General features: G+C 57.1%; 2 protein-coding genes across 5 annotated transcripts; one reads left to right on the top strand and one right to left on the bottom strand.

The window, feature by feature from the left end:
* Positions 1-11,247: 11,247 nt before the first annotated feature.
* Positions 11,248-45,856, top strand: KIFC3 (kinesin family member C3). 4 transcript variants are annotated; one of them, XM_081274189.1, is made up of 22 exons: positions 11,248-11,376; positions 15,307-15,511; positions 18,121-18,263; positions 22,029-22,167; positions 24,637-24,818; positions 34,634-34,699; positions 35,145-35,288; positions 35,363-35,602; positions 36,093-36,266; positions 36,692-36,839; positions 36,919-37,049; positions 38,260-38,371; positions 39,407-39,588; positions 40,362-40,466; positions 42,265-42,395; positions 42,768-42,891; positions 43,143-43,272; positions 43,377-43,606; positions 43,804-43,938; positions 44,326-44,434; positions 44,908-44,934; positions 45,158-45,855. In XM_081274189.1, exons 2-21 carry the CDS (start codon positions 15,346-15,348, stop codon positions 44,910-44,912), a joined length of 2,796 nt encoding a protein of 931 aa, XP_081130315.1. In that variant the 5' UTR covers positions 11,248-11,376; positions 15,307-15,345; the 3' UTR covers positions 44,913-44,934; positions 45,158-45,855. The 4 variants fall into 4 exon arrangements, with proteins under 4 accessions (XP_081130315.1, XP_081130317.1, XP_081130316.1 ...); XM_081274191.1 differs by lacking the exons at positions 22,029-22,167; positions 24,637-24,818; XM_081274190.1 differs by lacking the exons at positions 11,248-11,376; positions 22,029-22,167 and having other exon boundaries at positions 15,336-15,511; positions 45,158-45,856.
* Positions 45,857-46,822: 966 nt separating this feature from the next.
* Positions 46,823-66,271, bottom strand: KATNB1 (katanin regulatory subunit B1). Its single transcript, XM_081275496.1, has 20 exons — positions 66,114-66,271; positions 64,758-65,060; positions 60,438-60,568; positions 57,398-57,515; positions 52,587-52,687; positions 52,226-52,267; positions 51,642-51,725; positions 51,338-51,453; positions 50,886-50,957; positions 50,577-50,727; positions 50,296-50,486; positions 50,067-50,197; positions 49,614-49,664; positions 48,837-48,904; positions 48,584-48,703; positions 48,334-48,483; positions 47,990-48,066; positions 47,844-47,918; positions 47,539-47,655; positions 46,823-47,237 (listed from the first exon to the last, which is right to left on the bottom strand). Exons 2-20 carry the CDS (start codon positions 64,795-64,797, stop codon positions 47,105-47,107), a joined length of 1,968 nt encoding a protein of 655 aa, XP_081131622.1. The 5' UTR covers positions 64,798-65,060; positions 66,114-66,271; the 3' UTR covers positions 46,823-47,104.
* Between the last annotated feature and the right edge of the window lie 1,872 nt (positions 66,272-68,143).

Genomic DNA, 68,143 nt, shown 5'->3' with positions numbered 1-68,143 from the left:
GCGCTGGTACCTGGTGAGGTCAACTGAGCCGCAGCTTTACGTACCTTTTATGAGCTTGGCAGGCGAAGCCGAGCTGGGTGTTATCAGGAAACACAACAGTGCCGTAGATCACACCAGGCAGATAGCCTCTGCCAGCTCAGAAGGCCTCGAGGTGTTTCCGTTAGATCCCCTTGTGGAGTGTGCTGGACCTGTGGGGGACAAGGCCTGTTAATCAGATGGGTGCCATGCTGCCATCTGTAATTCCAGCGTCTCAGGAGGCTGAGGCAAGAGGATCACAAGTTCAAGGTCAACCTTGGCAACTTAGCAAGACCCTGTCTCAAAATAAAATTGAAAAGTGTTGGTGGGAGGGTGAGGATTGGAGATGTAGTTCAGCGGTAGAGTGCCACCGAGTTAAAAACAGAAATAAAAACCAACACAAATATATCCTGGAGCTACACAATCTTCCTGCCTCAGCCTCCTGAGTAGCTGGGATTGCAGGCATGCACCACAGCACCCGGTGACATTTCTGTTGTTTTAAGCCATCCAATTTGTGGTCATTTTGTTACAGCAGCCACAGTGAAACTAATACCCAAACAGCAAAAGTGCTCAGTGCTGCAATTCCGGGCATGGCCACAGTGAGCGCTGTGTAAGGGCTTGTCAGTGTCACCGCTGTTATCATTCTTAGTAGGAACTTATTTATGGTGCAGGGAGGTCTGTGGTGATGGCCCACTTGTCAGGAGTGGGGAGCCCTTCAACCTTCCTGGCCCCTGCTCTTGCTTGGGGAGGTGGCTGCCCCAAGTCACAGTCTTCACTTAGTGCTGGCTTGGAAGAGGTGGCTGCCCTAGGAGTGGTGGCTGGCTTCAGGGACTCCTGGCAGGGGGCTATGTTGAGGTTGAGGGGTCCTTGTGGTGAGGAGGGGCGGGTTGGCCCGTGCCTGCCGCCTGCGTGGCAGCAGCCAGGCCTGCTTTCTGGAGCACGCTTGCAGGGGCCTCGGAAACCTGTCTGGCAACAGCATTCCTCGACACTCGGGCAGCCGGCTGTCACTCCACTGGCAGCCTGTTGTGGTTTTGTAAGGCACAGACGGAGCGTCAGCTGCTCCCTGGCGAGGCATGACTCACACGGCAGTTCTGAGCCCAGGTTTCCCCTGTGGAGGCCCAAACCCTCATTTCTCTGCCCAGCTCCTGCTCAGAGACCCAAAGCGGGTCTCCCGGGGCCTCAAGAGGGAGGGAGGGAGGCCTGGGCCCCTGGCGGCCCAAGACCTGAGAGGGCCAAAGACCTGGCTCCATTTCCCGACCTCCTCTGGGCTGGTCACCCCTTCTGGGCTAGGCCGAGGGGTGTCATGGTGGGTCCTTCCACGCTCCTCGGCTCGCAGTACCTGGTTTTGGCACTTTCTTTGGAATGATCTTTTAGGGCTCCATTTTCCCACCTATGAAGGGAGGCGTTTTAAGGATTCATGAAGAACGGGGGCTCCCTCTCCTCCCTTCTCCCCAACATCTGAGACGCATTCCTCCAATATCTACAAGTATCCGATCCAATGGCTCAGATCCGCGGGGAGGAGGGCTTGGCGCCCCCTTTCCTGTGGGTGCCTGGTCACAGCCTCCGGTTTACATCAGGATGGAGAGACCTCGGGGGAGAAAAGGGTCAGGGCTCCGAACACTTCACCCAGCTGAGGTGCAGGGGTGTCGTCGTCCATTTGCAGCAGGGGTAGCCTGGCGAGTCCATGCACAGTTGGTCACCGTGGCCCACGAGGGGGCACAGGTTCGCTCCAGGTGCCTGGCACTGAATGTGTGCCTGCGGTAGGGGAAGTGTAAGGAGACGCATCCCCGGTGGTTGGGGTTTGTGATGAGAAAGAAGAACTCGGAGATGCCACAAACCCAGGCAGCTCTGCTGTGGATGAGCCATGGCGGGGCAGGATGAAGGGAGGGGACCTGACTCCCCTCTTCTGCCCCACCCGAGTGCAGTGCAGTGCAGGACGCTCAGCGGGGCTCAGGCTGGTCTTGGCATCCCGGAGGGCATCCTGGTAGAGGGGGCGGGCGAGGTGGGATGTGGATCCTGCTCAGCTAGGTTGGAGGTGATGGCAGAGAACCTTGAAAACAGCCCCTGGGGCTTCTGGGAGATGTCTGGAGGGGCCAGGTATTCTCGAAAATACTGGGGCGGGCTGGCACACAGGGAGGCAGGGCATCTGTTCCTGTGGCCTTGAGCTGGCAAAAACAACCCAGCATCCACGCTGGTCACCAACTGCACAAATGCTGCTTCCAGTCTGCCTCCCAGGGCCATGGAACTTGGTTTCGGGGTCAGCCTGTCTGCTGCGGGGCTCTGCCCACTGCAGGCCTGGCTGGGGCAGTCTGTTTTCTATGGGTGACGAAAGGGCCGATGGGAGAAGTGACAGCAGGTCACCTCCAGGTCCCCTGCCACCACTGTCTGTCAGCAGTAGGCTCCAAAGACGGTACTGCCCCAGCCAGGACAGGGCTGCCCCCGAGCATTCTGGGGCATGTGCAGGGCGGTGACTCTGGAACTCCTTCCTGTCCCAGTCCCTCCCACTCACGTCCATACCTACCTGTCATGGAGTTTCAGTGTCTGCTCCTCGCTAGGCTGGGTGGGAGACAGAAATAAGAGCAAAATGACCATAATGGTGGCAGCTGTTTTTTTCTTTTTTCTCTCCTGGTACTGGGGACTGAACTCAAGGGTGCTGTGCCATCCTCAGCCCTTTTTATTTTTTATTTTGAGATGGGATCTAACTAAATTGCTCTGGCTGACCTCAAAGGTGTGATCCACCTGTCTCGGTCCCCCAAGTAGCTGGGAGACAGGTAATTGCTGTGCCTGGGTAAATATGATCATGCACATAAAGTACTAGGTACCTTGTCATTGGCACATAGTAAGTGCTCAATAAATAGTACCTATGTGGACAATGTAGTACAGCGACGTTAAATGCCTTACCCAATGTCACACAGCATGGGAGTCTGAATCGAGAAGACTAACATGTTCTCAACATTCACCCTTCAAGTGCTAGTGAGCTACGGGGAGGGTAAGTGATCCTGAGGACTTCTGACGGGGCAGTGTCAGGAAGGCCCCACAGAGGTGGTGGGTCTCAAGGTGCCCAGGCTGTCGTCATGAAGGTAACCACGGGCACAAGGACAGCAGGTGGGAACGTGGTGAATTCAAGGCTCTGCGAGAGGGTGTCCTGAGGAGGGCGAATGTTAGGAAGGCCATGCAAGGTGGCTGCAGGCAGGTGGTGACAAGCCTTGGACACATGCTCAGGAGTGACCTGTGGGACACAGACCCCTGACTACCCTGAGAGGCAGTGTGGTGCAGGGGTAAGAACTGGACTGGGGCCAGCCTGTCTTACAGCTGGGGGCTGAGGCAGCCCAAACCCCCACCCAACCTGGGGTGTCCACTGCCTCTGCTGGGCACCCTGTGGCTGCCACCCTGGGAGCATCCAGTCCAGTCTCGGACTGTGGGGCTGCAGCCATCCTGAGCTCCATGGTCCCTGTGTCTCTTCGTGAGGAGGGAGAACCCACCCGGTGGGCAGTGCTGCTGCTGGAGGGTCCTGGGCATGGACGGGCCCAGGCTGCAGGCTCACTTGGGCGCAGAGTGGAACCTGAATGACTGCTTGTGGCACTTGGTCTCCAGGAGGTGGGTGGGGTGAACACCCTGGGTTCACCTAGGATGGGGCCATCTGGTGTCCCCTGCCCAGGAGGCGGGATGGGGTGGACACCCCTGGGTGGAGGAGAGGCCTGGTGGCAGGGTGTCCTGGGCGCCTGCTGGGGAGAAATTTGCAGGAAGCCAGGACCCCCCTTTCTCAGCCCAAGTGGCCCTAGCAGCAGGAGTGGAATGAGTCCTGCCTCTTATTGGTCGATTCTGCCCTCATTGTGGATGTCCCGCACTTACTTGTGCCTCTGGCTCAGGGTAAAGGGCAACAGTTCAGGGCGGCAACTGGGCAGGCCCTGGCCAGCCCCGGGGTCCCAGGCCCTCGGTTGAGCAGCACCTGGCCCTGATTCGCAGGGTCTCACCTGCTCTGGCTCTGCCCATTTTCCCACACCTTCCGGCCACTCTTCCAGCCCCACATGCACCTGCCCTTCAGTTCTGAGGAGGCCAGGGGCCACCGACCCCAGGACCTGTTACTTGGGTGGCCTCACACAAACACCTCTCTGCGGTTCTGGAGTGCGGGTGCTACGGGGGATGACTGGGGACAGGCCCTACTCCCAAGGTGGCTGTGGCCAGCCTCTGCAGGTCTCCTCTCTTGTGGCCTCCTTCCTCCCCAGAGCTAGATGTCCCTTCCAAGTGGCCTGCTCACTTCCTCCAGGCTGAAGTGCTGCAAATAGCCCACCCTGCTCAATTACCCAGGGAAGGGCTCCAGGGGACAGAGAAGAACTCTGTCCCTGGACACAGCGGCCCTGCCACATCCAGCACTCCTGGCTGCCCTCCAGAGTGGCTCCCTACTTAGTCCTGCGCCTCCCTGGCCCTGCTCGTAATGCAGAACCTCAGTTTCTCCACCTTTAAAACAGGAACAATGCCAGCCACATGTGCTGTGGCCACGAATCGAGATCTGAGGAGGAAATGCCGGTAAAGAGTCCGCCCCGTGTTCGACACACAAGAGGCCTCCCCACCCTGGCGTTCGAGGCCCTGCACATTCTGGTTGTTTGGGTGGCTGGAAGTTCATCCCTCCCTTACCCTCCCCTCTCTGGGAAGCCACTGAAGCCACAGCGATCCTTCTCCCTTCTTCCCTTCTTACCTGGATGCTGTGACGTCCGTGGGGTGGCCAGGAGGTTGAGCCTTGTGAGAATGACTAAGAACCAGGAGAGGGAGAGCCGTGGGTGGCTGGTGGATCATCAGCGTCAAAACTTCTGTTGCCATCTGCAAACACGGGCCACTCCCAGAGCAGGAGGCCAGGAGGCCGGCCCAGCCTGGCTACCATGGTGCTGGCCAGGGCCACGCGACAGTGGAAGGGCAGGGACAGTGCTGAGAGGCGAGGGGGTGGTGGGGGCTGGGCTGTGGTTTTCTAAGAGCCCTGGGCTTCCCTGGCCTGGTGACTCCCCTGACCCCACTCCTAGGGATTTTCTTTCCAGCAGTGACTGATTCACTTATTGCCAGACGCCAGCATCCAGGGTCTGGACGGGGGAGAGCAGAAATGATGTCGGAGCACAGTGGACGATCCTCTCGGGGGTTGACAGCAGGGTGGGGGGACCCACCTGGGAAGTAGCTGGGGGCTTAAGAGCAGGCAGGACCCCACCCGGCTCCACCCAGCTGACAAAGGCTCCCAGGCAGAGCATCCAGCCACTCCCCTCTCTTGACAGCCGTCATTCAGTCATTCAGGCATCTCTGTATGTGCCTCGCAGGAGAGCCAGCCAGGGCACGGATTCCAGATCCCAGAGAAAAGCTGTAACTCAGCATGGAAAGTCGTTCTCATCCAAACATGCGGCCAAGGATGGTGTAAATTGGGTACAGCCCTTCCCAGGGCAATCTGGCAACAGAGAAAATGAAAACAAAAACGCTCCGACTCTGTTCAGAAAGATTTTGTGAAATTGACAGCCCTTTGGCTCCCTCCCCTCCCCCTAGGGAGTGCATGGAGTTGTGCAGTGTGTGTTTTGTGGGGGAGGGGGTGGCGAGAGCAATGCTGTTTACAAAGTGCAAAAGTGGAAGCTGTTCAACTCTAAGCCTGTGGCAGGGTCAGCTCAGTCAGGAAGAGCCACTCAGTGGAATATTATGCGGCCATGTAAAACAGGGACTGTTCAATAGGACCCCAGTGCTGCATGGGGTCCCAGCCTCAGCCTGGAGTCTGCAGAAAAGAGCAGGCCTAAGGAGGAAAAAGCAATGCAGACAGTACTTATTATGGGATATAAAGTGAGAATAGGCACAGTAGAAAATTCTTTTCTTTTTTTTTTTTTTTTTTTTGTACTGGGGATTGAACCAGGGTGCTTTACCACTGAGCCACAACCTCAACTTTTATTTATTTTTTTAAATTTTGAAACAGGGTCACTCTAAGTTGCTTAGGGCCTCACTAAGTCGCTAAGAGTCTGGCTTTGGACTTTGAATTCTCCTGCCTCAGCTTCCCAAGGTGCTGGGTGACAGGCATGTGCCACCAGGCCTGGCCAGAGTAGAAAACTCTGTCTAATCTGCTTTTCACCAACTGCAGCTTGTGTTCTTGAAAAAGTCATCGAATGCCAGATGATAAGAGTGTTTCATGTTACTCTAAATTATGTCACGGCAACCCAGTGGATTAGGCACTCCTGGTAGCCCCAAGTTCATGGGAGGAAACCAGGCACTGAGGAAGCAGCTGAACCAGGTTCAAGCCCACAACCTGACCCCAAGCCCAGTAATAACCATTGTTTTCTCACCCGCCCTTTTTGGGGTGAATGTGGAAATTGAAATTGAACCATGGAGGCACTCTACCACTAAACTGCATCCCCAGCCCTTTTTATTTTTTATAGAGACAGGGTCTCGATAAATTCCTTATGGTCACTGAGACTGCCCTTGAACTTTCGATCCCCCTGACTCAGCCTTAGCCTCCTGAGCTGAGGAATACAGGTATGTGCCCCCACACCTGGCAACTGATGCTTCCTACCACCTCTTTTAACTGTAGAAGCATGTCTGCCCAAGATCAGTTACCTGAAAGAAAATCTGGTCCAATGCCTTTAAGTTAAGGTAGTGAGATCTGGGTTTTTTTTCTTTTGTTGGTTTCTAATTCACTGGTGCAGAAAAACCCACTTTGGTCTTTTGTGGACGTGATGGCACATGCCTGGACTCCCAGCTACTCGGAAAGGTGACGTAGGAGGATCCCTTGAGCCCGGGAGTTTGCGATCACAGTGCGCAATGTAGTTAGTTCCTCTCTAAAACCAAACCAAAACGAAACAGAACAACAACAACAACAAAAACCAAAACAAAAAACCAAAAACCAACTTTCCTAGCATGGGGTGGAGGTGGGGGAGGGCTAGATCCCATCCCCAGCACAGCAAAACACAGAAAACCCAGATAGGGAGAAAAGAACGAGAAAACGGGGACCGTGGAAAAGGGACATCGGCTTAGACGAGGGGTAGGACAGAGTTAGGGACAGGAAGCGAAGCCCTGCAGATCCAGCGTGAAGCCCTATAGCTTTGGCCGGTCGGCAAGACTGAGTCGGCGCGGGGGCGGGGCAGGGGCGGGGCAGGGACAGGGGGCGGGGCTTATCTGGCTGCGCGGCTCCCCTGGCCATTCTTGCTAAATCTTTTTATTACCTGGAGCTTAACTACATTATTTATCTCCTGCATGTTTGCATTCCTCTCGTGTTTTTTTTTTTAAACTACAGGAAATGATGAAGGAAAATTTAAAAAAAGCTTCTGTTTGCTTTCCCCCTCGGGGTGCCCAGGGAAAAAATCTGCCAAATTCCTCCTCCCAGTGTAAATAGGTTTTGGGTTCCCCTCCTCTGAGAGTAGGGGCAGCTCTGTTAAGTCCAGCTCCTGGGGAAATGCAGAAAGGCAGCCACTGTCTGGGGCAAGGTGGTTTGATTGGGGGAGGATTGCTTTGGCTTCCTGCAGGGACTTCTGAAAATGGAAGAATTGTTTCCAGTTAATATACCTTTTAGAAAGGAGGGAGCTCAGAGCAGGAAGGGGACGGGGAGAGAAAGGTGCAAGGTGTAATTTGTCCAAATATCCACCGAGTCCCTAGTGCCTGCAAGAGAAGTCTGCAGCAGACAAGGACTAGAGGAATTTGTGTTCTTCTAAAGACCCTTGCCCCTTCACATCCTGAGCTAGCAGATGAGAGGTTAGGGCCTGTTCTCCAAATAGGCTCAGAGCCCTGGAGCTGGGGAGGGCAAAGCTGGCAATCAAACTTAGTGCTTGTGAAGCTGAGTACAAATGGCTCTGACCTCCATGGTGTCTTCTCCAGCTGTTTCTTGGGTGTTCTTGATGGACAGTTCAGGGCTATTGGAAGACACAGGTTCTAACTAGCAGTTGATGGAGTCAGGATTACTTGATATGGACTTTTTTCTTTTTTGTACTGGGGATTGAACCTAGGGGCACTTTATCACTGAGCTACATTTCCAGTCCATTTATTTATTTATTTATTTTTATTTTGAGACAAGGATCATGCTAAGTTGCTGAGGCTCGCCTTGAACTTGTGATCCTCCTGCCTCAGCCTCCCAAGTTGCAGGAATTACTGGCTGCGCCACTGCCATCTGGCCCTTAATATGGGACTCTTAACGACAGAATGTTCTCTCGGGTTAAGAAACTATTAGCTGAATACAGTGGCATGAGGCTGCGGTCCAAGTTAATTGAGAGGCTGAAACAGGAGGATTGCTTGAACTCAGGAGTTAGAGGCCAAATTGGACAACATAGGGAGTCCCATCTCCAAGAAAAAAAAAATTCTCACTCAGGATCACTAAAGGATAAGCACCTTTTGTAGCCATAGGGTGTTCCTAACTGGCCACCTGAAATAATTGCCTAAGGACCCTTCCCTCCCTTCCTTTTGGTAGGAAGTGTCATTAGTTCACGTGGGAATGGTCTGTTCAGATCCATTTCGGGCATCCTGTTTGCCTCTGAACTCTTAAGTGACCAGAGTTTCTTTGGTGGCATGCATGTGACACTGTGCCCCGTGCTCCGGTTTTCCCTGTCCATGTCAGGAAAGGGCCCAGCTGAGGGAGGGGGTGGCTTGGGTAGGAAAAGGCCAATGCACTGCTGGGTGGGGAGGCTGTCTTGGGTGCCTGGGAGGGTCAAGGATGCTGGCTGGTCTCTAAGCTTTCAGAAACTTGAAAGACAGGCTGGAATTGGTCAGATAAAGGTGAGTGGAGGCAGGTGCAAGCAGGTGAAGGTGAGAGACCTTCTGGGCAGGGAGGAAGGCACTTGCCAAAGCCTGGGGGTGATTGGATCTTAAGTGAAATTGTTAAAACTGGAAAGTCATGTTCATCTTATCTGTGCCAGACTCCGGTTTGCCATGAGGGGCAGATCAAACACAGTCTGGTTTTTCATTCCTTTTCTTGCTTCCCTCTGGGGAAAAGAACTCTGGCCCTTGGCTGCTTCTCTGATGGAGATGTGAGATGTGGAGGGTTTCAGGCCCTTTGAGCATAAAGATGGCGCTGCTGACTGGAGAACAGGGTAGACCAGGGTATGCAGTGTTCTGGTCTCTGCAATTTGTCTGCCCCTCCCTGAGACAGCAATGCCTCTAACAGAAGGTGGACAGGAAGGGTCAAGGCCAAAGCCACTGAGCTCCAGCCTGTCCAAGTTTGGTGCATTCTTTAATTCTAGCAATCATTGGATAATTAGTTTTTACATTTTAAGCCAGAGTTTTGCTAAAATTTCAGAAATGCCTCCTCATAATGGCTCCATTTTCTTTTTTTCCTTCTGGTGCTTTTATGGACACAATACCTTTTTATTTACTTATTTTTTTGTGGTGCTGAGGATGGAACCCACTCAGTGCCTCACACATGGCAGGTAAGCACTCCACCCCTGAGCTATAGCCCCAGCCCTGGTTCTTTGATCTTAATAAGCTCCTCCTTATGTCCACGAGGGCTCTTGGGCTCATCACTCAGCTCTGACACACACTGTGAATGAACTTTCTCAGGCTCAGTTTCCTCTCTTGAAAAAATGGGGATATGATGGTCTCCACCTCATAGGGTGATCAGGGTTGAATAGGATCTTGTTTATAAAGAGCTCAGCGCCAGGCACGGTGTTTGGCTTTGAATAAATGGTATCTATTATGTGCACAGGAAAAAAAAATGTCTGTAGTGAAGTGCTGGCAGCATTTAAGTCCAACGGGTGGGATTACGGTCTCAATGAATATCTATTTTGTAACCAGAGAAAAAAAGAACAATAAATGTTATTAATGTAAAATCTTTTTTTGTTGTTGTTGTTAATATCAGTGTACTGACCCTCAAGTAAGACCAGACCTCTGGTTTTATTCTGAAATTTTAAAGACAGACGTCCCCCCCAACACCCCAACCAACTAAAGGGAGATAGTTGGTCAGAAAGCTCCAGAAGTTTCTCCTGCACCCAACCTTGCAGTCCCGCTGCTGTCTGGAGGGCGGGCAGGGAATCCAGAGAGCGCAACTGTGAAAACAAAGCCCTTCCTCCCACCAGGAAGGCGCTCCCAGTTCTCAGCGGGAAATCTAACTCTCCAAGGAACCATTCCAGGAGCGTGACATTTGCCCTCTATCAGGACTTCTCTCCAGAATCTTGGAAAAGAAAGCATGCACTAGCCCAGTTCCAGCTGGAGAACTGCAACTGTCCTGGCCTGGCCTCCAGGACGCCCTGAGGCCCAGGCTCTTGGCTCTGTCTCCAGTCCAGATTCTTGACTGCCAGCCCAGTGCCTGGGCAGCAGCAGGAGGCAGACCTGACAGAGCTACAGGGCCACCTCCAGCCTGGGCCTGCCCCTCCTGGGCCATCCCCCTACCCATCCTCTCTGGTTATCTGCGGTAGCATCGGCCTGCACTGGGCTGGCTTCTGAGCGCCTTCTTTCTCCTCCTTCCGCACCCTGGAGGGGCATACTGCTGCTGACGCTGGAATAAAATGCAGCCTCTGTTTCGGAGACAAAGAACAGAGAGGCTCCTCCTGTCAGCTGTCCCTCTTGGCTGGCAGGCTCCCTGCTCTCCCCTAGGCCTCTCCCGAGGCTCCCAGGTGTTTTCTCTGGATCTTAAAGGCATGTTTGACCAGGACAAACCCCAGCAGTTTCCCTGTTCCTGGATGATGTTCCTTTGCTGGGATGGGGCAAGGAAGCACCCACCGGGGCTGGGAAGGAAGCTTGTCTAAGCTGGGCGCTGGAGCTGGTGAGAGCTTGTATTTGCACAGCAGTGTGAGTGCATGTGTACGTGTGCAGTTTCCTGAGCAAGTGCATATGTGTGTGTGCTAGGATGGGAAGAAACTAGAGTGAGTACATGAGAAACAAAGTGTGTGCATGTACCAGCTGCAGTGGGACAAAGTTTTGTACTCTTGATTTTGGAGCTGTGTGTACTAGTGTGAGGGTATCATTGTTACAAATGTACCGCCTGGGGTGGGCGTGCACGAGGAAGCCCAAGTGTTCCCGTGCACTGAGTGTGAGGGCACGTGGACAGACATGTGTTGGTAGTCGCGGGCACGGGCGTGTTCAGGAACGCACCAGCACACGTGCCGGTATGTATGCACCAGACGGTGAGTGCACACGCGTGCACCAGCGCGTGCGGGTGTGCGGGTGTGCGTGTGAGCACCAGCCTTCAAGTGAGTGCGCGCGCACCACCGGCACCCCCCACACACACCAGTCAGAGCAGGTTGCCATGGGAACGCGCCGCTGCTCGAGTTAATCATTTCCTGTGGAAAGTGTGCGGGAGGGGCGGGCACGGGGCGGGCCGAGCCGAGGAGGCGGTGGCGTGGAGCTGCCTCCAGCCGGCTGGCCGTGCCGGGCCGGGCCGAGCCCCGGGCGCTGCGGCGACACCGGGATCCTGCCTCCGCCAGGCGGGTGAGTCGGGGCTTCTGCGGCTGGGCAGTCGGGCCCCACCCAGCCCCGACCCGGGCGTAGCAGCCGGCTGATTCTGCCCGCGGGACCCCTCCGCCGGGACCTGGTGGGGCGCTGAGAGGGCCGGCCCCGGGACCTGGCTGTCCATGGGGTTCCCAGGTTTCTCCGGGGGAGTGGGGGCGGTCTGTCCCCTGGGATCGGAGCAGCCTGGGGACCCTGTTCAGATTGTAACTGCGAGAAAGAGCGCATACCTACCTGAGAGCCGCTGGTCAATTAGCACCGCCCCCTCCCCTGCAGGGGTCCCCCGCACCCCCAGGACACCCTGGAAAGCTGTCCTTGAGGTCCCTCCCACCATGTCCTCTGGGCAGTTGGCTTTCCCCCTGTCAGGCGGAGGGTGGGGTGCGCCAGCCCTAAGGTGGGGAAGCAGGGCCTGGGCAGTGTCCTTCCAACAGTAGGAATCAGCCGTTGACAGCTGCAGCCCCGGAATCCCGGCAGGGAGGGGGGTCCAGAAGCTGCCCCCTGCAGCCCCCATGCCCGGTTAGAGCCACAGCTCGGAACTGGGCTGGCTGGCGCAGGGAAGGGGCCTGGTCCCGTCCCGGGAGATTTTTAAAACGGAAGCTGTATGTAAATTCTCAAGTACCATTTGTCACCCTGACCCCACAAGACATCTGTCTCAAGGTTGGGGTTGTGACCACCCCCTGCCTTTCGGTTCCCTGGCTTTTTCTCAGTCCTAGGCTAGGTGAGTACCAGGCGATTCCCTCTGCCCTTGACAAAGTAGCCATCTCCTTGGCCAGGCAGAGTCATTTGCTAGGAATGCAGCCTCAGAATGGGGCTCTGGATTCGCAGTGATTGGACTTAAGGGACATGAGGTGGTGAGTTCTGCTGCCGGTTATGGCACCAGGGAGCAGAGGCTTTGAAATCTGGATTGCCCTGGAAAACCCAGGATGTTTGATGTTGAGCAGGGGAAGTCCCAGCTCCTGTACAGCCCTCCTGCCCCACACTCTCCCAGAGGAACAAGCCCTTCCCAGCAGCAGTCTGAGGGTGGGGTGCTGTGAAGTCTTTCCCTCCAACTTTGTCCCTGGTCCAGAACAGTGGGGAGGGCTGCAGCTCTGTGTCCTGGCCCAAACTGAGGGGCAGATGCCCTCTCTCCCAACCAGGCCCTCTACATTCACCCAACACTGGGAGCAAAGTCACTGAATAACAAAAATTTGGATCTCTGAGTGTATGCCAACATTGTTCTGAATACTACATATGCATTGTCTAATCTTTAGACCAGCCTTCTAAGGTGGAGCTGTTCCCGTTTTATGGATGGTGATAATAAGGCACAGAGGCAAAGTTCCCAAGGTCACATGTCTACAAAGTGGCAAAGCCAGGTTCTGAACCAGTCTACCTCCCTACCCCATGACTCCTAGGTCCACAGAGGTCCCAGGACTCAGGTTGGGTATCAGAGGCCCATGCAACGAGGAGAGACAGACAGTGCAGAACCTCTTTCTTGGCCTGGAACCTGAGCTTGCTTGGGATTCCTTGAAACTTTTGACCTTCACATCCCTCCAGCTGCTAAATTCAGCTGCTTTTTCCTTTTGGGGATCAGCACACACCCTTCCTCTTTCTTCCTGACATCTTCCTGGCAGCCGCTCCAACTTCCCTTCCTGATAGCATAGAAAACGGTCTCCCCCACCCCTGCTGATCTTCCTCTCTTAACTGTGGAGTCAGCCCTCAGTGCCTGGCACCAGCTCACCTTGGCACACAGGTGCACCTGCCTCTCCTTCCTTGCCCCTTGTGGTGGGGCTGGGTTTTGCCCAGCTCTGCCTCACACAGCCCAGAGAAGGGCCGAGAGTCTGCACCTTTGGCTCTCCCCTCCACGCTGCCACTTCAGTTCCTCAGTGGTGCTGGGCCACAATTTGGATCAGGCACTGCCCTGTCCTTCAACCACATTCCTGTCCCCTTCCAGTGAGAAGCACCCAGGAACAGCCTACTTCAAGCTGCTTCCTCCATGAAGGAAAGAGGAGACCATGATTGCTGTTCTTCCAGGTTTTAGCTCCAAAACATCAGAGATCAAAACTTCGGGCCTCCCAGCCCTGGACTCCCCCGCACCCCGCCACTTCTTTCCTGCACCTCTATCTACCCAACAGGCCAACTCCCCTGTTCTAAATTCCACAGCCTCTCAGTTCATCCTCTCCCTCCCAAACTTCCCCAAGGAGAAGGAAGTAGCTGCTTCCTCTGGCCCCCACCCCACTTCCTGAGTCTTCCTCTGCCCTCCTCTGTGTGATTCTCTAAAAGGACCCCCGGGGCTTTCTGCCCATCTTTCTTCCACATTGACATGGCCACCTGACTGTCCTTTCCTTCTCACTCACTCCCTAGTCCCTTATAAGGACTGTGGAGTGCCCCATGCTCCTGGCACTCTGATTTTCCTTCACCAGCTTCCCTTCCCACCCCTGGACGGAGCCCTGGCCTCGCCTAGTAACCTCATCTCTTACTCAACCTTGGGGTTGTACCCTTACCTTTGGCAGCGATGGCCTTTTGCTCTGGGTCTTGGTGTCCTGACCTGACCTCTCTTCCAAGCTTCAGTGGGAGTGTTTGTGGGTGTTTGTTTCAGGATGTTCATCCAGGGAGCCATGGCGAGCTCAGGCCATGTGCTGTGGGCCACAAAGGTGGATGTACCCTGAGCCCTGCAAAGGATGGGGAAAGTGGCCCACAGCACAGGTAGCTCCATGGGAAGTCCCTTGGGTGTCCCTAACTCAGTATTAAAACCATAACCAGTAAGTGGCTTCACTGAATCTAGAACTGTAGCTCAGTCATCTTAAATGTCCTCAAGGCTGCTCTGCACACAGTAGGTGCTCAATAAAGCAGTGAATGCACTGGATGTGGTGGCCCACACCTGTAATCCCAGGGACTTGGGAGGTTGAGGCAGGATGATTGTAAGTTCAAGGCCAGCCTCTGTTATGTATTGAGACCTTGTCTCAAGAAAATCAAAAGGGCTGGGGATATAGCTCAGTGGTGGAGTGCCCCTGGCTTCACTCCCTAGTTCTGGGGGATGGGGGAAAGTGAATGTTTGCCGTCTGTTCTGTTTGTTTGTTCAGTTCACAAGGGACCTGCAGGGCTTTCTCTGTTGGCCGGAGCTCCCCACCCCACCTCTGTTCCCCACTACCTTTGGCCTCCATGTATCCTTTCACACCGTGAGGGTTTATTGAAGTGTTTATCTCCCTTCTGCCTGAAAGCTTTGAGGTCATATCTCCCCGAATCAACTAGAAGTTCCCCTAATCAACCAGAACTTCTAGGAGGAAGTCCATGGGAAGCTGCCCATGACCCTTCACACATTCAATAAATAACTATTAAATGGAGAATGAGTGAATCTTGGTGTCTCAACACCTGGCAGGGTTCTGCCATGCCCTTGGCTCAGAGGAAGGGTGCTGGGGTGCAGGACTGACTGAATTGTAAGAGAACTGCTGTATGTAAACCTGGCTGGCCACAGTCTGGGTTCTTCTGAGCCCCTCCTTAGTGAAATGCTGATGTTCGGAGCATTAGTTGAGGCAGAGGAGCCCGAAGGCTCAGGCCATGGCTGATGATGATTAGAAAACGAGAGGTCTCCCAGAAACAGGGCAAGACTTACCAGGATGTTGCCAGCTCCCAGTGCTTCTTCCATGTGGGGCTCTGGCCCGCCATACCTTCCTGCTGCCAGGCTCGGGAGGAGGGGCTCAGACATGAGGTCTCTTCAGAGTGCCCCAGACACATCTGAGCACTCCATATTCAGGAACAAGCACCCCCCGAAATGGAGACAGAACCCGTTTCGTCCTGCCAGCCCAGGGTCCTTGGGAGATGTTGCAACTGAGGCTGCAGGGCTGGGTAACAGGTGACCCATCCTTCACAGACCCTCCAGACTTTCCAGGGCGCCCCCAGCCCTCTTCAAGCTCTCCTCCCGTGTTCTCTCCGCAGGCTGCCCGGCACCCAGAGGAGGCTGCTGAGCCCCGGGCCATGGTCCCCTCTCGCAGGACGTGGAACCTGGGAGCCACGCCCTCACTGCGGGGCCTGTGGAGAGTGGGCCGGGCCCGGGAGCCCGAGCCGGGGATGGCTCGCCCCGCCCCAGCCAGCCCCGCCGCCCGCCCTTTCCCACACACCGGCCCGGGGAGGTTGAGAACTGGTGAGTCCGCATTTTTAAAATGCCTCTTTATTTCCCTTCCTTCCTCCAGATACCAGAGATGAGACTGAGGTTCTCGCCGGCTCCTAACCTCAGTCGGAGCTGTCAGGTAATTACAGGGTAACCGGCCCGGCCGGGCGTGGAGCGCGCTCCGGCTCCTTCCTGCGCCCCTGCCTGGAAGGAGGCGGCTGGAGCGAGCGGGCTGCCTCGACCGTCCTAGGGCAGGGCTCAGCCCGTTCTCGCTCGCCCGCCAGGTCGGGGCCCTGTGATCTGCTGGTGGCCTGCCGGTGGGCGCGCAGTCTCTGCCAGAGGCTGGTAAACAAGGTAGGTGAAGCGACTGCTCGGCCGGGCGCGGACACTTGATCCCGCCCGGGCTCGCCCCGGACGGACGGCGCGAGGACTCAGCCCCGGCGCCCCGGAGCGCGGCTGGCGGGGTTTGGGTGCTGTGCGCTCAACTTAAGGTCCACTTTGGCTTCTGTGGGGACCCTGACAGCAGGTGCACGGTGAAGGGGTTCAGGGCTCTGGGTCCCTCCGGGCCCCCTGGGGAGCTGTCAGAGCCAGCTTGTCTTTTCTGGGTCATGTCCCCTGGTGCAGGAACATCAGGAGTGAGTAGCTACTCTGATTCCAGGTGGGGCTGGATTGTCAGGGCTGGGGAGCTGCTCATGACCCTTCTCCGAGCTAATGTGTGGGCAGATCACCCAGAGAGTGCGGGAGATGGGGCTCTACAGGTGAGGTGCCTTCAGGGAGGGATTTGCCGTCTATCACTCCTGATTGACAGGGACAGGGGCTTAGTTTGCCAGTTTTGACCCTCTAAGCCATTAGGTCCAAATTTCTCAGTGTACAGAAAGGGAAACTGAGGACCAGAGAGGACACACTCCTGCCCACTTCCCCCCACTCACACTCAGACCACATTTTTAACATATTTATTTATTTTTATATGGTGCTGAGGATTGAACTCAGTGCCTCACATGTGCTAGGCAAGTGCTCTACCACTGAGCTACCACCTCAGCCCTCAGATCACATTTATGTCATCAGTGACAGAGTGATTCCTTCCAAGGTCTCCCAGCAATTGGGGTGCCTGGGGCTGGCTGCTCCCTAGCATCCAATCCAGGTTGGGATAACCTGGAGACCCCCAGGAAAGGCTGGGGCTTGTGTGTCAGGTAGATCTGGTTGTCTGAAAAGGGTAGGGGATGTTCTCCACACTGTGAGGTTGTCGTCAGGATTATAAACGTAATATGAATAAGTATGGCTGTTCTAGTTTAAAAAAAGAAAGAAAACAAAAACATTTTCCCTTGGAAAACTTAAAAAAAAACACAGAAAAACATTAAAAAAAGGAAAATAAGTTGCTGGGCATGGTGGCACATGCTTGTAACCACAGCTACGCAAGAGGCCAAGTCAGGAGGGTCACAGGTTCAAGGCCAGCCTGGGCTAGTGAGACCCTGTCTCAAAACAAAAAGGGGGTGTAGCACAGGGGGAAATTAACCTCTGGGTTCTATCCCCAGTATGGCCAAAGAAAAGAGAAGTTAGTGGGCATTCTGTATAACTCTAATGGTGTGTGCACGCATGTGTATAGGTGTTTGAGACAAGCGTTATGACCACACAGACTTTTACCCACTTAAAAATTTAAGACAAAAGTCAAACAAAAGCCTAGGTGTGAAATGCAGGCAGAGCAGCAGCCCCTGGGCAGGATCTCAGCCGACTGAGCCCCTGTCCCCACCACCTCCTAGTGCCCTGCAAGGTGTGACAGTGGAGGGCTAGTTGGCATGTGGGACTTGAACACTAGCTCCACATGACTCTGGGCACTCTCCTGCTCCCCACCTCCCTGGGTGGTTGTGAGGAGCTGCTGGCAATTGCGGTCTTAATGGGCTGGACTGGGGGCACTTTCTGGGTGCTGGGCACTTGGGGGTTCTTCTTGTGCTTCATCCCATTTGATCCTCAGCAAGGTGCTGAGGTTGGTTTGTTATCCCCATTTGATGTCAGGCAAACTGAGGATCGGGAGGCCTACAAGACCTGAAAGGCACACAGCCCTGTGGCTGGCACTCAGGATATGATTTGTCCCCAGCAGTGGCTCGGGGGTTTGCCCTGTGAGGCAAGCCCCTTTTCCATGCTTCCCGGCCCCATGGCAGCCCCAGGCAGCCCCAGGCAATGTGTCAAAGGCCCATCAGGACGTGCTTCTGGTGACTGTAGGAACCAGGCCACCTGGCTCCTAACCTCAGTCAGTTTGGTCTTAATGAAGGCGGGGAGAAATTGCCACCTAGAGGCAGCCTGGGTAATAAAGCTGAGGCCCTGGGGTGGCAAGCTCTGGCCTCCTTCTCCTGCTGTCCTGTAGAGGTGCCGGTGAGGAAGTGCATCCCATAAGCCACTGTGGGAAGAGGGGGGCCCTGCCGGCATCTTGGGTGCCCTCCAGCAGAGAATCTTGGTGGCTTTTGTTAAGAAAGTTGCTCAGCTCTGCTGGTGCCAGGCCTTCCCTCTGCACAGGGCAGGCACGTGAGGGCATGTGAGTCCCTTCTGGCCACGCCTGGGCCAGCTGGGAGAATGCACAAGCCAGGCCCTGGCCAGTGGTCCATGGCCAGCAGTCTGAGCTTCTCACCTGTCTGTCTGTCCTGGGACAGGGCGTGGAAGAGATACCCTGGTTGGCAGCGACGAGGACTCCAGTGCCCGAGTAGCAGCTCGCCCAGCCCTAGCACGGTGCAGAGCCCTCAGCGTGGATTGGGCGGGCCCCGGGAGTCCCCACCGGCTCTACCTGACTGTGCAGGTAAGCCCTGGGACCTTCAGCAAGGTGAGGGGTTGAGCTGGGCCAGCTGTGCCTTGGCCTCTGAGCTCCAGACATGGTCTCCCCAAAATATTTCTGGGTAGAACAGGGGACTGCCTCATGTCTCTGCCAAGCTCCTTGTAGCCCACCCAGCAGCCCACCCAGCCATGGGCCTGCATGGATGGGGCACTTTGCTTTCTAAGTTATCTAAGGGAGATCACTCGGGAGGTGACAGATGCTTTCACACCCTGGCTGAGGTGTTGAAGTAGAAAGTATGGGGCCTTTGTAGGGAGAGGTCTTGGGAAAAGAGGCCCGTTTGGGGCGGCTGTTGATTTCCTCTCTGGCACAGGAGCCCCTGGGGGGCAATGCTGTATTTCCTTCCTTTAAGTGAGAATCCCAAGCTAGACTGGGGTTTCACCAAAACTTGGGTTCTTTTCTCTTGCCATTATCACTGACTTTTAAAAGGCATTTGTGTGTGTGTGTGTGTGTGTGTGTGTGTGTGTGTGTATTTGGTTGTAGAAATAATACATAAAGAGAGTAGTACTAACGGCTTCTATTTATTGAACACTGTTACTACAGAGGCATTATATGTCCTATCAGGACAGTTACTGTTTTATAGATAAAGACAGGGAAGTAAGAGAGGATGAGTAAGTTGCTGCTGGTCACAGAGCAGGCTAGGACCTCAACCACTGAACACAGCTGACTTTATAACACACGCACACAGAATTCACACTATGCAGAGATACGGTACTTAGAAGCTAAGGGCCTTTTGTGGTCTTCTATCTTCAAAAAACCACTGGTGTGTATCCATTTATCTTCACTTAGCTATATGATTTGTAGCATTTTGACCTATTATTCTTTTTTTATTTTAATTTTTAAATTCGAGGCAGGGTCTTGATAAGGCTGACCTCAAACTTAACAATCCTCCTGTCTCAGTCTCCCAGGTTACTGGGATTACAGGCATGCACCACGGCGCTGGGCTCACGTATTATTCTGTGACTAGTTCTTCTCTTTAACAGTGGTCTCGGTGATCTCTTTACACATGTTAGTATACAGAGAATCACATTGCTCTTTTAAACAGTTGTATCATAGTCTGCTTGAGGTTTTATCATAAGTTATTATTGGGCTGGGGATGTAGCTTGTGATAGAGTGCTTGCCTAGCATGCTTGAGGCCCTGGGTTCAATCCCCAGTACCACCAAAAAAAAAAAAAAAAAGAAAGATTCTCTGCTGTTGTTTCTAATTGTGGGGAGCTCCTTGAATGTTCGTGCAGCTATAACTGAGTATTTCCAGGGCGGCATGGGTGCTGCCCATCTTTAATCACTGAAGAGCATACCACGGGCCGGCACGTACTCTGTGTGGGGATACAGGGAGGAAATAGACCCACAGCCACCTTGTGGAGGCCCCAGGCCCCAGGTGGTGATGGCTGAAAGCCGGGCAGGGGCCATAAATGCAGGGACAGAGGACAAAGTACCAGGGTCATCGGGGGGGGGGGGGCTTGGTGGAGCCCTTCCTAAGGAAGGTTGTACCGGGGAGGGCTGCGTTCCCCCACGTTCTTCTGACGTCGAAACACAGATTCCGCCCTTTCCAGAATCCCGGATGCACACAGTGTTGATGGTGTGTGCGCAAATGGAGGTCAGGGGCGTGGGAAACTCAGGTGCCCGTCTAGTGGACCCGAAGTCCTGTGGCCAGGCGTGGGGTGTATGGCCCCAGTCCCCACTGGTAGGGCCTGGGATTGGTGTTCCTTCAGGGACAGTCTTGCGTTTGGTGGTGTTTCTCAGCCCTTCTCATGTGGTTTTCCTGAAAATGGAATCACATGGTCCTTCTTTTGTCTGTGAAGCCTGCGAGGAAGGCCGGCCAGGGAGAGAACCACTCTTTGCTCTGCCTTGGGCCACTGGTAGTTAAACCCGGAGGCTGTGGTCAGGAACACGCAGCCTCAAGTTGGGTGGTGGCTCTGTTCTGAGCCTTGATTATGGGTGTTGGGCTGGGGCCTCAGCCCAGTCCTGGGGTCAGCAGATCTGCGGGTCTCAGAAGTTGCCGCCAACAACCAGTTTCCATGCTCTGGTCCTTCCCACCCCCCTACCCCGCCCCAAGCTCTGTTCAGTTTATAGGTGCGTCAGGGTCTTGGACGTGGGACGTGAGTGGGTTCCAAGCACAGCAAAGTGACCTGTAGCTAAGTGGCCTCCAGCCTCTGCGCCAGCAGCTCCAACCTGAGCCCTCCGGTGGGGCTGCAGATTCCCAGCCCCCACCCCACCCCTTCCTGGGCCGAGGCCAGCAGGCCAGGAAGCCAGAAATAGTGTAACCTCTGCTGGGGTCGGCAAATGGACACTTCCAGCTGCTGCCGTCGCTGCCCCTGCCGGCGAGCCTGCGTGTGTTGGGGTGGCAGTTGGTCGAAGGGTGGGGACGGAATTAAGTCCCACCAACGTGGGGCCAGGGAGGGGCGGAGGGGTGGGTGGCAAAGCAAAGGGCCTGCCGAGGGCGCTTCTCCCTTCTTTGCGATTCCTTCCATTGGATTTTTAATGAGCAAAACTCCTGACTCTGTGCTCTCCCTGCACCCGGCACCTGCACTCTGTGCGCGGCCACCCACCTGGATTCGTGCACTCCACACGGCTTTAAAAAACGTAACACTTATGTCTTTGCTTCAAAGAGAGAGGACACAAGGACGCACAGAGACCTGCCTGCCCAGGCTCTCTCTCCCCAGATGCCTCTGCTGATGTTAAACAAACCCCACTCAGTAGGCGTTTATAGGGTGAGCAGTTCAAGGGCCAGAAAGTGGAAGGCTGCCCCTGTCCCTCCTCCCCTTCCTGTTGGGACGTATCTTTTTGTTCCCCAAAAGTTTAAATGGTGTTCATTTCTTTTTTTTTTTAAAAAAATATTTTTATTAGTTGTTGGTGGACTGTTTATTCATATGTGCTGCTGAGAATCGGACCCAGTGCCTCCCACGGGCCAGGCAGGCGCTCCACCTCTGAGCCCCAGCCCAGCACTACACGATGTTCGTGTCTGCCTGGCCTCTGTCCCATCACCAGCAATGGCCAGAGAGCCACCACTTAGACATTTCTCCAGGCTTCCTTCTCTACCTGATTCCTGTCCCTGATCATGCATCCCATGCTGATCTGCTGCTTGCCCGGTGTCTCTCTAGGTGAGAAGCCGGTGACTGTCTCTGGATGAAGCGCCTCTTTGTGGCCCTCCCGCCACCTGTCCACTGGTGTTCTCCGCCCCAGCTTCCTTTGCCTCAGTCTGTCCTTGGCCAGCAGTGGGGATCCCATGATAGCCACGTGGGCCTGGGGGTGGTGGCCCTTCCCCTGCTCTGGTGGCCCGTGTGCAACCTCCTTGCCCTGGGGGTGCCATCTGGAGGTGGGGGCCATTCCTAGGGGTGGCAGCAGCTGACATCATGGAGTGAGTGGCCTTGGTTTGATGTGCGTATGCCAGGGCCGAACTCTGGCCTGTGAAAGATGACCCTGGGCCAGAAGTGAGCCGGCTGCCAGGCTGGAGTCTCAGGTTGGCCCACGCTTCACCTGAGCACTTCAGGTGCCCAGAACCTTCTTTGCAAAGTCTGGCCGCTGCAGGACCAGGAGAGCCACTTCCACTGTCTTGCTGAGGGGTCTGGGCACGCTCTCTGCAGACCCCAGTGCTCCTGTGGCCCCAGCGCTGTGAGGGCTCCGGCCCCAGGGCCCAGGCCTGACCAGCTCCGGGAGCGCAGCCTCTCCCTGCTCAGGGCCCCTCCGCAGCGCGGTCCCCTTCACGTGAGGATTCTGGTTGTGTCTTGGCAGCGGGCCCTGCAGAACAAGGGGTGCGAGAGCCAGAGTCAGGGGACGAAAGAAGACAAGCTCCTGAAGAGGCCGGTGCCGGCCCCCAGGCGGGACCGGGAGGCCCTGGAAGCTGGTGGCACCATGAATGTAGAGAAAACAGGTAAAGGAGGTCCGCCCTGGGAGCAGGAGCACCCTGGCCAAGCTAGCATGCAGGGAGGCTCTCCTGGAGGCCCAGCTGTCCCCACACCCTGTCCTCCCCAGCTGGAGGTAGCCCAGCCAGACGCTGGCCACTCCTGAATCCAGGGACAACGTCCGGTCTCTCCTTTCCCTCGCCACCCTCCTTCCCGTGCTACCCAGTGACAAGAGGCCTGGCCAGCGGGGGCTGGGGTTGAATTTCCCTGCGTTTTGTCTTTCCCCAGCGCCTGTCAAAAGCAGGGCGCAGGGTGCAGCCTCCCAGACGCCACTGCCCGCAGGGAGGCTTCTCGAATCCTGGGCCCACGGGGTCTCAGGCTGCTAGGACAGGGCTCTGAGTCCACCGCCTCCAGTGGAGGAAAAGGAGCTGGTGGAGTCCCGCCGTGGCTCCTGGAGGCTGGTTCTGGAATATTCCACAGGCTCTCCCCCTTTTTAGTCTGAGGGCTGGTGCTGGGGTTTCCAGCAGGAAGCCAGAGCCCAGTGACCACTGGGAAAGAGCATCTTGCAGGAGCCCCAGGGGAAGGCCGAGAGCGTGGGGAGGGAGAGGAGCTGGTCTTCCATTGTTTCTTCTTGTCACCGAGGGCTGTGTGTCTGGACTTGCCGGGTGCTGGCAGGAGCTCTCCCTGCACCGAGGCTGTGCTAGAGCCAGGTTCACCTCTGGGCCCAAGCCCTCCTGTGATCCGGGCAGGCGTGGGCCTGGCTGAGTGGCCTCCAGGGCCCGGGGAGCGGCGTCTCCCAGTTAGGTGGGCTTTCCTCACCGGGCAGAGCGGCGCTGATGAGAGGAAGACCAGGTCCAGTTGAGCGTTAGGAGTGGCTTTTGGCAGGTGGCCAGGGCTTGGCGCACAGTCCCCAAGCTCTGTGATGACAGCACTTAAAAAACTGACCTTCCAAGTCGGCGTCCAGCCTCAGGAGCAGGCCTGCTCTGCCCGGGGCCCCTTTGATCTATCCAGTCCTCCCTCTTACCCGTCCTCAGGCCTCCCTTAGACTCTCCCTTCCTTCTCCCTTGTCCAGGCCTCCAGGCTCCTTGCCCAAGGTGGCCTTCTGGGTCAGGCCCGTTGTCTCCCTCTCCCATAGGAAGACCCTGCAGAGTCCCTCCCACACACCTCTCAAGCGGCAGCACCGGCTCTGGGGCCTGAGTCCAGCGTGTTCCTGCCACACCGCAGCAGGCTGTGGGGGGCGGAGGGCCACGCCGGTCACATGCCTCCCGTGGCAGCCCCGTGTTTGGGCCTGGAAGCATCTGTCCACCCTCACTCTCTCTAGAACAGATCACAGAGGCTCGGCCAGCTCTGTGTGACTTGCATGCTGTGTCACATGCAGGCTACACAGCCAGGGTCACTGTCCAACTGGCCAGCCCCAGCCTTCTGGAAGGAGGGGAGGGTGGCTCATGAGTGCTGCTCCCCCCATCCCCAGTCGGGAGCCAGGCTCTCGCCCATCTGGCCCTCGGTGCCAGTGCTGAGAGGGTTCTGCCCAGCTGGGAGCCACCCCGCCCCCGCCCAGTCCACTGGCTGCTCATGGGCAGAGAGGGCCCTTGCTGTGACTCGGTCGAGGCTGCCGGGGAGGGTGCAACAGGAGGCTTCCTCCATAGTGTCCAGGGGCTCCTTCACCCCTGGAGAGCCCAGAAGCCCTGGCGCCCTGGGTTGAGGTGGAGGGCCACTCCCTGGCCAGCAGGTGTCCTCTTCTCTTCAGTCCTGGACACTTTGCAGGACCCTGTTTGGGCCTCGAGGAGGCAGATCCCCTGCGCCTCCCTGTCTCCCCCTGTGCCCGCTCCCTGCCCGCCGAGCCTAGGGCTGGTTCCTGGTGCCCTGCCAGTGAGCTGTGACCGGCAGCCAGGCCTATTAGCAGGTCAAGGCCTTGACCCACGTCTGTCCTTCACCGTCTGCCTGTCTGTCTCTGTGTTGTCCCTGGTGACAGGACAGTGGAAAGCTGTGGGAGGAAGAGGCATCGGGCTGAGGCCCCGCCCAGCTGGGTGTTCGTCCCTTTCTGGTGCCCATGTGGTCCCCAGGTGTAGGTGGCCTTGGAGCTGGCCTGGCTGACCCCTTTGCACACACCGCTCTTGCTTCCTTTGGTGACAGCTTCCCGCGGGGCCCCGCTGGGGGCCCCTCTTCTCTTCTACATTCTCGAGAGGGAGTTTGAGGTTTAGGAAGCCGTTTCTCCTGGGGACAGTGTCTTTCTCAGCAGCGGTTGCCTGCAGGCTGGCGGAGCGGTGTCTTGGTTCAGGCCGGGCATCTCCAGAAGCTTCCCAATGAAGTGACCTCTGGGACCCTGCAGGCCCCCTGCTGGCTCAATGCTGTCACCTCCCTTGCCCCCGCCACCCCTGCTGGCGTCCCTGTCCCACCGCCGATGGCCAGCCCCAGCCCTGTGTCCCTGGCACAGTGGGCCCTCTCCTGGGCCAGGCGGGCCCAGCTGCCCGGCTGATGAGCTGCTACTTTGCTTGTAGGTGGGCGGCTCTTTGGCAGCGGGAGGTGCTCCAGCCTGTCGGGGTCTCCGGGCGCAGCCCCCGTGGTGCATAGGATGGTGGAGGCCATGTCCCCGCTTCAGGAGGAGCTGGTGGTCCTACGGGAGAGGCTGGCCCTCCACGACAGTGACCAGCAAGCCACATCCGCCCAGCTGCAGAACCAGGTACCCGGGGAGGCAGGGACAGCAGAGGTCCACTGTGGAGCGAGCCTGGAGGGCGCTGGAGGGAGACGGGGTCTTCTGAGCAGCCTCGGGGTGTGCTGGAGGGCAGGGTGCAAGAACCAGAGGACTGGGCCTCCCTCCCGGCCTTCCTCCTGCCCGTCACCTATGGGGCCAGGTGTCCCCTTCAGGAAGTGCTGTACCGGGCCTGGAGCTGTCCAGGAGGACCAGTGACTGACCCCTGGCCCTCTTCTTCCCTTTCTTCTTCCCCACCTCCATGTGGGCCCCTTTCCTGGGGCTCGGCTCCCGCTTCTGGCTCAGCACCTGTCTCCGAGGCCATCTTAGCCCTGCCAGCTCACCCTTGGTCCCCAGCCCCACCTGCGGTGTCAGTGGCCTGGCCTGGCTCTCGGGCTCTCGGGCTCCCGGCCTGGGCTCTCTCTCGACAGCGCTGCCCTCAGGTGGGGCCACACTCTTCCTCTGTCCTGTGATCTAACAGGTCACCTAGGTGAGTGGCCATCTGCCTGAGGAGCGTCACTAGATTCTGACTTGGCCTGAGTTCCGGGAGCAGTGGATACTCACAAGCCTCTTCTGAGCGCAGGGTCTCTTGCGGCTCTTCTTGAAGCTCTCTCTTCTGCCCACCTGCCCCTTGTAGCCTCCCTGTATCCCCTTGTGCCCTCACCTCATGGCTTTTCTGTCTTGGCCTGTCTGTCCCGATGACAGGAGGCTCCTGCTCTGCATTCCTGTGCCCACTCGTGCCCGCCTGTCCTCCTTGTGGTTCTGTGAGCCTTTCCTACCAGGCTGGGCATAGGGGATACTCGGGGACAGGCAAGCCTCTGCCCTGGGGAGGCTCTGTCTTGGGGGCACGTGGACATTTGTTGCATCCATGTAAAGTGAGAATAGTGACAGGAAGGGCATGCACATGGCTTTGAGGACTTGCTGAGGTCAGGACCAGCCTCCTAAGAAGGCAGTCCTGGAGCTGAGGTCAGGCACGGAGCCGAGGGAAGTGCCTTCTGGACCGAGAAAACAGCCAGTGCAAAGGGACTGTGGCAGCAGGTGGAGGGAGGCTGGAAGTGCTGCCCTGGGGGCTGTGGTTGGGTCAGGACCCCCTCCCCCCAGGTCACACATCTGGCCCAAGGCAAGAACTCAGTAGCAGCACCTCCCTCCCTGGCTTAGGTTGACTAGACACCACTTTTCAAACAAGTTTTTTATTTTTAATTTTTAAGAGCTTTGTGGAGACGTAATTCATAGACTATTAAATCCACCCCTTGAAGGAGGTCAGTTTGGTGGTTGTAAGTATGTCAGGATGACGATGCACCCGTCACCCCTAATTTTAAGTCATTTTCATCACCCTGAAAAGACCTAGTGACAGTCATTCCCTGCTTCCCCTCCCCCAGCCCTGGGCAGCCATAATCCACTGTTTTGATGCTTCTCCTTTTCTGACGTCTCGTAGGATCAAAATAACATGGGGCCTTTTACTACTTGAAACACGTTTTAAAAAACTCTCTTTCCTTTTAGTTGGCAAAACCGACTGACTTTTTAAGCGGGCACGTGGAAGGAGAGGCACCCTGGCTTCTGGTGTCCTTGGGCCCCAGCTCTCCCGCCTGGTGGAGGAGAGCCCCAGCCCCCTCCCCCAGTGACCTGGGAGTTCAGAACAGTCCCCGTCTCTGCTCAGGTTTTACCTGTGAAGCTTCTGATTTCCAGCATTTTTCTGGAAATTTCTCAGGGACATCCCTGAGACCCCAGGTCTCTGGGCTGCTTTCTGGAGGGTCTGATCCCAGGAGACGGGGGCCCCCGCCTGGGCCTGGAGCCAGGGTCAAGCCCTGGTGTGGCCCTGCTCGTTAGCCAGAGGACCACTCTGAACCTCGGCCTCCTCGTCTGTAAAGCGCCTGTAGCCACAGCACCTGGGTGAGGTGACCCCCGCGTGTTACCTGGGGTTGCCGTCACTGTCACCGCCATCACCATCACTGGGGCGCGTGTTGGGTTTGGAGTCCTGGGAGCAGAACCCTCATCCTGGCTGTGCTACTCCAGCTGGGCCTCCGCAGGCAGCCACCTGAGCCTTCCTGTCCCCGGCTCTGAACGAGCTGGTACCTGTGGCTCTGTGGTTGCGGGTGGGTCAGCTGCGAGGGAGGATGGGAACCAGCAGGCGCACTGTGGAGCGTGACGCCGCCCGGGCGCCTGTCCTGCCAGGTCTGGTCCCCCGCGGCCTGGCTGTGGTCGGACGCCGAGGTCCACGTCCCTGAGTGCTCTTCCCTGAGGAAAGGCCACCGTGGGGTACCCGCCGCCCGGTTCTCAGTGCTGGTCCCCGGCCTCGTCCAGACTCGCCCCTGCCTGTGGCGCTGACTCTCAGTGTGTTCTACAGGCCACCGTGGGGACTGTGCCAGGCAGCCGGGTCCCAGCTGCAGCCGAGGTCACCACAGAGTCGGGCCACCTCAGGTGAATTGCCTGGGGACCTCAGCTCTTCCTCCTGTGCAGTGGGCATGATGACAGCACCCACCACAGGACTGAGGGGGCCAGGTGACGTTCTCACCAAGCCTCTGGCCCCACTGGGAGATGACGGGACACATGTGCCTGCTACTGTCACTCTTGGCACCTGGGCTTGTCTGGCCTCTTTGTCACTGTCACATGTGGTGTTTCTGATCATGAGAGCACTCAGGACAGGGGGCTGCAGTCCCCAAGGCACCCAGAAGGTCCAGGTCACAAAGGCCACTGGTCCTGCTCTCTGGTCCCAAGGACCCTACTGCGTGTTGGCAACCACAGCCCCAGGCCATGTCCCGTGGCCTCCTGCTCTCCTGTCCTCTTATGGACGTCTCTGGAGCCGTGGCTCGTGGTCCCCCAGGTTCCCCAACGTCGCGCTGCCCAGCGGCCCCCGCCTCTCCTCCCTGCACCCCGAGGCGGAGCCATCCAGGGCGTCCTCAGGGCTTGCAGTCCAGGAGACCAGCGCTGGGTCGCCACTGAGTCCTGTTTGTCCTGTTTTTAAAAACCCATTTTAAGCCAGGTATAGTGGTGCACGCCTGTAATCCCAGCAGCTGGGGAGGCTGAGGCAGGAGGATGGCGAGTCCAAAGCCAGCCTCAGCAATGGTGAGGTGCTAAGCCACTCAGTGAGGCCCTGTCTCTAAACAAAATACAAAATAGGGTTGGGGTGGGGCTCAGTGGTCAAGTGCCCCTGAGTTTGACTCCTAGTACCAAAAAACAAACAAACAAAGAACCCAATTTTAACCATTTTTCAAAAATCGCAGTCGAATGCACGTAGGGTAAAAATTGCTGCCGTGACCATGTTGAAGTGCAGAGTCTGGGTGTGAAGAGCATCCACATCCACAGCAGCCGTCGGGTCCCTCATTCTGCCTGGATGTCACTCGGTGCCTCCTGAGTGGGGTCCCAGCAGTGACTGGCTCACCCCACTTGGCATAATGTCCTCAGGACTCCTCCTGTTGCATGGGGGCCAGATTGTCCTTTTACAGGCTGAAGACTATTCCTTGTGTAAACACACGACATTGCTTGTTCATTTCGTTTACCCTTGAACTCATCGGTGGGGTGCTGCACCTTCTGGCGATTGTGAATAATGCTGCTATAAATGTGGGTGTGCAGATACTTCCTCAGGTCCCTGCCTCAATTCGTTTGGGAATAGACTCAGGATTGGAATTACTGGATCAGATGGTAATTGCATTGCTAAATTTTCTGAGGCACTGCCTTACTGGGTTCCATAGCGGCTGTACCATCTGACCTTCCTCCTAGCCACACACAAGGGTTCCGCTCCCCCCCCACAGGCTCACCAACACTTATTTTTGTTACTATTTATAATTTTTTTTGGTACTGGAGATTGAACCCAGGGGTGCCTAATCACTGAGCCACATCCCCAGCCTTTTTATATTTTATTTAGAGGCAGGGTCTCATCGGGTTGCTTAGGGCCTCCATAAGTTGCTGAGGCTGGCTGCAAACTCTGATCCTCCTGCTCAGCCTCTGGAACCCTGGGATTACAGGCGTGCAGGCTGTATCTATATACCAGTGCTGTGAAGTGGCATCTCACTGTAGTTCTGATTTGTGCATCCCTAATGCTTAGTGATGCTAGCATCTTCTCCTGGGCATTTCAGCCAGTTGTGTATCATCTTTGGAGAAAATGTATAACCTAGTTCTTCGCCTCTGTTTTAATCAGCTTGTTGAGTTGTAAGAGTTCAGGATGCAGGTTTATCTCCCATTGCCTTTTTATTCCATTAGTATACTTTGTTATGCAAAAGTTTTTATTTTATTATTATTAGTAGTAGTAGTAGTAGTATAGGAATTGAACCCAGGGGCATTTAACCACTGAGCCACATCCTCAGCCCTTTTTACTTTTTATTTTGAGTCAAAGCCTTGCTAAGTTGCTGAAGCAGGCCTCAAACTTGCCATCCTCCTGCCTCAGCCTCCCAAGTCCCTGGGACTACAGGCATGTACCACCATGCCCCGCAAAGTTTTTCATTTTTTTGAAGACCAACTTATCTGTTTTTTTCTTTCATTACTTGTATTCTTTCTAGGGTCATATCCAAGAAATCATTGTGAAATTCCAGGCCATGAACTTTCTTCTCAGAGTGTTGCAGTTTTATCTGTGATATTTAGTTGGTCCACTTTGAGTTAATTTTTGTCTGTAAAGTCCAGCTTCATTCTTCTGCATGTGGACATACCTGCGGGCTTCCAGCACCACTCACTGCGAGGACTGACCTTTACCATTAAATGGTTTTGTCAGAACTTAATTCTGAGTCCTTTGTTCCTTTCCAATTGTCTTTAAATGTGATTTCCAAGGCCACCCTGCTTTGATCACCGCAGCTCTCCATTTTGAAGTCAGGAATGTGAGACTTCCACCTGGTTGTTCTTTTCCAAGATTGTTTTGTCTATTTCGTGTCCCTTGAGATTCCCTATGAATTTTAGGGTGAATTTATTATTATTTGTTTAAAAATGTCGTTGGAATTTCAAGGGTTGCATTGAATCTGTAGATGACTTTGGATACATCGAAACCTCAACAATATGAAGTCTCCAGGATGGCATTTCATTTCTTGGTGTCTTCTTTAATCTCTGCTTTTTTTTTTTCCCCTTCAGTGCTGGGGACCGCACTCAGGCCCTGCTCATGCCAAGTTGTGCGCCAAGTCTCAGCCCCAGCCCTGCTTTCATCTCAGCAAACTTTTGTAGTTTGCTAGTGTAGAAGTTTTCACCTCCTTGATTCATTCCTAGCTATTTTATTCTCTTGGATGCTGTTGTAAACGGAAGTATTTTCTTCTTTTCCTTGTTGAATTGTGATAGAAACACAACTGATTTTGTGGCCTCTCGGCGTGGACATTCCTGACACGGCAGTCACTGCCTGTAGTTGGCTGGCAGCTCCCGTCTTTGGAGGTGCTGTGAGCCCCTTCCACACCTCCTAACCCACACCCCTTGTCTCACACACACTGTACCAGCCTCACCCACAGGCCCTGCTCCGCCAAGCCCCTCATGGATTCAGCATTTGTCCTCCGTGTATTTACTGAGCACCTACTATGTGCACTGGGCACCACAGATAAAAAATCCCTGACTTCACAGAACTTTTGTTCTAATATACTAGATATATAGGTTGATAATTCGGAATCAAATAATCCAAAGTTCTCCTGAATCCAAAACATTTGAGTATCAACATCATAGCACAAGTCTGGTGGCTCAGTGTACACAAATTTTCCGTACGCAAAATTATTAAAATATTGTATAAAATTATCCGCAGGCTATGTATAAGTCATGTGTGAAGCATTAAAGGAACTTTTTTAGGGGGTGGGTATGAGTATTGACCTCAGGGGCAACCACCCACTAAGCCCCATCCCCAACCCTGTTTTGTATTTTATTTAGAGACAGGGTCTCACTGAGTGGCTTAGCGCCTCACTTTGGCTGAAGCTGGCTTTGAACTCACGGTCCTCCTGCCTCAGCCTCCCGAGCTGCTGGGATTACAGGCATGAGCCACTGCGCCCAGCATATGAATTTTGTATTTAGAGTTGGATCCCATCCTCAAGGTGTCTTATTACATATATGCAAATATTCCAAAATCTGAAATTAAAAAATGTGGTCTTAAGCACTTGGGATAAAGTACACTTAACCTGTAACAGGGTGCTGGGCCCTGTTGTAAGTGGTTTGTGTATGTTTTCTCATTTAATATCCAAGACAACTGTGGTGAGGTAGCCCGATCATAAGATGAGGAAAATAAAGAGAACAGAGAAGTAAAGACGCCCCTCCAAGGTCACCTGAGGTCACCTGCATGTGAGAGGGGTCTGGGTTAGGACCTGGGCAGTCTGGCTGGAGAATCCATTGTTCTCGATGCTATTCCTATTCCTCTTGGCAGCTGAGTGGACGGGCCTCCAGGCTGCTCCCTTGAGGCCCTCCCAGCTCCGCCACAGCCAATAGCAGGTGACCACGCTGCCCAGGCAAGGTGAGGCAGGCGGTAGGGAGGTAATGAGCAGGCTGCCCGCCTCAGGAGCTGACAGCTGATAAAACAGACCAGGGCGCCCCCGCCCCCCCCCCCCCCCCCCCCCGTCCATTCTGCCATGACGTGTGAATGCAGGTTTCTGTTAGGTCAGCAGAAGGCCCAGCTTCCTGGGCCCTCAGCAGGGCAGGGCCGAGGCCCCTGCACCGAGACTCGTCTTCTCTAGCTGGGAACCACCAGGAAGGGGGTGACACCTGCCCAGGCTGGCCCTGGTGAACTCTGAGTTGACCCCTGGGCTGGCCTGGGACACTTTCCGCAACCTGGTTGGGAGGCTGTGCTCCCCTGTGACTTGGCCTTTGGCTCAGGCGTGTGCACAATGCCTCTTGATGTCACTGCCAGTATTTATTGAGCAGCTACTTATGTTGGCCCCACACAGGGCGTGGCCCTCCCCTCTTAGGCTGACCGCCACGGGCGGCCATCGATGGCTCCCCTCTCTCCACGTCCCACTGCTCCCAGCCCTGTCTCCTGTCTGGTCCTCTGGGTGCCCTGCTTGCTTCTGACTTCTTGTTCACTTTCCCTAACCCTGTGAGACTTGCCCGCTGTGCCTTCAAGTCCAGGAGGAGGTTGGTCTTGCCCCCAGCCCTCCTGGAGCGAGCCCTCCGCGTGGAGGGTGAGGGTCCCCCTCCTGGGCTGGTGTTCTTGTTTCTCAGCCCCTGATGGAGCTGGCCTGCAGGGGCCATAGAGTCATTTAGTTGCTTGGGCCTGAGCAGGCTGAGTCACCTTGGCCAGGGTGCCTGAAGGGGTCAGTTCACCTGCTCTACTGCAGGCTACTTGTCACAGGAGGTGACTTAGCATCTGACATCTCTGACCAAACCAACCCTCCTCCCCTGTTAAGGGCCAGCCCCCCCATCACAGCCCCACCTCCTGGATGCTCCTGGCTGATTCCAGAGCCAGGAGCACCCAGGCCCCATTGTGATGCCAGAAAGGCCCAGCATGAGGGGCAGGCCGGGAGGGGCACCTGTAACGCAGCCAACCTGCAAAACCCTCTTTCAAGGCATCGGCGGGCCCGATGTGCAGGCTTGGAGATGGTTGAGGTCAGAGCACAGCCCTGGGGAGGGGAGTGGCGGGGGGAGGTGCCCAGACCTTTGCATAAGCTGGACGTAGACCCAGGACATAGTCCAGGGTGAGGGGAGTCCAGGGAACACACTTGAGACTTTCAGCAGTGTCTAATGCTGAGAAGCATCAGGGGTGGTCGGCTGTAGCTCTTCAGCCCGAGACCCCTCCCACCCTGGAATCTTGCTTGGGCTTTTCATGTTGACAGCTGTGTTGGGCAGAACTGGGGTGTGTGTGGGGGGAGAGGGGGTTGAGAAAGGGGCCGGGAGGGGGCTTCGTGGTCGCTGTGTGAAGCCCTGGCTTCCATCCCCAGCAGGGTGATGAACGAGACAAAACCACGCCTTGGTCAGAGACTCCAGGTCCTCTCTGGGCTTGTCTGGGCAGCAGGCAGGAGGCAGCCGAGAGGCGGGACTGAGAACTCTTCAAACTTCACACAAACTCTAGAACAGAATCCCGGCCAGCGGCACTGTGCGCTGAGACGCAGATGCTGTCATTTACCCAGCGCTGCCCGGATGGCGGCCATCAGGCTATTCCCCGTGCCATGACTTAGGATAGAAAAGCTGCCTCATGTGACCTGCCCCTCGATCCCTTCTGGGATCTGAGCCCCTCCACATTCCAGGCTCCCAGCCCCAGAAAGGGGGCACTGGGGGCAGGCAGAGGTGGTGCCAGCTTTACCTCCCTGCCTGGCCCATGAGGCGCATCGCTAGGTAGGACCATGCTGGAGGTGGTGACAGTGTGACAGATTTGGCCCTCAGGTCACCTGCATGTCCCCCAGGTGGCCATGGGCAGGCTGGTAGGATCGTCCACCCCCAGCTGGGTCTTGTGTCTGAGGACACCCCTCCCACCCAGGAGCAAGCAGGGCTTTTTTTGAAGGAGGGGCAGATCTCCTGGCCCCTTCCTCCCAGAGCCACCTGGAAGCAGAGGCCCAGCTGACTCCGGCCCCAAGAGGCAGTGACGTCCAAGGTCAAGGGCTGCCCACAGGCTTGATGAACAACAATATAAAATGGAGCAGCTCTGCACACCCCCAAATCCAATGTCAGCCTCCCTTGAGAGAAAAGGGAGTGTGTCCCCCTGGTTGAGGGACATGGGGAGCACATGTGGCTGCCTCCTTGGGTGGCTCTTGGGCATCTGATCCCACACAGCCCCTCACCCGCCTTACTGGGCTGGCTCCTGTAGGTGATGGACATTGTCACCTGTCATTTAGTCATTGAAACCCAGTGTTTTTGTGGCCAGCTTATGTAAACCTCCTGAACCACCAGAGTAAGCCTGACTCTCACTGAGCCTTTTCCCAGGTGAGACGTGGTCATCACAGAATGTTCTGGAAGAGAACCCAAATACGCTCTGGTGAATGCTGGTGCTGAGGTCTTTTCCGCCTGTTATTTCCTGAGAAGAGGCTCCTGGGGGTGGGAGGCTCCTGCTGCAGGCCCAGGTCTGAGGTGTCTGAGGCCTATGGGTCAGCTGGGGACAGGGAAGGGTCACCGTCCTGGGGTCTGTGCTCTAGGGTCTGGCCCCCTGTGGCTCTAGCCACTGTAGGGTGCCATTGCTTGCTGATGGGGTGAACACCCCCCTTTCTCTCTCGGCTTTGGTCAGCCACGGCTCTCCTGCAAAGGAGATTGGGGTCAGGGGTGGACACAGGTGCCAGGCGTGCTTTGGCTGTGGGCAGACCTGGCTCCACAGGCCAACTTGCCAGAAACTACTTGAAGAAGAAAATTCTGAGCTCTAGGCAGGGATGAATCCATGTCTTGTGGGGCCTGGGCTTGATATGATTTGAGGGCCCTTTTAAAATTACAGACATGAATACAGGGGTCTGTGCCAAGCAGGGATCCCGTGTCTGTCTTAGAGCTGCTTCTGGGGCGGGCCCGGCCCAGCGAGTGACGCCTCTGTGCCTCAGCCTTTTCTTTTTTGGTACCAGGATTGGACCCAGGCACTTAACCACTGCTCACCCTCTCCTCCGTGCTGTCTCCAGGGCTCTCTTAACCACTGAGCCACAAAGAGCTGGGGAGCCCTTTTCTATTTTATTTAAAGACAGGGTCTTGCTGAGTTGCTTAGGGCCTCCCTGCCCCTCGGCTGCACTTCAGACCTCCCTGAGGTGCCTGGGCTGGCCTGGCCCTGCGGTGACAGGCGCTGAAGGCTGTGGCGCAGGCCAGCTTCCTCCTACTTGGAGTCACAGGCATGGCCTGAGGCTGTGGCTCGGGAGGGGGTGGGAGAAGCCTGGTCGGTCCTTGAACTGGGGCACATGAGAGAGGACGGGGAGGGCTGAGGTGAGGACCAAGGCTCACCCTCCCTGGTTCTGTGCCCGCAGGTGGAAAATCTGAAGGAGAAGCTCATCAGCCAGGCCCAGGAAGTGAGCCGACTGCGCTCCGAGCTGGTGAGGCTCTGCAGGGCCACCCCGGGGCTGTCCTGTGCACCCCTGCCGTCCCCCAGGGGTGCGGCCCTGTCACCCAGCCCTCACGTCCCACCCAGAGACTACTGCCATAGCTGGTGGCCCTTGTGTGGCTCCTGAGCGGAGGGGGCTGGTTCTTCTTGGCTTACGTAAAACAGGAGTGTGAACTCTGTGCATAAATGTGACTTCTTGTTACTTTCACACTCAGGAAAGTAGGTGGAGGGGCGGGGCAGCGGGGCCCTGCTCACCCCTCTCCTTCCGTTGTCTCCAGGGCTCTCTGGGCTCCTGCTCTCGTCCCTGTCCCTCTTCTCCTTCCTCCGTCGCTCCTCGCCTCTCTCCCTCTCCCTGCCCTTGCACGCCTTCGGTCTTCCCTTCTTCCTGTGCCACCTGTCCATGCCACATGCCCCCCCTGGGCCCTGGCTCTCTGCAGGGAGGCACCGACCTGGAGAAGCACCGGGACCGGCTGATGGTGGAGAATGAGCGGCTGAGGCAGGAGCTGCAGCGCTGCGAGTCGGAGCTGCAGGAGTGGCGGGCCCAGCCAGCGGGACCCTGCCCCGGCTGCAAGCACAGCCAGGTGAGGCGCTCGCCCGGGCCGGGCTCAGCTCCCCACGGGGAACCCAGTGCTCAGAGTGCCCCTGACCCCCGCAGGAGAGCACCCAGCTCCGTGACAAGCTCTCCCAGCTGCAGCTGGAGGTGGCGGAGAACAAAGGCATGCTGTCGGAGCTGAACTTGGAGGTGCAGCAGAAGACGGACCGGCTGGCCGAGGTGGAGCTCAGGCTCAAGGACTGCCTGGCCGAGAAGGCCCAGGAGGAGGAGCGGCTGAGCCGGCGCCTGCGTGACAGTCACGAGACAATTGCCAGCCTGCGGGCCCAGTCCCCGCCTGTCAAGGTGAGCCACCAGCGGGCAGCCAGGAGCAGTACCCTGTACAAGCTTGGGCCCGTGGCACCAGGGCTGGGTTGGCACGCAGGAGCATCGGGTCCTGGGGAACAGGTGCGAATCACCAGAGGAATCCTCCAGTCGGTGCTCTCTGGTCCCTTCCCTTTGCGAATCAGGGCCAGGCCCAGTTAGGTAGCCAGCAAGCACTTGCGGAGGTGCCCACTGCATGTCAGGCCCAGATGAAGTGTAGCTTCTCGATTCTGCACCTTCCCGAGTGCTCCGGGCCAGGCTGGGCTACAGCCAGGTCACTGTGCAGGATTTGTTGAGACAAGAAGATTCCAGGAAGCCAGATTAGCAGCAGTCTGCAAAGCTGGGACCTTGCAGCTCCTGTCATTTCTGTGCTCTGGGGAGTCTTGAAGAGACATCCCTGAGGCTCCCCAGTGGCCAGCTGTGTCTCAGGTACCACATGCCTCCATGTGCCCATCCTCCCCTCACCTTGCAGTATGTCATCAAGACAGTGGAGGTGGAGTCACCCAAGACCAAGCAGGCCCTCAGTGAGTCCCAGGCCCGGAACCAGCACCTACAGGAGCAGGTGGCCATGCAGCGGCAGGTGCTGAAAGAGATGGAGCAGCAGCTGCAGAGCTCACATCAGCTGACCGTGCAGCTCCGGGCGCAGGTGTGTGGGCTGTGGGGTGCATGCTGGGCCAGGCCCTCTGTACAGTGGAGGGGTTAAGTATTTGAGGATCCCAGAGACTGGGGGGTCCAGTCCCTCATTTCTTTGATGGCCAAGTGGCCAAGGGCAAGTTCTCTGTTTTTTTCGCCTGTAACATGATCTGGTCAAAGACCCTCCTGCACAGTGGGGACCCAGCATCATGATCACAGCATGTCTTTACTGCAGCCCAGCCCAGCACCTGTGCTGTGCCTGGACCAGGTTGGTGCAGGAGGTGGTAGTGCATGGAGCTCACAGCCCTGTGTGGAGGAGAGAGGCGGCCATGCTATACCCCTCCCTGGGAGTGGGGTTCACTGCTTGGAGCATGACTTCTTTCCTGGTACCTGCCTCCCCCATTCGTGACCACTGAGCCTTCTTGGCCTGGTTGCCAGATCGCCATGTATGAGTCGGAGCTGGAGCGGGCACACGGGCAGATGCTGGAGGAGATGCAGTCCCTGGAGGAGGACAAGAACCGGGCCATCGAGGAGGCCTTTGCCAGAGCCCAGGTGGAGATGAAGGCCGTGCACGAGAACCTGGCAGGTGAGCCTGCTGCCTGGGCCCCATCTGTCCCATGCCTTGGCCTCATACCGTCTGCCTCATACCTCTCATGTCCCCATAGGTGTCCGCACCAACCTGCTGACACTGCAGCCGGCGCTGAGGACCCTCACCAACGACTACAACGGGCTCAAGCGGCAGGTGCGCGGCTTCCCCCTGCTGCTGCAGGAGGCCCTCAGGAGCGTCAAGGCCGAGGTGAGCGAGGCCTAGAATCTGGGCAGATGTGCTGCACATGTTCCTTTATCTGCTATGTTTAATTTTGCGTGTGGTTTTGGTGGCTGAACCCAGGGCTTTGCACACACAGACAAGCGCTCTGCCACCGAGCCAACCCCCGAGGCAGTTCTCTACAGCTGTACTTGTGCACTATGGGAATAGGGCCACCTGCAGGCTGGGCCTTTTTTTCCTTTTACACAATGCCTTTATTTTCTGCAGTGCTGAAGATTGAACCCTGCGAGCTAGGCAAGTGAGCCACAATCTCAGCCCCATGCTGGGCCTCTCGTGGCCTTTGGATCCTTGAATTTGTATGACAGCTCTTTCCAGAGTCCATACATAGAAAATAGTTCTCCTTTAAAAAAAATTCTGTAGCCGGGCGTGTTGGTGCACGCCTGTAATCTCAGCCACTCGGGAGGCTGATCGCAAGTTCAAAGCCAGCCTCAGCAATGGCAAGGTGCTAAGCAACTCAGTGAGACCCTGTCTCTAAATAAAATGGGGCTGGGGATGTGGCCCAGTGGTTGAGTGCCCCTGAGTTCAATCCTCAGTAGCCTCCCACCCCCAAAGTTTTGCAACACATGGACATGGTGAAAAACCGAGCCCTGCAGAGGGGGTGGAAAGGAAGGGGCTCTTGACCACTGCATCCCCTTGCCTGGGGCCACCTGTCTCCCTGCCCTTCCCCCGGATGTTCTGAGCATCATGAACAGGTACATGGTCAGCATATGTACTCCCTTTACCTGACGGGGGACATTACTGGACAGGGGGATGTACTGGACATGTGGCTTTGAACACCACGGCGATCTTTCCCTATCAGCTCCTGCAGATTTCCGGGTTCCACGCGTTACCCCCACTTTACAGATGAGAAGAGTGAGATTCAAAGGCCTTGGTCCAGTTGCCTCAGGCCCCCTGCTACTTGGGTGGAGCTGGAACTTGAGCCTAGCTGACTCTAGTAGTGCTAGTGCTGTGGAGGGAAGCGACTCCCGCTCTTTGCTTGTCCCCAGGGTAACCTTGAGCTCTTGGCTTAGCCTTGGGGGCCCATGACATGGGGATGCTGGCAGTACCTCTCCGGGGGGTCATGGGAAATCGGACACGTGTCAAGCCCAGTCCAGGGCAGCAGTCGGCGTCCGGCTGGGCTGGGCCGTTGGTGGGGCGAGGCTGATGGAGTCCGCCCCTCCCACGGCGCGTGTCCCTCCAGATCGGCCAGGCCATTGAGGAGGTCAACACCAACAACCAGGAGCTGCTGCGCAAGTACCGCCGGGAGCTGCAGCTGCGCAAGAAGTGCCACAACGAGCTGGTGCGGCTGAAAGGTGACTCCTGGGGGACGTGGGCTGGCGAGCCGGCATACGGTCCCGAACTAGCTCTGCGGCCACTCTCCGCGCTGTGCCCTGTCCTCGAGAGCCACTGAAATCTTCTCTCTGTAGATAAGGAATGGAGGCACAGAGAAGCTGGGGGACTTGCCACGTGGCGGTCACTGGCCCAGCTCTGAAGCTCCAGTGCCATGGCAGGTTACTTGCCAGGCCCTGGTGGCCGAGGGGAGCATGTGGTGCTGCAGCACTGGGTGTGGGTGGCTGAAGTGCCACTTGTTCTGTCCTGGGGCCTGATCCAGCTGAGAATGTCACCTTTCCCTGCACGCGCTCCAGGGAGGACCTGCTCTGGGCCGGCACTGTTCCACACACAGGGGGTTCAGCTGTGGCCCAGACGCTGTGCCCGCACCCACTGTGCTCACTTTAGCCGGGGAGTGGACAGTGATGAGAAGTCATGGGGAAACCCTAACCCTGCCCCGTGCAGGGCCCCACGGTGCAGGGGGCTGCCCGAGGAGGCAGCGCCAGAGCTGATCTGGCTGGGAGTCGGAGAGGGAGGGAAGGCAGGGCCAAGCTGGCCACAGGGGACACTTCGTCTTCATTGCAGGCACAGAGATCCCACCAAGGGGATGTGCCTGATAGATAACCATGCCAGTTGTCCACTGTCTCTCTGGTCCTATTGGCCCGTCGGGCGCCCAAGCCTTGTCCTGGTTTTCACGGTGACCTTTTAGATTGATAGGACAAGTCCCTGGGCTCATAGGGCCCCAGCTCCTCATGGTGTAGATGGAATCCAGACAGGAGGTCTCCCCGAGACTGGGTGCAGTCTTGAGCCCCATGGCTGACCTTGCTCCCTGTTCAAGGCAAGACCACACCCTTGAGAGGTCTGCCCAGGAGGAAAATGAACTAAGTGAACCCATACTATATTGTGAGTGACTGATAACAGCTGTGGGCCACCTTGTCCTGGGGGCTGTGACACTGGGCCCCTGGTCTGCCTGGTCCTAACCCCACCTGGGCTCATCTCTCCAACCCAAACCACCCCAGGAAACATCCGGGTCATTGCTCGTGTCCGACCAGTCACGAAAGAGGACGGGGAAGGACCTGAGGCCACCAATGCTGTGACCTTTGATCCCGATGATGACTCCGTCATCCACCTGCTGCATAAGGGCAAGCCTGTGTCCTTCGAGTTGGACAAGGTCTTCTCCCCGTGGGCCTCACAGCAAGATGTGAGTGTGGCCCTGGGGGACAGCATCTGCAGGGAAAAGGGGGACAGAATAGACAAAACAGTGGGGGTGGGATTGACAAGTGGGACCCCAGGGTTCCTCTCACCTTCCCTCTGGGAGAAAAGGGTGTGGAAAGCCAAGAGCAGGGGCCTCAGAGGACTGGGGGTGCAGCTCAGTGGTAGGGCACTTGCCTACGGGGGCTGGGCCCTGGGATGATTCCCAGCATGGCCAAAAGAAGCCTCCCTCAGGAATGGGGAGAACCAGGCGAGCCTTCCCACCCACTGACCATGGCCTCACCTACTGACCGCGGCCCCCATCTGCATGCCCGGGGCCCCCAGGCAGGGGTATGGTGGCTCAGGACTCAGTGCCCAGCCCTCAGCAGTGTGAGGACCTCATGTTTCAGCTTCATTCTTCTGGCACCTCCACCCAGCTAACCTGCCAGGGCTGCCTGTCCTTTGCCCTCCTGTTCCCATAGCTGGCCCTCCTTTGCTCCATCCTGTCCCCTGTCAGGAAGGCCAGGCCAGAGGGGTGCCAGGCCAGAGGGGGTACAGGCCTGTGCTGCCTCTGTCTTCAGCCCTTCTTGGGCCCCTGCTGGCCTCTGTGGGCAGTGTGTGCCCACTGATGATGTGGTGACTCACTACTCAGGAGTCCCTAAGAAGGAGCTGGCTGCCGCAGTTCTGTCACTTTGAAGGGGCCCTGGGCAGGGGAGGTGGCTGGACTGGGCCCCTGGCTGCAGGGCGCTGGAAGCCTTCTCTCTGCCCCCCGCATCCCTCCAGGTGTTCCAGGAGGTGCAGGCCCTGATCACCTCCTGCATCGACGGCTTCAACGTCTGCATCTTCGCCTATGGCCAGACGGGCGCCGGCAAGACCTACACCATGGAGGTGAGTGCACCCCTTTTGCTGCTGGGGCTCCCTCGTCACCTCCAGGGTGTGGCGCAGAGCCTGCTTCACCTCCTTTGGCCCTTGCAGCCACCCTGGGACAGAGGCTGTCAGACTTCAGTCAACTCCTGGCCTGAAGAGGGGCTTCCTGCCCCAGAGCACTGCAGTGTCCCAGCAGGACAGGCGGTGGGGACAGCATGCAGGGCAGCAAACCGTCAGAGGGTCTCGTCCAGCACAGGCCCCCGCAGTGCCCCTCAGGACGCAGCCTTCTCTCCCCACACACTTTGCAGAGCCTCCCCCTCCTTCATGGCTGCCTCGAGCTGCACCAGGGTGGTGGGATGCATGGGGTGGGGGCCTCACAGGCATCCCAGGGCATTGGGAGAGGCTGGCCACGTGATGGCTGTTGTGGGAACCCAGTTTTTTTGGGGGGTACTGGAATTGAACCCTGGAGTGCTTAACCACTGAACCACCTCCCCAGCTCTTTTAAAAATATTTTATTTTGAGACGGGGTCTTGCTGAGTTGCTTAGGGCCTCACTGAGTTGCTGGGGCTGGCTTTGAACTGTGATCCTCCTGCCTCAGCCTCTTGAGCTGCTGGGATGACAGGTGCGCGCTACTGTGCCTGGCTAAACCCAGCTGTCAGGGTAGGGCTTCGTCTCCTTGAGGTGCAGCGGGAGCAGGTGGCGTGGCCGAGGAGTGGGGCCTGAGAGGAGGAGGAACATTGAGCGTGGATAGAAATGGGAAGCTGGCCTTCGGGGGTTTGCTGTTAGCTCATTAGTACTTCCCTGGCTCCTTGGGGTGTGTGTGTGTGTGTGTAATTCCAGGTAGGGGAGGAGGCAGGTGCCCCGTGTCTGGGTGAAGGTGGTGGAGGACTGGACGGGCTCTTCTGGCCAGCTTATGGGTGCTCCCTGGGAGCCTGCCGTGGCTCTGTTCTGTCTGGGCTCTCGCTCCCCCAGTTCTAGGGTCATGGAGCCCAGTTACTGAGGGGCAGGCCAACTGGCAGGCCGGGATGGAGGTGGTGACGTTAAGTGTGGCACCTCCTGGGTTCCCTGCTGTCTTGGGGCTGCTCAGAGTTAGGGTGACTACCAGGACCACCAAGCATCTACTCAGAGCTCTGCTGAGGACTGAGGTGTGTCAGTCACCAGGCAGGCACTGGGGCCCCCACGTGACCTAACAGTCCCTGTCCCCACTGGAGCCCATTTGGCAGTGAGAAGACAGTGGTGAACAGAGCCAGTCAGCAGGTGCCAGGGACAACACAAAGCCAGAGGCGAGGCCCGGCAGGGAGGGCATTTCGGGGCTCCAGGAGACAGCACTGGCTGTCAGGGGAGAGCATGGCTGCAGAGGGGACACAGCTAGGTTCTGGGAGAGCAGGGGAGTGGTGAGGGCCAGACTCTGAGGGACGCCACGTACCTTCTGGGAAGGTCTGCCAGTCCCTCAGGACCCAGCACCTGTGGTTACCCTCCGCCACCCACTGAGCTCCACTGTGGCCGGTGAGGGGATCCACTCACTTCTGCTGCCCCTCCCAGGTGGCCCAGCGGGGTCAGGCACATCTCAGAGCTCTGCTGAGGACTGAGGTGTGTCAGTGCTCGGCAGCCCTGTGCAGAGCCAGGCCAGGCCCTCCACCCCACGGCTCTGTGTTAAGCCTCAGGGCCAACCTGGCAGGGCACTGCCACTCTAGGGGGGGAACTGAGGCCAGGCAGGTGAAGTCGGCGGAGCTGGTGGGGGGGCTCCTGAGGGGGGGCGGGAGGTGATGGACTTCATGTGCAACATCAGGGCCACTGGGGTCTTCCCTTCCACCCTCAGGGAACCCCAGAGAACCCAGGCATCAACCAGCGGGCCCTGCAGCTGCTCTTCTCCGAGGTGCAGGACAAGGCGTCCGACTGGGAGTACACCATCACCGTCAGTGCGGCCGAGATCTACAACGAGGTCCTCAGGTGGGCAGCGCGCTGGAGCCCGGGGTGGGCGGCAGGGCCTTCCGGTGGGAGTTGACTTCCAAAGGCGGCGGCTAAGCAGCTCGTCCCAGGTACACCCTGACGCAGCCCAGGAGGGCCAGGTGGTCCCAGCGGGAGGGGGCTCTCCCTGATCTTGCCTGGGAGGTCCTGCCCACAGGCCAGTGCACTGTGGAGGCCAGAGAGACCATCCGGGGACTTCTGGGGAACAGTCTGTCTCACCTCTTCAGCTGAGGCCTGGGAGAGGCGTGGGGAGAGCTGGGCTTAACCTGATGGTCAAAGAAGGTGTGATGGGCAGGGACCCTTCCAGGCTGGGGAGGTAGGGGGATGCAGCGACTGTCCTGCCTGCCCTTCCAGGGACCTGCTGGGCAGAGAGCCTCAGGAGAAACTGGAGATCCGGCTGTGCCCGGATGGCAGCGGGCAGCTGTACGTGCCGGGGCTGACGGAGTTCCAGGTGCAGAGCGTGGACGACATCAACAAGGTGCCTGCCTCGGGGACTTGGGGCTGGGGAAGTGCTGGGTGACACTCTGGACATGAGAAGGCTGTTCCAGAGGACAGGACCAGGCTGAAATTAGGCTCAGCCACGTCCCAAGTGGCATGTCCTCAGGCCTTCCTGGGCCTCCGTTTCTCCGTCTGAAACACAGCAGGTGGCGTCACCCTTCCCAGGGCTGCTTTTAGAGACAGGCGATCCCAAAGCCTCCCTCTGAACCCTGTGCCCCTGACTGTCCCCAGGTGTTTGAGTTTGGCCACACGAACCGCACCACCGAGTTCACCAACCTGAACGAACACAGCTCGCGCTCTCATGCCCTGCTCATCGTCACGGTGCGCGGTGTGGACTGCAGCACCGGCCTCCGCACCACGGGTGAGGCGGGCGGCGGGCGGCCTGGCTGAGGATTGCCAGGGTCCCCGTCGTGGGCAATGGATGGGGACCAATGGCAACGGATCTGCCTGCCATCCTCCCCGCAGGGAAGCTGAACCTGGTGGACTTGGCTGGCTCGGAGCGCGTGGGCAAGTCGGGGGCCGAGGGCAGCCGCCTGCGGGAGGCCCAGCACATCAACAAGTCGCTGTCAGCCCTGGGGGATGTGATTGCTGCCCTCCGCTCCCGCCAGGGCCACGTGCCCTTCCGCAACTCCAAACTCACCTACCTGCTGCAGGACTCACTTAGTGGTGACAGCAAGACGCTCATGGTGGTGCAGGTGAGGGCCCCGGGGCAGGGTGGCACAGCCCTGGGTGCGCAGGATCCCAGGCTGCAGAGAGGGACCCTGGTCTTTGGTAGCTGTGGTCTGCACCCTCCCCTCAGCCAGGCCAGGCTGTCTCCACGAAGCCTTCTGGAGTCCCCTGGTTGGGAGCAGCCAGCTGGCCTGGGTGGGGTGCAAGCTGTCATGTCTCCTAGGTGTCCCCCGTGGAGAAGAACACCAGTGAGACGCTCTACTCCCTCAAGTTTGCTGAGAGGGTCCGCTCTGTGGAGCTGGGCCCTGGATCCCGCCGCACAGAGCTTGGGTCCTGGTCTAGCCAGGAGCATCTGGAGGTACTCCAGGCCTGTGTCACACTTAATGGTCACAGGCAGGGGGAGGTGGGGCACTTCCTTGAGTGGGAGGGAAAGAAGCTGCCTGGTGGGTGGGGTTAGAACTTGAACCCAAACCCAGTAGCCCTTTAATCCAAGTCTTCTTGGCTTGAGAGGTACTGAGGAGTGCATTCATTGTCAGGGAGCTGCTGTGAGGGTCTGACACATGGGGCGTTGCCATAGGAACTAGTTGACTCCTGTTCATATATTCTCTCACTTAATTCTTGCAGGCAGGAGTATCATGAGGCCCGTTTTGCAGATGAGGAAACAGAGTTTTAGGAAGGGGGGTGGGGAAGCATGGGGGAGGGGAGGAGCCAGGGCAGCCACGCCCACCCCCCTTCCTCTTCACAGTGGGAGTCGGCTTGCCAGACACCACAGCCTTCAGCACGAGCCCACTCGGCCCCCAGCTCTGGGACCTCGAGCCGCCCAGGCTCCATCCGGAGGAAGCTGCAGCCCTCTGGTGAGATCCCCACACGAGGGACAGTCACAGCCACCAGGCTGCCCTTACCTGGATGGGCTTTTCCTTTCCTTGTTAAAGCTTGTAACTTTAGCATGAGTCTCACATCCTCCCTGCCCTAGAGGTAGTCGGGGCAGGCAGGACTGTGTCCATTCTACAGATGGGAAATCCAAGGCCCCCAGAGAAGGGTGATATCAGGAGGAGCCCACCTTGTACCCCCTCGCTGGGGCTCTGGCTGTAGTAACACCCTCCCAAACGGCCTGGGTCTCCTGCCCTGGGCCCTGGCTCCTGAGGGTGGAAACTCAAGGCTCACCCGTGTCCCAGACGAGTGGGCCCCATCCCCAACTACAATCCAGGGCTCCAGCCTCTGCTGGGCTCTCATGGGAAGGCCTGGCCTGTTCCCAGTCCAAAGGGACAGGGCAGCATGTCCTGGTCAGGGGCAGGCCCACAGTGAGACGCCTGTTGCTTTATTTCAGCCTGACGGCTGGGGCTGCAGCGTCCAGGTGAGTTGGGGCCAGCGGCCCAGGCTGCTTGCCTGCCACCCACCTGCTGCCAGCTTTGGGTGGCAGGGCTGTGCCGGTGTTCAGCTGCTTGGGGCTGGGCCTGTCCTGCTGCCGCTGCTGTCCTTATGCTCTCCCAGGCCCCCTCCTGCACTGGCATCTGCCCCTGCTGTGGGCACAGCTGCAGTGCGGGGCAGAGGCTGACGATCCCTGGCTCCTCCCACAGGAAAGTCCAGGCTGGTGCCTGTGTGAGGACATCCATCCTGCTGGCCTGGAGCTGGACCCTAAGGCCTTGCTGGCCTGCTCCTGCTACAGCAGCACCACAGGAGGTGGAAGGTCCTCTGTCCTGCTCTCTTCAGAGATAAGAAACATGTCCAGAAGGAAGTAGTGTCTCTCGGCTGTGGCTCTGGGCACAATGTCATGGGCTTAAAGGGCAGGCAGGGATGGCCCGCCCTGCCTGGCAGGCCTGAGCCATCCATCAGAGCTGGGCCCTCACAGGGAGGGCAGGAGCGTGTGGGAGGGTGGGCCTTTGGGCCTGGCCCATCTCCTCCCCAGGCTGTGGGCCTGGCAGCCTGCTCCGAGGGGTAGGCTGAGGCCTCACGAAGGCACAGGAACCCTGGGAACAGAGCTGAGCTGGTGGGCACCAGGGGCAGCCTGTCCCTGCTCTCCTCCAAGGAGAGAGGGGGGTCCCCAGCCGGGCATGTACATAGTGTGCCTAGGTGTACATAGGCGCCTGGTCCTCCCTGCCACGGGACCAGGCTGTATTTATGGCTGGCAGAGGTGGCCAGTGGGCGGGCCTAAGTCCCCCGCATCTGCCTGGCACCAGGCGCTGTCCTTGCCCACTGGCTTCTTGACATTTTCCTTCCTCCAAAATCCTATTTAAAGACTTTTGGAAGCTTAGCCATTTTTACTTATTAAAATAAAAGCCTTTTTACACAAGTGTAGTCTGAGTTGGTCTTGGGAGTCCCCGCTGGCTGGACTGCAGGGAGCTGGGCAGGGGCATGACCAGCTGCCTCCCACTGCTGGCCGGTCACACAGCCCTCCAGGACCAGCTCTCCCAGGACCACACATCTGAACAACTGGGGGAGGCGGGGGTCATCGCTGCCCCCCACCCTGCAAAAGTGCCTGTTTCTGTTGTTCACGGTCACAGTTACCCTTCTGAGCCCAGCTGTGCCTGCTGACTGCCCTACCTGACAGGCTTTACCTGTGTTCAGGCAGGACACTAAGGCCTGGGGAGCTGAGACTTGTCAAAGGTTTGCCCAAACCAACCCACCCTCCACTGACCCTCTGCTCTGGCATTCCTGTCCTGGGTGAAGGGGCCAGGGGAGGACACCACCTTCCCCTTGGTGCCTCTAGTACCCTGATCACCAGTGCAGCTCCCACCCCCCAGGGGGCTTGTGCTGCCGGTGGTACTTGGTCCCAGCCCCAGGGGACGCTGTGCAGGAGCTCAGAGGGCCCCTCCTTTCCTTGCCTGGGCTGCAGTGCAGCAGGGTAGGGGCACTGCCCTTTAGGGATGACCACAGGAGTGGGCCTGGCCAGCCAGCCCAGGGGGCTCCTGGAAGACACGAAAGCTGTCATCTGCCCTTCCAGGCCTGTCCTAGAGGCATCCTAGGGGCCAGCCGGTGGCAGATCCTGGCACCCTGGCACCCTGCAGTGCACAGCTGCCGGGGCTGGGCCTCCAGGGCCCGGAAGTGGCTCAAAGGACAGCTGGGAGTGTGGCCGAGCCCCAGCCCCACCTGTTCCCCGAGCCGCAGGAGGGGCTACCCTCTTCTCCAGTCTGAACTGACCTTTTCTGTTACCCTGCTGCCCCCTGCTGGCTTAGAGAGGACAGCACAGGCAATCGTGGGCCTAGGGAGTCCATGAGGCCAGAGGATGCCTCTCACAAGGAAACCAGGGAATAGTTACAAATTTAATAAAATTTGCCTTATAAATTACAGCAGCAGCCCCAGGGCTCAGTTTGCTGCCCCAAAAAGCAATAGTTGGGCAAAGCTGGGCAGCTGGAGAGGAAGTTGTCGCAGAATCCGGGCTGTGGAGGTGGCCGGTGGGCCAGCCCATCTCCAGGATAGCTGCAGCGGCAGGGGCCGGGCAGAGCTCGTGGCCAGAGGGCACACAGAACAGAAGGGGGTGCCAAGGACAAGCCCAAGGGCTGCCTGGTGCCCTACCCACTGGCTCTTCAGTCCAGACTGGCCATGAGCAGGTGCAGCTCGCGGAAGGCACTGCCGTGGCGGCCGCTCAGACCCGACTTGCTCTTGACGAGGCCACTGATGCTCTTGAGCTGCTTGTAGCAGAGCCGGCACTTGTGTAGTCTGTGGGCAGAGGGTTGGCACCTGAGGCATCCATCTGGCCACCATGGCCCCGCCTAGCTGTCCTAACAGCTATCCTAACAGCCCTCCTCCCAAGGGAAGGCTGTGGCCCTGAGCACAGGACCCTAGGCCATGCCAGGGCTCAGGGCCCAAGGGGAAGAACCCAGGCTCTGGCCAGGACCTGTGCTACCACCCCCAACCCTGTGGGCTTCCCCGTGAGCTGCTGTATCAGGGCCATTAACATATGGGCCCTGTGTCCCTTAGCCTGCTGGGGCACCCCTGCCAGGCACACACTGGCCCTCACCTCTCCTCACGACTGATGTCCACACCCACAGAGGGCGGAGCTGCCAGGATGTCAGTGATCAGCGGCAGAAACCTCTGCAGGATGAGCTTCAGGGAGGTACAGCCTGTCTGGACGTAGCTTCAGGGACAGACAGGTGGAGTCAAGGACAGACACCAGGGCAACCAGAAAGGTAGTGAGGTACAACAGGACAGTGTGGGGCGGGGTGTGGGGTGGCAGACACAAGGCCACTTGCTCTGGCCACTGCTGCGGAGGGGCAGGGTCCCTGGAGGAGTCCCGCCACTCCCCATGTAGGCCCAACTTCCTACCTCTCGTACTTGCTCTGCAGAAGCTTCTCGATTTGCGGCAGTACCGTGGTACACAGGTCCAGCTTCCAGAGGGAGCTGGGGAAAGGCCAGGCGGGCACCATCAGGCCGGCCCCGCCCACCCCTCCCTTCCCCTCCCGGCCACTTACGCTTTCTGGTTGAGGATGTTCAGGAGGTCCACCACTACCGACAGGTCACTGATGGCCACCGCAGAGTCTACGGACGTCTGTGCAAACAGAGCTCCATGAGCGGGTGGGACATGTGGGGAGGTGTGAAGATGGGGCTGGGGTTTTACCAAGACCACGGGGGCCTAAAAGGAGGAGGGCAAGGCCCAGCAGAAATGGATGCTCCAGGAATGGCAGTGTGTGTCACACGGGAGGAGGAGCGGGTCGGGTGAGACGGCTGCCTGCCCTAGGCCCTGCCTGGCCCTCGGGTGTAGCGTCAGCCAGGCAGCAGTGGGGCACAACAGCCCCGGGCAGAGGAGAGCACCTGCCTTGACATCGCCCGTGGTCCACACGGCCCGCACGGTATCCAGGTTCTTGTGGCGGCTGGTGAGCACCACACACATGGTGTCGTGGCCTTTTCGGATCTGGGACATGGCATCCTCGTCCACCAGCTCCGCCTGCTGGGGGACCTTCACGGCCTATGTGGGACAGGCACCCAGACGCTGACACGGGAACAGGTGGCAGGGCTCTGTCCTGGCCCATGGGCCTTCACCCACCCCACAGCTGGACCCCACTCACAGGCAGGAAGTCAGAGGCCTTCAGCCCAATGGGCTCGTTCCTTGTGGCGGGGATGATGGCGGGATCACCCTTGGGTGCAGGCGTGGAAGTGGTGACCAGGGGCTGGGGAAGGGCTTCAGGCTAAAGGGAGCAAAGGATCAGCAGGTGGCCACCCCGGACCTCCCCTCTCTGCCTCCTAACATGGGCGACCCCGACCCTGGCTCAGGACTCCAGCCCTCCCAGCCCTGGCCACAGCCCTTCAGCTGGGACGTACATTTGGTGCTGGGAACTGCATGTCCATGGCTGCGCTGGGCTTCGCTGCCTCCTTGGCCGTGGTCGTGTCTGGGGCAAGAGGAAGACACACTGGATCAGACCAGGAGAGATTGCGGGAGAGGCAGGCCCGGGTGGGACTCTAGGTGGCTCTGTGCCCAGGGGGTGGCACAGGGAGACCTGTGTCCGGGGGGCTGGGCCCGTCTCCTCCTGTCCTCCAGTCTCTTTGTGGATGGGACCCAGGAGATTCATAGCCCTTTCTTCACTAGGAATGCAGTGAGTGCGGATAGGGAGGGGACCTGGGCTGTGAACAGGAACTGGAGGGGGAGAGAGCCCCCCCTGCCCCTTTCCATCTTCATCTTAACTCCCAGCAGGGCCTGGCTTCCTGCTGGGCTGGCTGCTCAGCTCCAGGCCCCCAGGCCTCCTCTCAGTGCCTTCCTTCCCCAGGCTTCTCCCTCCTCTCACCATCCTCAGACCTCCTCAGAGCTGTCCCCTTAGCCCCTCTCCAGTGGCCCTGGTGACCCCACTTCCTTCACAGCACGTGTCCCCAGGCAGGCCCCCTGCAGCTGTCTGTCCACTGTCTGTCTCTCCAGAGGCACAGGCCTCAAGGCCTCAAGGAAGCATCTGTCTGCCTCACCCCCACTGTCACCAGGGCCGTGCAAACAGCAGGCACTGTTGAGGAGGGAAGGACAGGAGCCCATGGGGGGAGGCTGGAGGTCATGCCATGGAGGGGAGGCCTGGGAGAGCCAGGCCCCTAGAGGCCAGCTCTGCCCCAACTCACCATCCTCTGGGGGTGCTGGGAAGGGCTCACTTCTTCGGGGTGGTGTCCGGCCTGCCGAAGCAAAGTGGGCTGACTGAGGACACCAGGGTCCTGTCTGTGAGCCCTCCTGGCCATGCCAGCCTAGGGCCCAGGGCCTAGTCAGAATGCTGAGATGAAGCTGTCCCCAGGCAAAGATGACACTGCTCCTGACCCCAGGAGCCCCCGCCCACTTGCTCCTGTGGGCCCTCCCTTTGCCCAGGGCAGGGCTGGGGCACCGAGTGGCTGCTGGGCCTCTGCTGGGGAGTGCCCAGGCTCCTGCCCTCAGTCCCATGGAAGCCCAGCCCACAGGGCCTGGAGGACAAGGCAGAGAGGCTGGGTGCAGGAGGGGGCCAGGGACAAAACAAAGGGCTCAAGCCCAGCCAGGATGTCCCTGGGAAGGACCAGGGCCTCCCCTCAGCAGGACAGGGGCCTCACTGATGCTGTTCTTGGGCTGGAAGATCTCGGTGTAGTCCTCGGCGTTCTGGATCTCCGCCCGGGACTCCCGCTCGTCCCGGTCGTCCTCACTGCTGGGGCTGCGACGCTCACTCTCCGAGTTGCGTTTCACCCTGGGGTGCAGGGCAGAGCCCAGGGCACCAGGCCCAGGTGAGTCGGGCTGCCCCCACCAGCCCCCAGGACGACCCGGGCCCACACCCCAGGCGCCCACCTCTGAGGTTTGCTGCAGGTCGTGCTGGGCCGTTCATAGATGCGCCGGAGAGGGACACTGGGGTTGGGCGACTGCTGCGCCAGGGGCTGGCTGTCCTGCACAGGGTCCTGGGCCACAGTGCCCGTCCTGGTGACTCGTGTGAGGTCCACCACATAGGAGGAGACATTGCTCTGAGAGAAGGCCACGCCTATCTGGGGAAGCAGGGGAGGGAGTGAGGAGGCTGGGGTTGAGGGGGCAGTGGCTTAGCAGAAGGGTGGACATGGGTGCCTCGGCTCTCTTACCAGCTGGTCATTGCAGATGGCCAGGTCGGCTACCTTGCCCCAGTTCACCAGGACCACGTCAAAGCAGCGCTCGGGCTCCCAGCCGTAGACACGCAGCGAGTCCTGACAGCCACTGTACAGGCAGCAGCCATCGGGGTTGAAGAGGACGCTCCTGGGCCAGGCAAGAGTTGGCTGTGGGTCCCAGGGCACTCCCTGTACCCCACTCTGAGACACCGGGAGAGCCCAGGGAAGAGGCCAAGTGGAGACAGGGCACTGGGCCCACCACATCCCCTGGCCAGGGCCTTGGCCCAGCGCTCTGCCCCTGCATACCTGACAGGGCCAGGCTCCCCTTCGATACAGCTCACCACCTGGAACTTCTCCAGATCCCAAAAACGGATCGTCCTGCAAAGGCAGCCGCTCTATCAGAAGCCAGTTCCCCCACCCGGCCGCCTACCCGCCACACGCCTCAGGCCTGCCCAGTGGCTTTCTCTAGAGACCTCTGTCCCCAGGGCCACAGGAAGCCCTGTCTTGGGCAGGGGCTGGCCTGCATGGCAGCAGGAGGGTAAGCACGACCCAGCTGGGCTGTGTGGCCCTGCCTGCCGGGCTGGCCCCCAGTCACAGGCCTCCCTGACCGGAGGGAACCCAGGACACCGGGGCCCAGGAACCAAGGCTGAGGGAGACAAGGGGCCTGGCTCAGACGAAGCCCACTCTTCTACACAGTCACCAGAACATGACACCCAGGACAGAGGCGGGAGGGATGGCGGCCAGCTGGCCCTGCTCACCTGTCAGAGCTGCCGGAGGCCAGGAGGTACTCATTGGGGTGAAACTCTACCACGTTGACAGGCCCCGTGTGACCAGGGAATTCAGACATCATCTTGCCGGCAGTCAGATCCCAGAGCTGGGGACAGGGAGGGTGGGGGTCAGGGGCAGGACAGACACCTGGCTGCCTGCTCTCCCTCTAATCCAGCCACTGCTCCAATCCAGCCATGCCTCAGGGCATGGGACACTACCGGGAGGGTGGCGGGGTCAGCCTGAGTGTGACCAGCAGACCCAGCCTCCTGCCCCTGGGCCCAGACTGGGAGCTACCTTCACTGTGTGGTCGTCCGCGGCCGATGCCAACCACTTCCCATCAGGGCTGAACCGCAGACAGCGCACGGCCTGGCTGTGCCCCTGCAGAGACAGCACGAGGCTCGCGGGAAGGCCCGGCCCCACAGGCCCCTCGCCCACCTCTCCAGCCCTGCCCCCACAGGGTTTTCCCGGGGAACAGGCACAGAGGGACAGCGAGCCACAGTCAGATGTCTCCACATGTCACCATGGACTCACAGCCAGCAGGACGCCAGGAAGTCAAGATCGTGGACTCTTTCAGAGATTAAATGCCCCTAAAGGCTCTGAAAACCCCCCAAAATAACTGCTGGTTGAATACAGGGCTGCCGGGCTCATATGGCCAGGAGCCCCTTCAGCTAACGCCATGCCACCTGCCTGCGGTGGCACAGCACAGAGCAGCCTGGCACTGTGGCTCCGCTCACATCAGGGGAGAGCCACCCGTGGCTCACCTGCATCCGAGACCCACACTCCACGTTCCCACCCACAGCTGGCAATTCCCCAGACCCCCAGGATCTGGGGCCACACCACACTCCCCATGCCATGGTACCAGAGGACACGGGCCTTACCCTGTACCGGAAGACACAGCCTTTCCTCCTGATGTCCCAGAGCTGTGGGGCAGAAGGGCAGAGGGGCAGTGTCAGGAGAGGTCGGGACTGGTCCCAGAGCCTGAGCCAGAGGGCAGCATACAGCTCTGAGCAGAGGGGACTCTGCACCTCCAGGTAGTGACAGCCACTAACGCAGACAGAGGCTCACTCAGGCTGGGCGCTCTGAGCCCAAGAGTCAGGAAAGCACCTGCCCACCCCTTTCCCAGGAGGTGTGGGTGCTGCTCAGGAGGGAGGACATCCCCAGAACAAGGTGGAAGCCCACCCCTCAGGCAGCTCAGCCACAGCCAGCCAGCGCGGGACCCAGGGCGGAGCAGCGTCTCACCTTGATATTCGTGTCCTGGGAACCCGAGGCGACGAACTCGCCGTAAGGGTGGAAATCCAGGCTGCAGATGTTGGCTTTGTGTCCCATAAGTGTGCGCAGAACTAACACCAAGAGAGAGCAGAGGCCAGGCGCAAGGCCGGGTCAGCAGCGTGCTTCTCGGAACCAACCACAGAAAGCCACAGCCCCGCCACCCTGACCACTAATTCCCTCTTGTCTCAAGAGATAGTAGCCACCTCTGTCACTGCTCAACTCCCCAGCAAACCTGCCACAGTGCTCAGCGCCCAGCTTGTCCCAGCGTGCCCACGAGAGAATCTGGAGGCAGCAGAGCCAGACCTGCGCTCAGCCCAGGCTCCTGGCTGTGAAGCCCACTGGGCGAGTGACTTGCCCATGGCAGTGCCAAGAGGACACTAGCTGGCAGTGCAGCTGCAGGGAAGTGGCTTGAAGACGGAAACCCAGGAAGGCTTCTTGGGGGTGATATCTGAAGAGGTGTCAGTGTGTGGAGGAGGGGCACTGGTGGGAGGAGGGGGAGGGCTCTCACTGGCCCTCTGGGGTAATGCTTATCCACAGGAATTTTTTTTTTTTTTGGCAGAGGGTACTGGGGTTTGAACCCGGCACTCAGCCACTGAGCCATATCCCAGCCCTATTTTGTATTTTGAGACAGGGTCTCACTGAGTGGCTTAGTGCGTTGCCACTCCTGAGGCTGGCTTTGAACTCACGATCCTCCTGCCTCAGCCTCTGGAGCTTCTGGGATTACAGGCGTGGGCCACCACACCAGCAATCCATGGGATCTTGAGAGTAGCCATGAGGTCAAATGAAGGGGCTGAGAGAACAAAGAGCGGCCACAGCTAAGGACAGCACTGAGCACCTCTGCTGCCCAGGAGCCACGCCCCCATCCTTTAAGGTTTGGCAGGCAGTTCCACGGCCGGGCCAGGGCCTGCTGGCTTCAAACCATGTTACTGTCTCGGGGTCTTCTCTGGTACCACGCAAAGCTGTCATGTCTTGCTTTTTGAGACTTATACTTCCATTGTCTAGAGAAAACTGATCAGCCCAAGAGTACTGGGGCTGTGGGGTACGGGAGTCCAGCCATCTGAGGCTTGGGCCAGACTGAAACCGGGTGCCTAGTGAAGTTCTCTGTTGTGGGAAGTGTTCAGGACTTCAGATAGAATACTTTAGGGACAGGAGCCATGAGACCCAAGCACTGGGAGAACTCGAACTGTTGATCTTCTCCATCCATTTACGTCAGGCTGTGAGCAGGGGAATCAGACCAAACAGACTCTTCCTGGCATGGCTCGTCTGCTCTGTGACCTGGGCACACACACCCCCGGAGCCTTGCATTGAGTTGGTCAGAACTGAGTAAGAAAATCATTGCAAATGCTCCGCATGGACCTGACTCGTGCCAAGAGCTCAGTAAATGCCAGTCGTAATTATTCCTCCTCTGTTTCTTCCTTGCCTTCATCCCCTTCTGTCTGTGCCCCCAGCTAGCAGTGAAGCCCACGGGCAAGCGACCTGCCCAAGGTGGTGCCAGAGAGACACTAGCTGACGGTACAGCTGCAGGGAAGTGGGAGAGACCTCTCCTCCTGAGGTCCTGGAGCATGTGTCCTGCTCCTCTCCTCTGGTGTAATGACAAGGAACTACCAGGGCTGTCACTGTCATCTGGGCACCTCTCCTGTTCATCTACTGAGTACTCTGGTGCTTAGCAGGTGGACGTGGCCCTGTCCAGGCACTGGGTCTTTGTGGCCAAGCCAGGAGGTGTGAGGGTGCAGCGGCCTGCCTGAGGCCTGAGGCAGGCCTCTCTTGAGCAGCGACCTTCACCGTGAACTTCGCCACAGCTGCTAGCAGAGGGCAGGCACGGCTGAGAGCAGGATGAGAGGGAGCTGCTGTCCTCACCACCTTGGGCACAGAGTCCACTGCTCCACCTGGCCTAAGTGTCCTCTGCAGCAGGCGTGACAGGCACAGGATCTGGGACTACGCTTCCTTCCCACCTGGGGAGTGTGACAGGCAGCTGGCAGGTCTCCAGGGAATACCCAGCCTGCCTCGCTGTGTCCCGAGCTGCGCCCCTCCTGGCTCTCCGCGTCTTGTGCTGTGTGGGCTCCCATTGCCTTGCAGGCTAACGAGGCCTTGGCCTGCCAGCCTCCAGCCCACCAGCGACTCACTTCGCCTCCCACAGCAAAGACCCCGAGGTCCTGTCCCGCCCTGCGTGGGCCAGCTTCATGAGGTACACACAGCCTCCTGGGGGACTCGTGATGACCCGCCCGTTCCCTTGGCTGCCAGTGGAAGGCTGGCAGGACCACATTCTTCTGGCATGACTTCTGCCCTTGCCTGTCTATCCCGGGAGATGCCCAGCTTCGGCCGCAGGATCCGGGAACTCTAGAGTCTGGGGAAAGCTTCTGAGAATCCCCAACTTGAGGCAGCAGCTGGCAGAGCAGGGAGCACTGGGCCAGGAGTCCTGCCACCAGGGTTCAAGTCCCAGGTCCTGCCATCTGTAGCCATGGAGATTTTACCAAGCTCAGTCCCCTCCCTAAACTCCAGTTTGCCTATCTGTAAAGTCAGGGGACCCTGTCAACCTGGCTCCGCATCATAATCACCTGGAAGCTCAATACAGCCAGACTTGGGGTCCACCCCACTACCAAATCAGGTCCTGGGGTGGGGAACAGCCACGTGCCCATGGCTCCTCATGCAGCAGGAACCCGGCACCCTGGAATCCAGAGGCCCTCAGCTTCCAGTCCTTGGTCACTTCGTGGAATTGCTCACATTTCTCTGATGAGAGGAAGAGCAGAGCCAAGGAAGTCTGGCCCCTGCTCTTCAGTGGCCTGTGTACAGCTGGTGGCGTCCTCTGGGATTCGGGTCTAGGCTTCTGACCCAGCCGGCTGCCTTCTCAGGTAGAGCCGAGCATCCTACATGAGCTCTCCTCAGCCTGCTCAAGTCCAGCAAGGCCCACATACCATATGGTGTGGCCAGGAGGGGACCCTACGCTGAGACACACTGTGGGCAGCCATCTAGCATCAGAGGGTTCTTAGGACCATGTTGCTCTTCAATAGACCATCACTCTGGAGGCCCAGGGCGCCATCTTTCCCGAGGACTACTGACACAAACAGAGCACTGTTCTCAAGCACAGGGGACCTCGCTGCTGGGCACATGTGGCCAATGGCTGCTGTCCTGCAGATGCAGAGCATGTGTAAAAGAGAGGCCCGGAAGAAGCCCCAAGGCTCAGCCAGGCACGAGGGCCTCTCTTGGCACAGTCCCCACCCTCCTGAGCTGCAATGGTGGCCTCCTGCCCGGCACGCCCAAAGGTCCCAGCCAGAGCGGCCGAGCAGAGGTAGCAAATGGGCTCTATTGGTCTCATAGTGCTGGCCGCGCGGCATGTCACACAATAGGGTGACTTAGCTGTCAACGGTGAAGAGCGCGTGGGCTCCACACGGATTCTCAGACCCTCCTGACGCATCCGTGGGGCCGGCAGATGTGCCACTTTGCTGCACCCCAGCAGCTGCAGGCCTGGGACAGCCCTGCTGAGGGGAGGCAAGACTCCTGGAGGCCCAGGACCAAGGGCGTGCACCTCCAGACAGAAACTCCAGACAGAAAGGACCAGGGGACCCCTCTCAGAGATGAAAACCAACCTAATCTGTGTTCCTTACTGTGAAACCTCACAAAGCTGGGGCACAGATCCTACAAGCTCAGGGCAGGGGACAGTGGGAGGGGAAAGGTCCCATATGAAGGATCCTGCGGAGGGACAGCACTGGAACCCCAGAGCCAGGGGAGCTGGGCCCTCACAATCCTGAGGGCAAATATGTCTTGGGACCCAGGGTAGCAGACAAAGACAAGGAGGCCCAGGTGACAGAAGGGCTGCAGGTCCAGTGTTCCCGTGTCACTAGGACCTGGGAACAGAGCTCTGAGAAGGGACAGCTGGATTATGGGATGGGCATGAGGCAAACAGGAGGAGCTTTACTTTACTGGGACAGAATTTGGAATGAAGAAAACATACAGATGAAAAAAGAACAATGTTAAGTTCCAGGGGAATAAATCGGTTGTGAGTACCATTCCCCAGGCCCTTACAACATGGCCCTGTTTAAACAGCGCCATGTGGGTGGGTGGGGGAATGTGAGAGGGTCAGGGGTCACTGTGAGAGGCATCTTCATCTTCCACAGTAGGAAGATAATATTTTGTGTGTTTTCTTTTTCTCTGTGGTACTGGGGAGCAAACCCAGGGGTGCTCTATCACTGAGCCATATCCTCCTTTTTTAAAATTTTAAATCAGGGTCTTGCTAAGTTGCTGAGGCTGGCCTCAAACTTGCAATCCTCCTGACTCGGCCTCTAGAGTCACAAGGAGTACAGGCATGTGCCACCATGCCCAGCTTATGGACACATTTGTTTTGGCTTTTTAAACTACATATTACTTTTATCCAGATGAAAAATAAACTCAAAAAACACAAGCAAGCAGACCTGGCCGCTCCAGGCCCACGTCCCCATGGGAACCATGAGCTGGGGCTGAGTGGGAGCTGCCCCACGGAGATGTGCGCTGCACAGCCTCCCACCACCCAGGAGTCCTGTGCGGGCCCCTGGGGACACTGATCACTCCAGGTTCTGAGTCCACCCCCATGCGCACCTGGCTATCCACACAGCTACCCATCCAGACAGTCCATGGGCACCTCCCAGTGCCAGCTGCTCAGGGGGCAGCAGTGCACATTGCTCCAGGCTAAGGGGGCTGGGTGGACACCACGCCATCTGGTCAGTGCCCCAGGAAGGAAGCGTGCACCTGCCTCCGAGCCGGAAGCTGAGCGCAAACCTGTGCACAGGGAAGTTAAGTTTGAGGCCTACTTTTAGCAGCTTCCAGGTCCCACACACGAATGGAGCCCGACTGGGAGCCAGCCACAATGAGCTCCTCGGGGGTGTTGAGGCGGACACTCTCCACTGGAGACGTGTGGCCCGTCAGGCTCTGTGGAGAGAGAGTGGCAACTTCAGTGCATTGTGGGGACACCCCCAGATTTTGCCCCAAACTCAGGGTCCCTGGGAAAGGCTTTGGCAAGAGGTGGCTGGTGTAGGGAGGCTGCCAGGGCCACACCAGGGCCCTCCTGCAGACCCCCTCCGTATGGCCACTTGCCCCCTGCACAAATCCCAGTCACCCTCCTGCCCCTTCCCAGGCATGGGTGTCACCAATAGAAATAGCCCTGAGACCCTCGCAGGGTAGCAGGTGACCATGATAACGAGACGCCTGCCTTTAGTGGTGAGTCCACTGCTCTCATCTCCCCCTCCCAGGCACAGGTCCCTGTGGGTACCAGACTCCCAAGGGCTGCCTGCCTCAGTGGGAGACCCCACCATGGAACCCAGGGGGCTGGGAGTGACTCTGTAGGGGGACAAGCAGGTTCTCGCCTACTCAAACCATCAGAGGAGGGCAGGGCCAGGCTGGACACTCAGGGTAGGAGGTGCCGGCATGTCCAGCTTTCTGGACAGAAGACTGGAACCTCAGTCCATGTGTTTGTGCTTCCCCACCTGCTGGTCCCCACACAGCACAGTGGCAACTCTGTCAGTGTTTGCTAGGACAACAGCCCTGCTTGGGGGGGAGAGGACTGCTCCTCAGTGTAACTACCCAGAGGCCCAGTGGTTACGAGCAGCTTGAGGACTCAACCAGTCCAGCCCGAGTCTGGGGCACAAACGGGCAAAACACACCCATATTAGAAATGCACGGTCCCCTCCAACCAGCAACTGCACCTTGGGAAAGTACTCACCCTCTCTCTGCCCAAGCCCATACAAAACAATGCCAACCCAGGGAACTCAGTGCTGTGGAGTGAACACAGGACCTTGCACAGGCCAGGCAAGGGCTCTGCCACCACACCACACCCCAGCCCAGCCATGGATCTCTCTAACGAGAGACTGGAGACAACACAAATGCTCATCCTAGGAAAGTGGTTAGCTAACTATGGTCTCCATGATCACCTGCGCAACGAAAGACTAGTCAGTCATGGAAATGAGTAAGGCAGCCGTTCAAACACAACAGACTAATCGCCATGACCCCTTCAGGTGAAAAAGATGGACCACGGTGTACACAGTACGATATCATTTGTGTAAAAAAGCAGGAGCGGGGAACAGATATACATATTTGCTCACTGATGCACAGAATAATTCTAGAAGGCCACAGAAAGTATTTGGAGCCAGGGTTGCCTCTAGGGAAGGGGACAAGGGAGGAAGGAAGGAAGGAAGACTTCACCGTTCCCACTCCATCTTTTGGATGTTGGGCCATATGAGCACATCACATGCTCAAACCTAAACCAAAGTTCACAACCGTGGACCTCCTGCAGAGGGAGCACATGTGTCCACGTCACAGGACACTCAGAATGCTGCAAGTTGGGACACTGAAAGATCTGGGCGCGTTGTCGAGGGTGAGTGACAAAATAGTGACCCAGATGAGGCCAGCTGGAAACCTGAAGGCTGCCCTGGTGCCCAAAAGGAGTCTGGCCTTCAGCCAGGTGGCTCCCCTATTCTTGAAGGCTGGCTACTGTCCCAACCAGCCTAGATTGCCCTGGGCCTCACTGATTTAACCACCCTGCTCTGGGGGACAAGTGCATGGGTCACTTCCTGTCCCATTTTGATTATTTCCAACTCATGTATATTACTTTGGCAATTCAGGGAAAAGAAAACACCAAAATTTCAATTCCATTCTTATTGAACCCCAGTACACTGGTTGTAGTTCGAGTACATCATAGTTCTTCCCCTGGATGTCATAAAAATGCCTAAGTAATTACGTTTCTACAAATAAATATCAATTCCCTCCGTTTTATCTTTATGTTTATTTGGGCAAGAGTCATAAGAATGGTAATTCCCTGTGATGGCAAGGATGTGGGGGGAAAGTGCAGATTCGTATGCTACCGGTGAGGATGTAAATTGATTTCTGGAGGGCAATTTGGAAATATGTTTTGAAAGCTTTTTAAAAAGTGCACACCCTCAGATTAAATGCAATGATCACAGACGTGCTCAAAGGTTTGGGTAGAAGAGGATGTTCACCACAGTGTGGTTTAGCAGAGCCAAAAATTGGCAACAGCCTCATGATAACAGGGTGTGGCTAAGCTAATTACAGCTCATCCCTATAATGAAATACCAGCAAGCCATTAAAAATCATGTTGTAAAAGAATATTTGTTGACATAGGAAAATCCTTATAACATTGTTATTCTTAAAAACCAGGTTATGCAAGAGTAAATAAGATGGTATCCTGGAGACAGAGTTTTAGACATTTACATGTATACACACACACATGTATTTGCATGTATGCACACACATGCATGCCCATATATGTGCATCTCTGAATCTAGAAAGGCACAGACCAAAATATCAACCATGGTGGTCTTTGGAAAATGGAATTGTCTGTAATTAATTTTTGTTTTTCCCTCCTTTATGCTTTCCTGCACTGAATATGGTTGAGTAACTAGGGAAACTGCTATTAAAGAACTAGCTCCCTAAGCATCTTCAACTGGGTTCCCGCGAATCCTTTTTGAGGACTGAGGCTGGGAATCCATCATTGACCGGTGAGCAGGCCGGCTGGGCTGGTGTACTATGAGCATTTTGGCTCAACCACAGGCCCAGGGCTTATTTAGACTTTGAACACTCTGGAATTCTGCCCCACAGTCAGGTGGCTCCCCAACTCTTGAGGGCTGGCCACTGTCCCAGCCAGCCTAGGTTGCCCTGGGCCTCACTGAGCAGACAGTGGGGGGCAGCACTGCTGGCCCCATCTGGCCTAGGTTGGGCCCCTAGAAGACAGGCGTGCCTTGGGCTTAACAGTGCCTGGAGAGCCACCTGCTGCCCAGCCCCCAACCTTGCCCTTCACAAGTCCCCTCCAGGTGCATGCCCTGACCCACCGAGCCTCACCATGATGCAGTTGGGCTTGTTGATGGACCACAGGTTGACGCGGCAGTCATCCCCGCCTGTGGCCAGCAGCCTCCCGGAGGCTTTGCCCAGCACCAGCGAGGACACATTGCTGGCGTGGGCGACGATTTCCTCTACACAGGAAAGAAAAGGGAGAAGGCAGTCAGGGTCCTAGATGGGGCCTTGTGGTGGGGGCCTGCTTGGCCACCAGCTCTGGATCGGAAACCTAGACAACTCCCACGAGCTGTAGGACCAGCGACAGGACCGGGTATGGCCTGGGACTGAAAGGACTCTCAATGCCAGTTATTCCTGTCCTATGCACGATTTGTTCTTTTTCTTTTTTTTTTCTTTTTTGCACATCAACTGATAATACAGCTAACTACACAATCAGACCTCATTTTTTAAAATATTAGCAAATGAATGTGTGCACTGGACACAGACAGACACTCTTTTCTTGTCACTATGCCCTAAACAATAGAGTGTAACGACCACTGACATAGCACTTACCTATCAGGCATTATAAATAATTGAGAGATGATTTAAAGCAAATGGGAGGAAGATCATAGGCTCTATGCAAATAACATGCCATCTTATACAGGGGACTTCAGCATCATTTAGATTTTGGTATTTGCACATAGAGGACCTGGAACCAAGCCTACATGGATACCAAGGGACAAATAAACTAAAATTTTAAGATTAACTTGCTATTTTCAGTCAACTTTGTCTTAAGCAATATGCTCATGATACTTTTTTCATAACAGGAAAAGAACAAAAAAATCACCATGAAATAAAAAAATATATATATGCACTAGGTGCCACTCACACGCAGACCCACCCCAGGACACACTCTCAAAACAATGCAAGTCCACTCTAGGCGGGCTGTCCCCAGGTGAGCCCACACAGGGCTGCGCTCAGATTCCATCCTCAGGTGCTGGCTGAGCTCTGCTGGTTGCTACTGTGTGGCTTTAGACAAGTCACTTGTCCTCTGAGGGCTGATCCTTGTCTAATAAACAGGATGACCATAGTGCCTGCCCCAGGGGTTGCTGCGGTTTGCGGGAACGTGTCCCTGAGCTGCTGAGGAGGGAGCTACTGGGGGGGGGGGGGGCGGCTAAGGGCCAGCTGCCCCAGGAGCGGGAGCGGCTACCAGGGCCAGGCAGGTTGGGGAGGGCTCTGTGGGGAGGGCGCAAGAGGCACCAGAGTGGGCTGGGTGGGGTGAGGCTGACCAGACACAGTAGGAGATAAGGCCTATGGGCAGCCAGCAGGGCCCCTGGCCTGGGTTGCGGGGCCCCAGACCTAATCCTCGGGGGCGGGGGGGGGGGGCTCATCTGTGCTCTGAAGGGAGCCAGGTGGCAGCCCAGGCCTCTGAGCCAGTCGCTGGGCGAGTTCCCCCTGGGAACAAAGAGGAGCAAAGGCAGGCCTCCCCACACAGGCGAGGGAAATCTCCAACATGCCAACGCCCTGAGGGTTGGTTTGGGTGACAAGAGGAAAAGTTCTGTCGCAGCTGGTCTGCAGAGGGCCCTTCCTCTGCCCCAGCTCCGACTCCAGCCTGGCTGGGTGGCTCTGGTGTAGGCGGCAGAGCACAAGCAGGCTGAGAAAGTGGGCCTGGGAAAGCCAGGCAGCCTGACTCAGACGGGCTGTCCAAGATGCCAGGGGCCCAGGCCACAGGCTTGACCTCACAGATGACACCTCCCCAGGGCCGGAGCTCCCTGCAGGCCCAGACATCAGCTGGGGTACTGGAAACCCACCATGAGGATTCCAGGGAGTTGGCCCTACTCAGCCCTCACACCAACCACAGAGCCTCCTGTTCTGAGCACCAGGGACAGAGATGTCTGGGATCACTGGCCAAGGCACTTATCTATTCCAAAGCTTCTGCCCAGCCCAGCAATAAGGGAACCCATCTTTTCCCTGAGCACTTTGCCCACAAGCTTTGAGCCCTGTCCCCTCCTCTGAAGCGATTCCCTATCTACTTTGCCCTCTCCCTGGACCAACTTGAGGCCTCCCTTAGTGTGCCCTGACTCCGATCCTTACCGCTGAAAGTTCTTGCTGGATCTCAGGAATGCGGTCCCTGGAGAGGGCCATCAGTTCATAACAGAAGCATTTCTGGTCAGCCCTCACCCAGCCCAGTCCATTCTAGGCCTCGCACGGGGAGACTGTGGGGAGTGAGAGCCAGGGTTCCTGCCTCAATGCTCCAGTGCAGTCCCAGTCCCAGCATAGGGCACAGGGATGGAAGAGCTGTAGACTCTGGGTAAGAAACACCTCTTCTCTAGCAGTGTGGCCAGGCACTGAGCGCAGCCTGGGGGGGTGGCAGGAGGCATGCCCCAGGAATGAGCAGGGGGCACAGGATGTAGGCTGAGACTCCCCCTTTGTCTTGGCTTGAAGGCCATCAACCAGCCACAGCCCACACCTGAGTGCCCAATTTTAATACAGACACATCACAATTCTCAGTGTCTAACAGCAGACTGGGTGACAGCAAACTGCTCTGCCCTGCAGCACAATCCCACATCACTTTTCCTGGGTGCCACATCCCAGCCCAACAGAACACTTTGTTTTCTGGCCAGATATGCCAAGGACCTGCATCCTAGGTAGACGAAGCAAAACTGGGCTTCAACAGGTCCATCTGGCCAAGCACCTCCTGACCCTAGAGTCACACGATCCTGAGTTTTTCAGACAATTTATACCATGGAAAGCACTGTGCACATGAAATTGTCTGCAGATGCCCAACATGCCTGGGCACACTGCCTCCTGCTCCAATACTCTGATGGCTTGACCTTGCCATTCAGAGAAAGCTGTGTCAACGGGCTGAGGTCCTATGGACACGGGCCCCTGCAGGACTCAATGGCTTCCTCTGGCACCATGTTCTCCCTACTGCTGAGCCACAGCCCATAGTGTCCTTTAAATACACCAACCTTCCTGCTTCGGGGTCTTTGCATTTGCGGCTCAAGCAGCCTACAGCACCCCCTGCCCCAGTGCCCTTGTCACTCAGTGACTCAATGCACATGTACTATCTTGGAATTAGATAAGGTCGGAAATGGATGGATGTGGTTATCCACTCCTGCCTGTTGCTCTCCCGAGGCTGAGCTCCAAGTGTACAGTAACCCTGTCCATTCTGTCCCCCCACTGGGTCCCCACTGCCTGGCTCTATGCTCAGCAGAGAATAGCTGTTGAAGGGATAGATACACAATCCCAATAAATATGAAATGGCTCTGTCCAAAGTATCCCCATGCTTTGGGGAACCATAAAAGGGTTCTCCCAGAACTTTGTTCTCCATAAAAGAACCATAAAAGTTCTCCACACAGAGCTTTGGAGAACATTTTGCACATGCCCTGAGTGTCTCACTTTATAAGTGAGGAAAGTGGGGTCCAGCAAACAGCTTTGCCCAGCACCTCGTGGCTAAAAAGTGGTGTAGCCTTACCCCAGCTCCTGAGAGCAGCCAGGGACAGTGGGCAGAAGATGAGCAGGTGGAACACATCAAATCTATGCCAACAAGTTACAGCTGAGGTAGGACCCATAGAAGGGCCAAGGTGTACAGCAGTTCTCCAGATGTGCTCTAGGGATCCTTGGGATCCTCAAAATCCATCTAGAGGGTACAAAAGGACAAAACTATCTTCCTAGCTACACTAAGATGGTATTTGTGTTTTGTACTTTCGTTTGCTCACAAGCATGCAGTGGAGTTTTCCAGGAGACACATGACATGATGACATCATCACTTTGTCCATGTCTGATTATACACTCCTGCATTTCAAACTGTCTCTATTAACTTCTAACATGGTGAATATTGACAAGAAAAGCACTTTGGGGTCCTCAATAATTTTTAAAAGTATAAAAGGGGTCTTAGATCAAAGAGTTTAGAGCTACTCATGTAAAGTAATGGTGGGGGTGGGGATGCTCATGTTCGGTTACATTCCAGAGCCCCGTCAGCATTCCTGTGCTCACTCTTACTCCCACCAGCCTTCCCCACCCATATCCCAGGATGCTTTCATTAGACCAAGGAAGTCTGACTTGGGAGACATATTCTCATCCCATTCTGCCTGTTGGCCTAGCTGGCAATCCTATGTTCGAAATCTCACTTCAAGCTCACAGCAACTATTGAATGTGGTGTGATCATTGTACAGACAAGAAAAGTAGGCCTTAGGTTAAGTCACCTGTACATTGTCACCACTCAGCAAAGGAGTGCCACAGCCACGATTTACATCTTTGTATACCTTACAAGGCCTGGGAGTCTCTGCCTGTTCCAAGAAAAGACACAGCCGCAGGTTCAGGCTGCCCAGCAAAGAGCAGCTAACAGAATAAACAAAATGATACAGAAAAATGAAAACTACTCACGCAACTTCCAGGCTGTCTTTGTGACCACAGGGGTGGCCATCCTTCAGGGCTGGCACTTAAAGCCCCACCCACAAAATGGATTGTGCCTTCTTCTGGGGTGGGGGTGGATCCCCCCCCAGATCCGCCAATCAAGGTGGTAGAGAGTTGACACACATCCAGGCAGAGGGAACGTCTCCTCTCCTGGCCCTGGACGACCTGGTGTCTTTAACTCATCCACAGCAGCAATAGCAGCAGCTTCTGCACATCTGTCAGGATCCCAGATCATGGAATATCAGGCATGGGCCATCTCAGCTCAACAGTGGGCTGGAATACAAACCGAGGTAAGGGTGTGTTAGGAAACATTTGGGAAGAGCTGCAGCCCCCTGGATCACCAAGGCCACTTGATAAAAACTGACCCGCACCAAAGCAAACCAGAATCAGGAGCTGCACTGCAAATTGTTGTTGAGGATTTGCAGAAGGGGCACCTCAGGCAAGGCCACTTAGAGCACAGGGAGAAAGGCCCTCCCAGAAGCTGTGATAATGGGCAGCAGCTCTGCTACAGGACTGCTGGCTGCCTGAAGTGCAGCAGCTGCAGTGGGGCGGGGAAGACCACGTGTCTAAATTTCTGGGAATCACTGTTTTCACCTGACGTATAGGATGGAGGGTGGAGTCAGAGGCTAAGCTTAGGGGCCCAGGAGAGGCACCCCAGAGGCTGCCATTGACAAGGTCCTCTCTAGGAATAATCCCAAAAAGGAGATTGAGGGTCCAATCCCCCAGCTCCTGGTAAGGGAACCTCTCCTGACCACTGAAATCCCCAAGGGCAGAGCTGGAAAGTAGGCCTCCATCTGAGCGTCAGAGGTATGACTCCTCAACTCTAAAAAGCCACCTCAGGGAGCCTCCCACCCGCCTCCCACAGCGGCTTCGCCTCTTTCCCATGAACCCTCTCCCTTGTGTTCCCTTTCTCCTGCCTCCTGGGTCTCCCATTCGAGCACATCTTACCTCCTGAACTCCCTAATTTGGTCCCCACCTCACCAGATCCACTTTATTTCCCTTGCTCCGCTGCCACCAGCGCCGCCCATTCATTCGCTCTTAGGCTTCCTGTGCCCCTACTCATTACCCATCCTCCTTCAGACCCCCAACTCTGCTTCCGGCCTCCCTAGCTTTCCCCCTCCGGCCTCCCAGCTGGCTCCGTTCGTCCCAAGGTTGGGGCTGGTCCATCGGGTTCGCCTGATCCTCCCACCCCTCTCGGCTTGCGGGGCACCGGCTGTAGGATCCCCCGCCCTGAGCCCTCTGCCAGCAGCTCGACCGGCCCTGCCGGGCTCGGCCCAGCCTAGGGCCCATCTTGCCCTTGCCTCCGCGCTCCCTTGCCCACTTTACCTGCAGCAGCGGCTCCCGAGGCCGAGGCTTTGCTCCAGGCGCGACCCCCACTTGCCTCCATCCCCTACCCTGATTGGCCGCTGCTTGACAACCGACCCTCACAACAAAACCTCCGGCCCAGAGCCCCGCCCACCCTGCCTCCCACACCAATCATCCGCCACGGACGCTCCGCCTTCTACCAAGTTTGCCCAATGGAAGCGGGCGCTTCTGCCGCTTTTCTTAAGTACCCGCCCCCTTTTCCTGAATCGGACTAATCACGAGGAGGGAGGGTTGAAGAGACGCCTTTTGGTCTCTACTATACCAACGCGGGCTGCCATTTTCTTTGACCCGCCTTCGCCTCACGTTTTCCCTTTCCTCTTCTTCCTCCAACCTAGGTTGCGTTTGAAAATTTTGCGAGTCGCCTCCAATGGCGGTCGCTCCAATCCTTTTAGCAACCGTCCTGGATAGACCAATCAGCATCCACATTATTGGAAAAACCAATCCCGAGGTAGCCAATGGGAAGGGAACTTGGAGAGCAGCCTGAAGCCGCGGACCCTTCCATCTTGGAACCGGGCGAAGTCAGCGGAGGACTTAGTCAGCATTTTGCCAGTAGTTCTCCTCCATGCATTTCCCTGCGGGCAGTGCCGCAGTGATCTGAGGACTTTGCGTCTTTGATCCAAACGGCGCCTTGAGTTCCCCGCGGGAAACTTGGAGCGAAACAGAGCTAGATTCCCGGTCCGAGTCAGGCTCGGAGCCCGGGAGTGCGGGCCCCTCAGCCTGAGCCGCGGGCCGGTGGATGAGTGGGCAACAGCAGCAGCAGCAGCAGCAGCCTGTTGTCCATGCGGGATGCCCTCAGGGAAAGGCCTTAACTACCGAGTGCCTGAAGACCCTAGAACTGCCTGGTTTATCCTCCACGCTGCACCTCCGATCGGGACAGCTTGGCCACCACCCCAAGGGGTAGGAATTACCCGTTTACAGAAGCGGAAACTGAGGCCCAGGTTAAGGTGCTTATAAAAGACCACGCGTCCGAAAAGAATGGCCCCAGGACGCGAATCCTTGTTCTTAAAGTCAAAGCCTGGGAGATCCCCTCTGTACAGGACCCCCTCTGCCAGCGCAGGAAGCTGAGAGTCCACCCACCTTCACGTGGTACTTTTGGGAAGCTGATCCGGAGGGGAGTTTGGGGATTTTTAAGAGAGGGCTGGATTAGGAGAATAACTGCGAATGAAAGTGTACCGCCTGCACTCCCCTACTTTACTTTGTACCGGACATTGCACCCAGCCCCTTTTATTTTTTGAGACAGGGTTTCGCTAAGTTGCTGAGGGTCTATGTAAATTGCTGAGGCTGACCTAGAAATTAGGATCCTCCTGCTTCAAGCCTCTGGGATCGCTGGGATTGCAGGTGTGCACCACTTCCCGCTTTTTAATACCCCCCAAAATATATAACTTTTTTTTTTTGGTACCGGGGATTGAACCCAGGGTAACCACGGAACCACATCCCACCCCTTTTTAAATATTTTATTTAGAGATGGGGTCTCCCTGAGTTGCTTAGAGCCTCCCTAAGTTGCTGAGGCTGACTTTGAACTCAGGATCCTCCTGCCTCAGCTTCCCCAGCCGCTGGGATTACTGGCATGCGCCACTGTGCCTGGCAAAACTTAATAGTAACTTTGAAAAATCATTTTTCATAGAGAAAACTTGAAAATATAGCACATGATACTCACCATGTACATTGCGACACTTGTTAACATCTTGCCATATTTGCTTTGTGTATTTTTTCCTGGACCCGTTGGAAATTGTAAATATTGTGACATTTCAATCCTGACACTTAGAATACTGAGCAAACATGTAGGTCTTTAAAATCGGGCTGTTATTCTAACATAACCTTTGTTATCACCACCCCTAAGAAAATTAATTCTCTGACAGCCAGTCCATACTTGATGCCCTCAGTTATCCCTCAAATATATTTAAAAACTTTTTTCTTTTCTGTAGGAACCAGGCTGGGTGTGTAGCTCTTTCCTAGAGCCCCCATCTAGCAGGAGAACTGTCTACAGCACT

Source organism: Spermophilus citellus (assembly GCF_964194105.1).
Source record: "Spermophilus citellus genome assembly, chromosome: 18".
NCBI classification, from domain to species: domain Eukaryota; kingdom Metazoa; phylum Chordata; class Mammalia; order Rodentia; family Sciuridae; genus Spermophilus; species Spermophilus citellus.
The sequence above is the reverse complement of the archived record's forward strand: the minus strand, read 5'-3'. Positions and strand labels throughout refer to the sequence as shown.

Bases quoted from the DNA above. Each gene is read 5' to 3' on its own strand.
- KATNB1 (XM_081275496.1), bottom strand. From the start codon at position 64,797: ATGGCCACCCCTGTGGTCACAAAGACAGCCTGGAAGTTGC. The intron at 50,198-50,295 runs GTGGGCGCCTGG...CCTGCACCCCAG, and splicing joins ACCTGCAGCAAACCTCAGAG to GGTGAAACGCAACTCGGAGA. The intron at 49,665-50,066 runs GTGAGGCCCCTG...TTGCTTCGGCAG, and splicing joins CCAGCCCAAGAACAGCATCA to GCCGGACACCACCCCGAAGA.
- KIFC3 (XM_081274189.1), top strand. From the start codon at position 15,346: ATGGTCCCCTCTCGCAGGACGTGGAACCTGGGAGCCACGCCCTCACTG. The intron at 18,264-22,028 runs GTAAGCCCTGGG...GTGTCTTGGCAG, and splicing joins GGCTCTACCTGACTGTGCAG to CGGGCCCTGCAGAACAAGGG. The intron at 34,700-35,144 runs GTGAGGCTCTGC...GGCTCTCTGCAG, and splicing joins GCCGACTGCGCTCCGAGCTG to GGAGGCACCGACCTGGAGAA.